General features: G+C 37.7%; 3 protein-coding genes across 6 annotated transcripts in view; 2 read left to right on the forward strand and 1 right to left on the reverse strand.

Annotated features, from left to right (window-relative positions):
* Positions 1 to 7,176: 7,176 nt before the first annotated feature.
* On the reverse strand, positions 7,177 to 39,442 carry arf6 (ADP ribosylation factor 6). Its single transcript, XM_015376090.1, has 3 exons — positions 39,327 to 39,442; positions 9,887 to 10,068; positions 7,177 to 9,655 (listed from the first exon to the last, which is right to left on the reverse strand). Exon 3 carries the CDS (start codon positions 9,069 to 9,071, stop codon positions 8,544 to 8,546), a length of 528 nt encoding a protein of 175 aa, XP_015231576.1. The 5' UTR covers positions 9,072 to 9,655; positions 9,887 to 10,068; positions 39,327 to 39,442; the 3' UTR covers positions 7,177 to 8,543.
* aspg (asparaginase) lies at positions 16,973 to 42,737 on the forward strand. Of its 3 annotated transcripts, XM_015376086.1 has the most exons (18): positions 16,973 to 17,740; positions 24,171 to 24,297; positions 24,846 to 24,881; positions 27,240 to 27,351; positions 29,490 to 29,615; positions 29,701 to 29,784; positions 31,343 to 31,469; positions 31,547 to 31,659; positions 33,642 to 33,827; positions 34,254 to 34,367; positions 34,452 to 34,571; positions 36,310 to 36,405; positions 37,072 to 37,235; positions 39,344 to 39,430; positions 39,821 to 39,920; positions 39,999 to 40,064; positions 40,158 to 40,214; positions 41,796 to 42,737. In XM_015376086.1, exons 1-18 carry the CDS (start codon positions 17,494 to 17,496, stop codon positions 41,838 to 41,840), a joined length of 2,007 nt encoding a protein of 668 aa, XP_015231572.1. In that variant the 5' UTR covers positions 16,973 to 17,493; the 3' UTR covers positions 41,841 to 42,737. The 3 variants fall into 3 exon arrangements, with proteins under 3 accessions (XP_015231572.1, XP_015231573.1, XP_015231575.1); XM_015376087.1 differs by lacking the exon at positions 24,846 to 24,881 and having other exon boundaries at positions 17,222 to 17,740; XM_015376089.1 differs by lacking the exon at positions 40,158 to 40,214 and having other exon boundaries at positions 17,232 to 17,740.
* Positions 42,738 to 48,107: 5,370 nt separating this feature from the next.
* The window catches only part of kif26a (kinesin family member 26A), a 96,249-nt gene continuing 72,267 nt past the window's right edge, over positions 48,108 to 72,089 (forward strand). Inside the window, exons 1-2 of one of the 2 annotated variants that reach the window (XM_015376091.1) lie at positions 48,108 to 48,557; positions 50,000 to 50,218. In XM_015376091.1, the coding sequence (XP_015231577.1) occupies positions 48,423 to 48,557; positions 50,000 to 50,218 (354 nt within the window). In that variant the 5' untranslated portion in view covers positions 48,108 to 48,422. Of the gene's footprint in view, positions 48,558 to 49,599; positions 49,819 to 49,999; positions 50,219 to 72,089 lie in introns of those variants that run through there. The other variant, XM_015376092.1, reaches the window with a different exon arrangement.

Genomic DNA, 72,089 nt, shown 5'->3' on the forward strand with positions numbered 1-72,089 from the left:
CTGTAAAGTAACTGTTTTTTTTTTTGTTAGAGGGAAATTTCTGCTTCCCTCCTCTCTTTTTCTCTCTGTTAGTGTTGTTGGGACAGCTGTGCTGCAGTTAGGAGGGGGGAAAATCCTGCACTGTAAGGATATTGTTCAACCATTTCCAGACAATTAATACTACAGGATCATGTTTGGTTTCATCATATTTGTTTATGGTGTTTTAGGAATTTAAACCGGTGTAAATACAAAACATTTAAATGAGTCATTTCTGATGTTGTCTGATTGTTAAGCATAAGTGAGCAACAGGATCCAACTTGCCATAGATCAAGTAAAATTTGTAGCTTAACCCAGATGCATCGTCACAACACTGACTCTGCATGCAGGAGAACTGATCGAAGGAAGTGGTTGAGGTTGCATCACATGGATCATCAGTCAGTATGCGAGAGCTGCTGTGTGTAGCTGAGGCTTTTTGAATGACTTGTGCCTTTGCTGCTGAGTGTGATGATAACATCGCCCTCCCTTGTTTCTTGAAAACATACTTCATGACAGAGATCGGTAATCTGTGTTGTCTGAACAGGCACTGGCCAGTTTTATTTCCAGATTCTCACAAAGAAGTCAAAACAGATTTTTTTTTTGTCTTCTGAAACAGATGCCGTTGTGAAGAGTCAGGGGAAACTGCAGGCTGCAGCGCTATTAATCATGCCTACTCATCCTCTGCTCAAAATAAAGCCTTGCTCTCACCTGAAAGTCAGCGACAGGCCCTTTGGAATTCCTGGTGTGATTGCAGGGACAAACTGGTTTAAACCTTTAAATCTGTGCTTAACATGAGAAAATCCTCAGATATTCTCACGAGGATATCTAAGAAATTTAATGGCACTTAAGCCAATGATTATAGCCAAGGTAAATATAATTTGTAGCGTGTAGAGTGCACTTTAAGCTTCTGTGAGCACTTTATATATCAGGTTACACACAGATCGAAAATGTCAGCCGGGCTTCCAATAGTTCATAATTTTACCACAGTAAGTAACCTTCAGCGGCAGATATGAATGGAATGTGTTTTTGGACAACTGCCCGGTGTACCTTGGACTTCACAGTCCTCACATTTTCAGCCTTATTAGGCATGCCTATGCTACAGCAAGGCTCATATTCTGTCAGTTTTGGAGAAAAACAAAAAATACTATTTTATGAAAAGCTCTTTTTTTGAATCTTAGACTACAATAACAATATAAAGTTAAAGCAGATCATCAGCGGAGCTTTGCAAAAGTATTCACACCATTTTTACATATGCTTTGGTCAACTCAAAGTGGTGCAAAGGAAGCAAATATATAGTGCGTCTAGTTAAAGACAAAATAATGAATGCGTTTTAATTCTAATTAAATCTCTATTATTGGCATTTTGTTGGCAGCTTTGCAAATCTTAAGTTTTGGTCCACTTTTATATGCAAAGGTGTTCAATTAAATTGTGTTCCTCAAGACATCAAGCTGTAAACCTCCTCACTTGAAGGAGGTGATATGAAGTGGGACTAGAGTCAGCACCCCCCTCCTTGGACATCTTCATTACCTATTGTCACTCATGTGCATTATTCTTCCTTTCACTGTGCAATAACACATGCTTAGACTTGGACAAATTTTATGTCATTTTGTTTTGTGCAGCTTTCAAGACATTTCCATTTCTTAAAGTGCAGCAGTGACCAAATGTAAACAGTTTGGGAGAAAAACAGTGAAAAACAGATTTATATGAATGAAAAACTACTGTGTAACCTGTATAATTTTTAATTATTTTTTTGGTCAGTACATCTGTGCAGTACGAGTGCAATAATCCAAGTCCACTACAGTGCAGATATTTTTATATCTAACATATTCCAGGACATTACCGTACAACTTTTCCTATGCTCTTACTATATACACTCTTTTTATACTGTCTGTTGTATTTTTATCTCTAATGGCATCTTGCTTTAACTCTTCCCTTTCTACTCTATATAAGCTACTGGAACCAGAATTTCCCTGAAGGAGTAATCCCAAGGGATACATAGAGTTGAATCCAAGTCGTGTTTGTTGGAAAGCATGCAGAAAGTCACAAGTCTTTTTTCGTCTCTAGGTTCCTTTCATTGTATTTAGCTCCATGCATCTTTCCCTGTCTGTAGAGAAGCATCGTCACAGCAGGATGCTGCCGTCACATGATATTACAATAAGAACTGAGAAGTGAGGATGTGCTGCACCACACATAGCATTTCGGTGTAGAGCCAAAGGTTCACTTTGAGTCATCTCCAAACATTTGCTGTGTCTTTCAACAATGTTTTTCTTCCTACTGCATTAACATTGAGGTCAGATGTGAGGAAAAAAACTGCAGATGTCCTACCAGCAGATTTTCAAGTTGGAGGTCTAGATCTCTGATAGATTTGCAGTTATTAAATACTCTTTTATCAGATGCTGGATTAAACAGTCTATGAGATGATTTTATTCCGCACATCTTCTGAAATATATCCGACCCGCCTGCTGTGTTCCTCGGTTCTAATTGATCTTTTGTTTATTAATGTTCTCTAATAAACCTCTAAGGGCTTCAGGAACCAGCTGTATTTGCACAGAGATTAATTTATACCCAGTCAAGCTCTACTGACAAATGTATACTCATCCTGAATGTTAATCCTGTTGCATACCACAGATTTTTATTTGCAAAAGAAACCCAAAACCCTTTTATTTTACAATCACGCACTCTTCTTTGCCTACACTGGAAAAATCTAAATCTAGATAAGTCTTTTTTTCTTAAAATAAGTGCATTTGTACTTGGATTGAGGAGGTAAAATAGACATTTTGCCAATGTAACAAGACAATTTACACTTAAAATGAGGAAAAAAACAATTGCATTGTCTAATAAGTGCATATTATCTTATATGAGTAAAACTACTCATTCCATTGGCAAACTATCTCATTTACCTACTCGGACTAAGGGTAAATACACTTAATTTAAGAAATATTTACTTATTTCTAGATCATTTTTCTAGTGTATCACAGACAATCCAAATAAAATACAACAAATGTGGCTTTAATGGCATAAAGTTAAAGCAGCTTTTGAGAGGCTGCCTGTGTAACGGCAACATTTATCAGGGGAAGTGTGCCCTCAGCAGGAAACCAAACAACTTTTAGCTACTTCCGCACCTGTTTTATTCTGAGCTCCTTGTGAGTTCATCATCACATTCAAAGAGCCTACAGATTATGCACAGGTATTCCGAATAAGCATGTGCTTCACAAAAACGGACAACCGCACTGCCGTTAAGGTTTAAAGGCAGTGAATCCAGCTGTTATAACAGAGTTTTTGGTGTCGGAGTTTCCTCCTTTCATTTAGTAAATAAACAAGCGGCTGTAATAATGGTGCTCGGCCTTTATGGGCACGGATCTCTGCGTGTAACTGCATCACAAATCCTGCAGCGATTACTCAAAAGGGTGTGTCCCCTAAATTGTAGGCTAACATTAAGCCAACAATGACTATGTTGGGAGTATTATAGTGAAACTACCTGCAGAAACACTGCTCTGCAGATTGAGTTCAGAGGAAATGAAGACAAGTGAGTTAGAGAAACCACGCCTGTAAAACCACAGACAGTTCAGGTTTAGCCTGTAATCGTGGGAGGAGTGCAGCTATTTAGCTACTCTGGAGCTGTTTTACTTTTTTTTCCTGAGGTTGACTAATAACTTGGAAGCAGTCATTGTGAAACGGCGGAAAACATGTGCTCTTGGCTTAGCATTTAGAGGTCATTCTCTTTTAATTTTTGTGCAGAAGACGAGACCCGATTGGAGACTTGTAGCATCAAAATCCAATTCATTTTAGTTTCAAAAGATACTTTATAAACCCCAAAAAAGGAAATGAAATGGGAATCAGTTATGGTTAATACTAAAGACACCCAGGTGGAGCTGTAGAAATCCCACTGACCTATTGTCATAGGAACAACCCCAACAAACATGCAGATTTGCTGCAGGGACAAATTAGTCACAAATTCTCACACAAACAAGTTAAGTAAGAGTTTAAGCCCTCAGTTTGTGAATTATGAAATCACTAAATCATGTCCCTATTTCATTGTCAAGATACTTACAGAAGTTTTTCTTTCTTGTTTTTGTTGCAGCAGCAAAAGTTTTCAGGATTGACCACCGCTTTCAATAATAAGAAAAATAAAGGTCATTACAAGAAGCTCCTCATTACTGAGCTTCCAACTATGACCTAAAAGCCTCTCCTCACTTTTTCTCTCAGGAAATGTATGGAATTCCAGCTGAGCATAGAGGGAGCCGGCAGAAGGGCAGGAGGTCTTATCTTTACAGAGGGGAGGTCATTAAAACCTGCTCAGTGTTTTTTTTTTTTGCTGAGGTTTTAAACACAGTTACCCAGTAGGATACCATGGTCATATGGTTGTAATGAATTGATGGAAACCCAGGTGGTTAATTTAAAAGATTTTTTTAATACAAGCTCAACTTGAACTCAATTATTTTCCTTTTTTTTTTGTTTTTTTTTTTGCATTTTTCCAAAGGAAGTCTTAAATCTCTGCTTCTTTAGAAGTCACCTCTGTCACCTGACCTGCCTGACAGAAATCTCTGTGGTACTAAAGCAAACATCCTGAAGCCTTAACAGCGAATTGCCTAAGCAGCAGATTACACAGACAACAAATCCAATCACTCTGAAAACTCCTCTCTGAATAGGATGCATGAAATGAACGTTTATGCATGCATTACATTTCTATTATTTTGCATGCAATCCAAAAAAGAAGTTAGAATAACTGTTTTAAATAAAGTCAGACAGAACTGGTTAAGCTCTGTCTGTAACAATCTTATTATTCCCATGAATATTACAGAATTGTTGCCTTACAAGTTGATATGAACTAATTTACCCAGCTCTCTGCTCAGACAGAACAGAGGACAGTTGGCTGCTTTGCATTAGGCTACTCACTTTTAAAGCGAATGAAAAGTTACACCAATTTTACTCTGATTCACTGACTTGGGTTTTAATGACTAGAAATATTTCCTAAACACACTGATTTGTCATTATTGCAAGCAGGGAAGTACCAGCAACAGGAAGGGGAGGGGCAGTGCTGCATTATCTTGTTTCATACAACTGGAGTAAACTCCAGCCGCCCGGTTTCTTACTCTGGTATCTCACTTACAGGAGTTTAAATCCTAGCAATGGTGTTAGAAAAACTGAAGTTGTTTTGATTCAGTTCAATTTACTTATATAGTGTCAATTCACAACACATCACATCTCAAGGCGCTTTACAGAGACAATTTAACCAGGTTATACAGTCAAACTGATTCAGTTTTCTATCTAAGGAAAAATGGCTGATTGCATCAGCTTATTGACTCAAAGACAATCCCTCATGCCAAGCATGCTTGTAGCGATGGTGGAGAGGAAAACTCTATTTTAACGGGAGGAAAATTGCAGCAGAACCAGAACCAACCATCTGCTGATGATGTAATCATCCTTTAAAAAACTGGCATGCTTTAAATAATAGCAACTTTCTAAGAGCAGGAAAATGAAAATATTAAAAACATATTGTATTTAGTCAAAGTTTATATTTTTTGTCATGCAAAATATTCAAATTCATTAAATAGAGCATATTTGAGCAGAACAAATAACCTTTAGCCTAACTAAAATGACTCTTGACCACTTTTAGGCATGTCCTAGTTACCAAGATCAGTTTTAAAAGCACTCAATTTTAATTTTATGTAGCTCCTAAGGTTCAGTCTCCTTACCAGAGTGACTCAGATTTCATTCCATCTATCGGAGAAATGCAGAGCTCTGAAAAACTGCTAGCTGTGCACTCCACAAATCTGGCTTCCGTGAGAGTAACCAGATCAAAGTAAAACAAACTGTTTGCACTGAAGTATAAGCCTAATCGTAATCACAGCAGCATCATGCTGTGGGGATGCTAAATAAGTACAGAGATTTTAGAAAAAGCAGTTTTTTATTGTTTTAATAAAGCATAGGGTGACTGTGGCTCAGTTTAAAAAAAAGAAACATTGTGTGGTACAACTCATATTTTTTGGTGCTCCTGGGCAAAACCCCAAGTTGCCCAACAATCTGCATATTTATAGCATAAAAATACACATTGCTTTCCTCAACTTCACTCCATTTATCATCTAGATCAATACAGTAAAGACCCTCCCCCACGTGTTGCTGTGCATTGTTTGCAAGCTGGTCCAAAGATGGTTGCTGCTATAGTTACAAGACAGATTTTACAATTAAAAAAGTAATATGAGACAAAGGAGATCCACCCATCAGTCTATTTAGTTAACCGTCTTTGAAATGATTTGCATGCAGACAGATCTATTAAATATCTAAAAGCTGTGTATCTACTTCTAAAGGATGCATGATTTAGTGTTCTGTTTTCATGTTAAGTCCATACAATATAAAGAAACTAAATTAAACTTATACATTAGCATTATCGATGACATTTTAGCAGCAGTAAAAAAAAAAGTTGTTTTCTTTTATACTTTAAGACAGTGGTGCTGTGGTACGTTTACCAAAAATGCTCATATTGTGAAACCAGTTCACTCCAAATATAAGGTTTGCATGACAAACTAAAGTGCTACAGATTTGCTTTGTTAAGTCACGTTTCAAGTAGAAGGAAACTCAGGAAGTCGCAGCTGACAGATTAGCACCAGCATAAAACATTCGAGAAGAATTCAACCTTCAGCACAGCTTGTCCAACTTTTCATGCAAACAAATACATGAGCTTCTCTGGTGTTCTGGAAAAACAACAAAAAACAGCAACTGGACTTCCTGTTTTTCACATTCTCACTGCTGAATGGGCTTAAAGCTGAGGCCAGCTTTGTATCTCTGCATGGATGTTTATTCACAGACTTCATCAAACAGGACTCAAAAACTATTTCTCATTTTCTGTAAGATTACATGTAAATCCCACATATTTAGACATAACATGAGCTTAGAAAGGGCTGACCACAATTCACTCCTTTTCTAAGCTAGTTGATGACATTTTCTGGCATTTTCAGTTCAAAAGCTATGACCAATAAACTGTTTTTTTTTGCTTGTTTTTTACGCAACATATAGAAGATAAAATGGACAAAGGTTTTAAGTTAAATCACAAAAATTATTGTGAAAGAAAATGGGACACGTGTAGAATTTTTTGAGGGCTAAAATTAAGATAAAAAAACAAAACAAAAAAGCTACTTTTTCCTTTGTTTGGAGTTTTAAGACAATTTAATAAGATCGTGGTCAAAGTGCGAGAGATTTCTCTGACTGAAGGCAGCATTTACTAACTGCTGCCCATACAACCATGTGTGGCTGAGCACTGCAGGTCAGCTGCCTGAAATTAAGCTGCTATGCTTTTCCCCTCAGCTACCAAGACTATCAAATCTGAATATTTGGAAATCTATATGCAGGTAAAAAACACAATCCAACTGCATCATCTCGAGAAGACATTCATAAACTTTGGAACACAGTAGGCTTAAGATGAATGACTCTAGGACAGTTTTCAGCTGACTATTAGAAGCCAATCGTGGTCAAACAGGAAGTCTTCAGAGAGCAGTGGATAGCGTACAAACTACGCTTCCAACCAGTTTACCTAAACATGCAGACAACCTTCACATGGAACTAATTTAAAAAGGAAAAGCTGCAGACTCTATATGGTAATGAACCAAGCCTTGAAGGAACAAAACAGAGACATAAAAGATTTAAAATCACTTTTTTAATAAGACATTACAATGACATTGTTCTGTACATAGTTCCCCCAGTCGATAAGGAATAGGAGCTGCACCTCAGGCTGCCGTTCCAACATCTCACTCCTTAACAGCTCTCTGCCCTGACTGAACCAACAGATGGAGTCGGATGTAGGGTTAATGTACTTATGTAGTCATGCTACAGATAAAAGCTATCATATAATGTCCCAATACTGAGACTAATCAGCTGTGGTGTCAGATTTGAGAGGTCAGAGCTGATGTTACTGATGGCCTGCTTGTTTAATACTCAGCACATTATAGTGAGACATGAAATGGGTCAATCAGTTCCCTAGAAAAGCCCATGTAAGAGTAAGAAAATGTGTTGTTCTAACCTGACAGACCAGGTAAAACATGGGCTTTGTTTTGTCGTTTCTTGCATTTACCCCAGTTTTTTAATACCAGAGAAGGAAAACTATGAATCACAGTACTGTGTCCTTCAAGTAGGCTACATGACAAATAAAGAATCGAATGTCAAAGTTCAACCCAAAAGAGTCAAAAGGACTTTGAAACAGGTTAAGTCCAAGAATGTCCTTAGGAAAGATATAAAATAGAAAACAAAAGAACAGGCAAAGGTGGTGATCTCTGTGGCTTTGACCTTAGAAACCAGCTAACTCCACTTTTTTGTCTTCTGAAACAAGCCCAAGCAATAAAGAATGTGATATATGCCTCCCGAAGAACACAAGCAAACTTTAAGCCGGCAAACCCAGTTAAAGATAAATTAGTCAAAAGATAAACGTAATAAAAATAAATTGAGATAATCAACTTTTCTTAAGCATTCTCATTTTGAAGAATAATTTGTTACTTGCAACATTGCAGTTTTGACCTAAAACAGTCAGCAATCAATCATTAAGACTTGTAATTTGAAGTTAGCCACGTCAGACCCTCGTATAGTCCATCACCTGTGGTTGCGCAGGAGGGCTGAACATACCAATTCCTATCTCTGATACGGGTCAATCCCAGCTTCTCTTGGATTTCATGCGGCTTCATGGCATCCGGAAGGTCTTGCTTATTGGCGAATATCAAAATCATGGCATCTCTCATCTCTCGGTCGTTGATGATGCGGTGAAGCTCCTGTCTCGCTTCGTCGATGCGATCCCTGTCCGCGCAATCCACCACAAAAATCAAGCCCTGGGTCCCCGTGTAGTAGTGCCGCCACAGGGGACGGATCTTATCCTGACCTCCTACGTCCCAGACGTTGAACTTGACGTTTTTGTAAGTGACCGTCTCCACGTTGAAGCCCACTGTTGGGATCGTTGTCACCGACTGTCCAAGTTTAAGTTTGTAAAGGATTGTTGTCTTTCCAGCAGCATCAAGTCCAAGCATTAATATTCTCATCTCCTTGTTGCCAAAGATTTTTGAGAGCATTTTCCCCATTTTGAACTCTTGAGCATAAATACTTCCTAAGGATAAAATATGATGTATGGATGGTTACTTTGAACGCAGCTTACAGTTTAGCACAGGTGGAACCATAAAGTGAAAGGAATTTTTTTTAAGCAGAAAAAGTCAAAAATAAAGACACATCCTTAAATCTTCACCTAAAAGTCTGTCTGGAAATGATTAACGGCATTTATGCTCAGATAATGATATCTTCTTGGCCTACACACAGCATGACACCATAGGACTAACAAGTTGGCAGCAGCTGTTGAGGGAGGTTCATTGTTCAGTATAAAAAAATGAACATAAACATATGGGCTGAATAAAGGCCGCGGTGACTGGGAACTGCATAGAAGATTCACTTTGTAGTTAAATGGGACCGCCGACAAAAGCCGCGATACTTGAAGAGAATTTCCTCCGGTGTTGGGATGTGGCGCTCCTCCTCACCGGCTGCGCCCTTGTTCTTTCCACCGCTGACAGCGGCTCTACGTCGGCTCACACCGGGGGAAACCTCACCACGATGCATACAATTAGCCCTGCTAGTCCATATGCAGAAATATTCCGCTCACCAAACTCTGGTCACACTGAAAAGAGATTTAGGGGGAGGGTCAATATGTGGAAAAAAAATTAGCCAGCTACTGCTAGATTGGCTGTTAAGATAGCTAGTTAGCTCGCGTGCTAAACTAAGCTAAGTAGCTAATGTGGCTATCTGCAGTGGGCTTACGGAATTAGCTAACAAATGTATACTACGATGACTATATGGCAAGCCGCACGTTTTAGGAGAGAATGAGAATGGCTATATTTAATTTCCTTACCCCCAGAGTCGATATATTGTGTGAGGTGTTGTCTTCCTCCTTTAGCTGGAGCTACCCGCACTGCTGCTGCTGCTGCTACAACGGAAAGGTGTGGAACTGCATCGGGGGCCACTTCCTACTGTCTGCTCCATTCAGATGATGCCCGCCGAGTCCGCCTCCGAGTCTGACGCTGACAGACTGCCCTATCACACAATAAATATATGTGGAGAAAATCATATTCTAGTAATAATATCATTTATATCATACAAGGAATATTTCTATTGGTTCACAACCAAAATTTACTATCTATCCAGTAATTACTTGGATTTAGTGTATTATTTTACTATTGCCTTCCATAGTTTATTATAATCAATGCAATATTTTTTATTTGTTTTATTTTAATTTGGCATGGACTGTCTAAGAAAACAAGAAAAGTGTAAAGAAAAAAATTTGATTGTATAGTCGCATCTTAAATACAGATATGTTTTGATTTCAAAATTGGAAAAAAATGCATTAATATTGTCAGCGCTAATTATATGAAGAGTAACGACTCCACCTAGTGGCCAATGTGTTTATTGTCCCTTGTCAAAAAGTGGGGCAATATACCCCTGAATGTAATATACCCCTGAATGTTGATAAAGTTCCTTCCTTAATGTTTTTGTAACTTGGAAAAAAAAAACATTAATGGACCTAAAGGTTTACTAAAATAGCAAGAAAGCAATTGTGAATATTTCCAATATCAGTTTCTTTCTTCATTCTCTGTCCTCTCCAGTATCACGATATTGCCTCTGCTATTTATGGATTTTAGCACAAACATTTATGTCAGCTTTTTTAATAAGGAATCCTCCAGTTGTTCAAATATATTATCAGCCTGTAGACCAGACCTGCATTTCTTACACATAGACACATGGGACCACATGACACATGTCAGGTGTAAATGCTGTGTGTGGAAATATACACATTCTAAATGGGAATAACAAAAATAAATAAATACATAAAAATAAAGATCTTGAAAATGATAATGACTCAAGCTTTTACAATATTTCTAAGTGAGATAATTTAATAGCTGTTTTCTAATTATCACGCAAGGATCAAGTTCTATTTAAGTTACCAGTTGCAGCATGTGAGTAATATTACTGATAGCTGCTGTCTTCTACTTCAATTTCACAGTAATTGTTTATACCTTCATCCTCAAATTTTTGAATGGTTTATAATAGCTGCTTATAATCAAAAAAGAAAAAGAAAAAAAACAGTTTCGGGGTATTTAATGGTTTTAATTTAATTCCAAAATTCTGGCAAATGATCTATAAAATTTTTTGCTTGCCTATATAAAATTGTATTAGCAAATAACAATTATAAATGCCAGCAAGAATAACTAAACTATTTTATCAACTCATCTGTATTTAAATCATCCATGTCTTTAAATTTGCACAGCTAATAAATTCCAAATTAGGTTTGATCTACGACAGCAAACAAATGGCTCAGCACCTCTCTCAATGAAAATAGAACAGTAAGTTGTAGAACTTGGAGAAACTTTTATTGGGTCCCACCTGGTATAAAAAAATAAAGAGCTTGGACAATAGTTTAGCGTATTACGGCAGCAACAAAGACAAGGTTGCAGACTCCTCATCTAACAGAAGTAACAGTCATTAATTCTATCTTAACATGGCTGAATCTTTCATTAAAAGTACATTTTAAAGGCAAAATATTAAATTAGTCCAAGGGAAGTTTTGGTCTCTTCTGTCAGCGCATGTCATAAAAAAAAAAAATATATATATATTTTGAATTACACTGTAAAAGCTGATATAAAAGAATTAAATATTTAAAAAATGTGTCTATTTAGCTATAATCTGAGCATGTAAATATGAAGATCTGCCCATCAAATGATTATTTTGGCTCTCGAAACGAAATAATTAGATTTCATACACATGAAATAATAAATTGGAGTTTTTTTATTTTATTTTAAACATAAATCATCTTATTACTTCACATTTCTTACACTCATCTGATAAATGGCTTCCTTGTTTATGCCCAAGAGAGAAAACTTCTTGCAGACATCTTTTCTATTAACTCTGAAGGTGTTTTTGTACAGATTCTAAAAAGCTGTAAATTCTCTAAATTAATTATTTTCAGATGTCACAGTGCCTTGAAAAGCATTTGCCCTCTCACAGATTTCTTTTTTTCAAATGTTTTTCTCCGTTTACACACATAAATGTTAAAGGTTATCAAACCAAGTTGTATATATATAAAGAAGGAACACAGCTCCTAGAGAGAGGACAGACTTTCCTCTCTTCTTGAGTTCCCTCCTAAGGGAGTATAGGAAGAGGACTGCCTGTTATCTTGGCCTATAGCTTCACAGCAGAGTGCGAAGTCGTGCGAATGAAGATCTAAGATCTCTTTTGTTACATTTATATCAAACCAAATGTGTTCTTTAATTGGACGGACTCTCTTAGTCGTTGCATACCCTCCCCCCTCTCTTCTTTTGTTTAGCCATCCCCTGCATTGGACCATCAGTGTTGTCAATAATTAACACCTCCCTTAAACAAGGTCAATTTCTGTCATATTTTAAAATGTTAGAGGTCATTTCTCTCCTAGAGAAACCTAATCTTCATCGTGACTCAATTTACAACTTCCACCCTGTGCTTCTCAGCTGGCTTTTATTAGTAAATAAATATTGTTGAAATCCTGGTTCGTTAAGTTACAGCTTTCTGCTTTACTAATAAAATAAGGATCTGCAGAGGAATTGGAAATGTTCAGTGTTGGTCTTTCTAAATCTCTGTTTTTGACACTGTTGACCACTCAGTCCTGTTAAACAGGCTCAAAGCTCTGGCTGGCATCTCTGGACTCATTCTCCTCTCATTTGACTGACAGGACATGGTGCATCAGGACACACAGGTTCTCCCAGGCTGCTTCTCTGACTTCTGGGGATCCAAAAAGGTCACTTCAACACTCTTTAACATTCTCATTTTATATTATTTCCTTAGCTTGCATTATTTAGCCTTCTTCCTGATATTTCCTACCACATCAATGCTGATTACATCCATCTATATACATCTTTAATACCCCAACAGCTTATAGGGTGTCCATCCTGCTACAATGTCAATCTTGTGTCAGATGCTTTCTCCCCAAAGAGTTCTAATTTTAATACAGACAAGTCCTTGATAACTGCTCCCAACCGTCTGCATGCAAAACTCCACCACATTTGCTTCTCTCTGCCTAGCAGCCAAATCCACATCACTTCATTAAGTTTTGACTTGCATATGTCCCCCATTTCCATTTCCTTTTGTTAAAGAAGCATCTCTAAAAATGTGCTATGGTCTTTAGTGCAGATCTAGAAAACATTAAACAAGTATTTGTTTCCTCCTGCAAAGATTGCCCTTCCTGTAGGTCTAGACAGATCTTCTCATTTTATTCTGGCCTTACACTCCAGCTGCTCCTTATAAATTTAAGAATTGTATTTGAAATTTTTGTTCCTATGTTCAGGGCTCTGAATGCCAAGGCTCCTAAATATTTGCATCAGCTTTTATCTAAACACAATGTTCCACTGCAAGCCTTAAACTTTGTTGATCTTCCACGTACCAGGCTTCATTGATGAGTGGCAAGAAAAAGCTGATTGAAGCCAAAAGCATTTAACCAATACTTCCAGGATGTTTTTTTTTGTAGAATTACAGGTTTATTTTTGTTCCTGGTGGGAAATTTATATTTTAAAAAAATGACGTAAGCTAGTTTAGGAGAAAGTGAATATTTATCTATAGCGTTTAATAACATCCATCCATTTTCCATCACGCTTTATCCCTGCTGGGGTCGTGAGGGGTGCTGGTGCCTATAACCAGCTTTCTACGGGCGAGAGGCGGGGTACACCCAGAGACAAACAACTAACCACACACAGACGCTCATTCCTAAGGAGAATTTAGAAAAGTCAATTAACTTTACAGTCATGTTTTTGGACTGTGGGAGGAAGCTGGAGTACCCAGAAAAAACGCATGCATTCTCAAGGAGAACATGCAGAAAGACCCTGGGCCAGGAATCGATGCTCTGAGGTGTTACATTTCCTATAGTTGTTGATTTGCATAAAATAATGTTAATGACGTATTTAAATTTATTGCCTGTCCAAATACTTACTCTTAACTTGCTGCCTCAAACAAAATCCACCTTATCAGCTCTTTTATGACTAGGCCAATAAATGGTAACTGATTGTGCACCATAAAACATTTAGGAATGCTATATGTAAACTGATGAAGCTCTAAATATATAGAAAAAAGTTTTCCACATTTGCCTTTATACGATAAAGTCACAAAGTTTAAATTCTTTGGTCCATTCAAAAGAAACACATATGCACAAAGAACAGGGTTTGGGTAATTCTAAGACAAAAAAGTATGGGAACTTTTAATGATTATATATGATCATATTAAGAAATTAAACAGAATTCAATAGAATGAAAAGAAAAATATGGATATTCTGTACAGTAATTAACCTTTTTTTGATCACTGCTGCACTTTATGAAATGGAAAGGTTAATTTCACTGCTAAGCTACTGCTCATTCACCGTCTGAAAGGTGTGAAACAAAAAAGAAACACGAAAATTTAGTTTTGTATACACTCTGTGTAAAAAAAAATGACAATAAAAGTTGTCCAAGTCTTTGATTTGCAGGATGATTTGTATTGAAAAATCCTCATTTGAGTCAAAAACCTCTGCAGGCAAGACCTCTCTAGGTGCCAGTGGCCCCCAAGGGCAGTTTTGGAGACATTATGCAAGCTTTTAATCCGTACCAGCTGGTTTCCTAGATTTATCTCTTACGGTATTTAATATTTTCATATAGTAATAAACGTGTAAAAATAAACTTTTTTTCTACTACAATAATTTGGATGATAACAGCTCTGTAAGAGACGCGCCCAGAGGCGTAGCCAGAAAATTCTGGGGTGGCCAAAATTGGATAGGTGCCAGAACTTCAGGGTCCATCTACCCTGTTCCAACAGGAACGAGGACAATATCCATATTTTCAAAATAAAGACAAACTATACTTTCCTACAGCCTTTTGATTACAAATAGATGCATATATTTAAACATCCATGCTGCCTAAATAAAAGGTATAGTGGATAAAATGTCTGGGGAAAACATATTTTCCATGGTCATTACTTACCCATTGTTATCAAAAATTGTTCTGCATAACATTAATATGACATGTACTAATATCTACATTAGATAGATTTTTAAGTTATTATTAAAGTAGTTATTTATCTATGATTTCACTGAATTTTTTTCTTTACCCCATATAACACACAATTAGGGTCTTAAAAGAGCATGAATTCTGTATATATTAATGTATATATATAATGTTAGGATTTTGATGTGCATATTTAACCACAGCTTTTTAGTTGTCAAGTAACTATTAATATATGAAAAATTAAGATGTTTAATAAGTTTAAACATTCCTCTTGATCAAGGGTGTAACTCTGTGATGAAAGTTGGTGAGGACGCTCTAAGGGTGGTGGCTGATGCACCTACAACTACTCAACCCGAGCGCTTTCAATAGGCTTTATATTTTCCAAAAATTAGCTCAAACATATATTTATTGAAGGTTTTACTATTGTTGAGAACACAAGAGTACAATACACTAATATTTATAGTTATACAAAGATGAAAAAATGACAAATAACAGCTGATACCGATACCAACAGCAATATATCATGCATCCCTAGAATGGACACAACTTCAATTCCATCCATCCATCCATGCCTGGCTTCCCTTTAAGCTGCATCAGTGATTATCCTCCTTCACAAGCAGCAAAATCAAATATAGAAATTTGTCCCATATGTCGTTGACAGCCAAAGTCTATGTATTGAACCTTATATTTAAAAAATCATTTATACACCGTGCTTTGTGCTTCAATTCTTGCAGGTTTCTTATATTTTAATTTTAAGTCTGTGTCCTGTGAGTCCGGCTCTATCTGGGTTGGCAGGCACAGCTATTTCTGAGTCTTGCTGAACTACAAAAGACAAAAATATATGTTTTTAAATTTTATTAAAGCATTGCATATTTTTTCTTGTAAACATGGGGATATATATTTTATTGCATGTTGCATATCCCAGTAAATCTGTTTCACCTTTAAATCAGCAGCTGTCCCTAATTGTGTCTCTGCTCTGCTTAAAAACAGATTCATGAACCAGTCTACCAATATAATGATGCCTGTGAAAATCATTTTCAGGATTTGTAGGAGCTCTGTTCGATAAGAAATCAACAGATATGTGTTAATTTTAATCTGTAAATCTGAGTAATGGTCCTCCCAGCTTTTTAAACTTATATAAATGTACAATCTGTTGCCATTTTTAGCTGAAAAAGCTCAATTTGTGTAACGGTGGCATAACCAACCTGTCTCCTAACTTTTACTGAAACATATATAGAGATAGCTGCCAGTTAAAATTCACTGAGTGCTTCTGTGTCTGTCCTCCTCCTTGTAGCGACTCTGTACGCAGTAAATGTCGACCCCAAATAATATTATGTCTGACGATATAACACCAAGAGGTGGGACTAAAGAGCAGCGGAAGAGCAAGGAAAAAACACGGACTGAAAATGCTCTGAACACAGACGGCTGCATCCAACCAGTTACTGTTGGCTGAAGGAAATCAGTGGAAAGGGGGGAAAAGCAGAAATGTTTGGTGGGGACATGTCCACACCGGATTTTGCGGATTTTAGCAAAAATAAAATCCTATTTTTGTTTTAAGGACTTTGAAGGACTTATCCATGCTTTCATTACACCCTGGTTGGATTACTGCAATTCATTATATAGGGGCCTGGATAAATCACAGATGCAGCGACTTCAATTGATCCAGAAGGCAGCGGCTCGGCTTCTTACTTGAACCAGGAAGCGTGACCATATAAGGACTATACTGGCCTCTTTACATTGGCTGCCTGTCTTTTACCGAATAGATTTTAAGATTCTCTTATTAACTTATAAAGTCTTAAATGGATTAGCTCCTTCTTATCTTAGAGACCTTTTATAACTCGACTTAAGAGGAAAGGAGATCGGGCCTTCTCTGTTGTTGCTCCTATTCTGTGGAACCAATTACCTCTTCAAATTAAAATTAGCCCACAGCCTGGATCATTTTAAATCGCTTCTTAAAACTTCTTTTTATTCTTTGGCTTTTAATTGAAGCAGTGTTTCACATTCTGTTTTGTTAATTTGATGCTGTTGTCTTTCCTGTAAAGAACTTTGGTGCAGTTTTATACCTGTTTTTAAAGTGCTATATAAATAAATTTGACATTGACACACCAGTCCTTCAGAAAGTTACACCAGTGTTCTTGATAGTATTAATGCTGCCATCGTCTGTATTAGATGCCGAAAAGAAAATGGTAAGGGTGGCCATGGCCACCTCTGGCCCCCCCATCTAGCTCCGCCCCTGGACGCGCCCACATCTGTTTCATCAGAGCGGGTCACTTTAATTACGTTGCAAATTATGGTATAAGTGGAAGAAAAAATAATGCAAATGTAAACATCATTAAAATAATCGTTCCGCCCCCCGTGTTACTGCATCACATGACCGCGATGGAGTCAGCGGCTGTGGGGCAGCAGGCGCTACTTGGAGACCCGCACATCACCTTCGACAGGCGCATTTAAAGGAACAGCGTTAATGCAAAGAATCATGGCGGAACTCGGCAGACCGAACACGCTCGGCCGGGCTCTGTCTCATCCAACCCTGATAGAAACCAATGATGTTTCTTCCACAAACGTTCAGCTTCACCCCTGCAGGAGGAGGAAGCTGTCCAGCTGCAGCTCGGTGGAGAACCTCGAGCGGATGACTTCACCATGCGGCAACGAGTCGCGCGTCCTGGTGATAAACACCGGGGGAACTATCGGGATGACGCTGCATGATAACGGTAGGTGATGGACCGGGTTTCACCTTCAATTTAACGGACTTTATCGCGAGAGAGTTTCCAGCTGTAGGAAATAGATTAAAACGCTGCTGAGGACATGATGCAAGGATTACAGCCTCCTTCACAACAACCGGCACGTGGATCCTTAAATAGGCACAGTTATACAGTAGCTCACGCGGCTGAACTTACATACAATTATTAAAAATAGATTCTGGAATAGTTGGACAGCTGCCATTCCCCCACCTTTATTAAAGTTTTGATTATTTATTAAATGTTAGATGATGGCATCCAGGTCTTATTCATTCCAAAAAAAGTAAATAAAAAAAAATAAAAAAATAAGGACTTCGTTTCCATATTTAAAGACCTCTTCAAAATTGGAAACAAAATCAAGTGGATTTTTTCTTTCTTCATTTTTTTCATGTTTCAACTGGAAAAAACATGATTCATTCACAAATCAGTAACCATATGTTGACTTATGGTGTTGTGCAACGTTTTAAACATGTAGGGTGACATTCAAAAAGTCCCCTGCTGGTTTCAGACATCTTCTTTTCAGTTATTTTTTATTTAAAAGACTAAGTATGTCGGGCAAAGGGAATATATTTGGTTTCTTGTGAGGCATATTTTAAATGTAAACTACAGACGGTTGGATTACCTGCATGGGCTTGCCTCTCAAATATGCTGCAATATTTTATAGGGGAGTGGAAAATGTCTGACAGAGATGGGCTTTAAAATGAATTGACATCCAATGCAAGTTGCATTTAAAGATTTTTTTTTTTTACCACCATCTTTATTTAACCATAAAGAATATTTAAAAAAGCAATAGAGTAGAGCGCAGCCAATGTAATCTTCTATCCAAATATTTTCCATACCTGCTCCTCTCTAACAGGGTCACAGGGTGGGGGCGTTGGTGCTTTCCCAGCTTTTTTTTTTTTTTTTTTCCTGGGTTAGATGTTGAATTAACCCAAGACAGATCACAACACAGAGACACGCGGTCATGGGACAAACAACCATGTACACACACACACACACTCATACATTTAAGGACACACAGAGAGTCCAATAACCTCACAGTCATATTTTTGGACCTGGACTGTGAAGAGCCTGCAATGCCAATGCAGAACTTGATTCTTTATTCATTAGGGAGCGTTCTCTGAATAATGATAAAAGAAAATAAAACATCTTTAAATGTTAAAAGAATTTGTTCCTATTAAGTGTAATAAAAGAATTGGTTATACGCACACAATATATATTGGATTACTATGAGATCAGATGAAGTAAAAGCAGAGATTCCTTCTCTTTTTATCCACAAGCCTGCATGCATCAGTCTTATTGATGTGCAACTTAAAACTGAACCTCAAAATCCTGCAATAATTGGTTTCCTCAAAAGTCTAAAACTGTAGCTGTCAGCACACACACCAACCACAAAGTTTCTAAAAAAGATAATAACAGCAGCTTTGCTGGTCATTCAAGACCGCACCAGTGAGATCAAGACATTACAGAGACAAGACCAAGGCATTTAGGCCATAATGAATATAAACTCTCTTTAAACTGCCATCTGCATGTTGCTGGTTTATAGGATGACAGACAACGGTATAGGATTCAGAAAATACTTTACGTTTTGACTCGGTTTTATAAATTGGACTTGGTTTTATTTAGAATGCTGCAGCAATCTGTAAACCAAAAAATGCAGATCAATGCCTTGTGCATCTGTTAGGTCAATCTTTGGTGCAAATGCCCCCATAAGTACAAAAATTGGATGCAAGAAAAGAAAAGCTAAGCTGACCTTCTTAATGTGTCTGCCCGATCCCCAGAGAAGCAAAGCAGAGAAGTGACTGCTGACATGCCTTGAAGTAACTTATGAACATGCAGCTTTGCTTCGTAGTAAGTAGAGCAGATTACGCACAGTTGAATATTTATCTGGATATTAGATTTGTCTATCGACCTAAACAGACTGATTTCTAGCAGCAAAGCAGCACATTCTCTACCACTGTGAAGTTAGCCTCAAGTTGAACTTTGGGTATTTAAGCAGCTGCAGCTGATGGTTGATCCGATACAGGATCTCTAATTTCGGCCATCTATCCCTGCTGCTCCCTGTTCTTTGTGATTCACTTCAAAATCAGAGTCTCTCAGGTGGATTAACTGTGAGCTAGATGCCGCTAACTCAACAGAGCTTGAATATCAGACTTTAACCTAACTTCACCCCAGGAGAAGAGGCGCCGCTGCCAAATGGTATATGCTGCACATGAATTTAATTTATGCAGACATGGATCAATGCTGCAGAACTTCTCTCTTCTCTCTGGTTTCAATGTAATGCAGTTATTTTCTTTGTACAGATCAGTTAACAGCTGATCACTCTTTTAGTGGCACAGCTCTTTAAATTTCCTTCTGGTTCCAGATCTGCCAACTCTGATAATACTTATATTTAATTGCAAATATTGTTTTCTAAAGCTATCTCAGGTACCACAGTCAAAAGTGAGATCTTTGAGCTTAAATTTAGCTCCTCAGGTAGGTTCTCTGGAAAAAGTGATGAGCTTCTTCTTGCCACAGTAGGGCCACTGTCCCCTTTTACAATAGTTTTTATATAGCAGGATAGACCTTCCCAAAAACCTTCCTGTTGTTCTTTAAACCTTCCCAGCTGAAACGATATATCCTTTTTTTAGGTGTTTCAAAGTTTGTTTTTTGTTATTTGTTTAAAAGGTACTTCCAAGGGGTTTTGCACATCTGTGTATTGCTAGTTGAGAAATGTAAATATTTACTTGTGATCCATAGTGTCCCACAATACAATTAAAAAGCAGTAGGGTAAATAAGATAAGAGATAAGATAGGACTTTATTGGTCTCAGAACAGAGAAATTCACTTGTGACATCACCTCTAATAAACATGGTAAGTGTACAAAGTTAGGCTAAAAAAAAAATAAATATATATATATATATATATATATATATATATATATATATATAAAAACTCATCCTTACCAACCGAGATTAATAACCTTGTGGACAATTCATTTTTAATATTATGCCTACTTTTTATCCGAGAACTTGATGGCATATTTAGATTAAGCCTTAAATTGCACAGTTATGTGCAATAGTGGTACTCAACTATGTGTTAGGCCCTCTAAATCCTGACGACAATGCTTACTTTATTTTTTTGGAGTTCCAGGACTGAATTGTAGATTTATAAAAGCTAGAAGGGCAATCCTCCTCCTCCTCCTCTGTTCTGTGATATACTTTCCTTTACAACAAAGATGGCTTCCTTCACTCCTCTATCAAACCATCTGTCCTCTGTGTCCAAACTCTGAGCATTTTGATCATTGAAGGTGTGTCCTTATTTTTTATTTATTTATTTTTTCCTAATGGAAGAGCAAATGCACAGCTGAATCTTTCCCAGAGTTACTGGATCTCCTCCATGCATTTGTGTAGATGTTGTTTGGTCATTACAGCACATAGACCATGCCGCTCAGATTTGTTTTTGTTGTTCTGTCTTTGAGATGAACCAGTTTTAGTCTCAGCATGTTTTTGGGTTTGAAATGGACTGGTATTGTATTTTTAATAAAAAAAATCCCACTTTGTTTTATATATTGCAGAAACCAAACATCTACACACACACTTGGTGCAGCACAGGAGAGCCAGTAGCACTGGGAAAAACTCAGCTTTACTATTATCACACACGTCTGATGACCTAAATGTTCAGATTTTGGACAGACAGGACAGATGGTGTAAAAGACGAGGGAAGGAAGCCACCTTTGTTTAAAGGGAAATGCCATCATTAAACAGGGGGAGGGGAGTTGCTTTTTCAGCTTCCAAGCCTGAATAACTCTGTCCTGGAACTCCTTCAAAAGAAATTATGTAAGCCCTCTCATCATAATTCAAAAGGCCCAACTAACAGCACATACACAACAAAAGACTCCAACAACTTGGGCGGACGAGGGGTTGATCATTGAATTTTATCTGAGTTGGAATGTCCTCAGGAAGATGGACATCCAGGTGCTTAGAAACATCAGCTCTCCTTCTACAGGTTGCTATAGTGTGAGCCATCAGAGTTTATAAAGACTGGGTGTCGAAATGATTTCAGTAAAGCTGAGTAGAAGTCTGTTTGCCTCAGATTTAGGCCTGTTTTGTGGTTACCATGACCCGGATTACTGAGAATTTGCACAGGCACCTTTAAGTATCTGTAATACCAGTATTGTTGTGTGTCTAAGTGCTGGCTGTGAACTCGGCCGCCTGCAGTCCAACAAAACAAGCTGTTTAGTAAACGCAGTCGGGCTAATGGTAGCGACCGTCCTATCGAAAACTGAGTCTTTAGGTTTAGCAGATTTAGATCACTGAGGCCCAATTTAGCAGGTTGATAAGAACTATGTAGAAATGTTTTAGAAAGTTCAAGCATCTTTTATCGCGTCTTATTTTGGATCCAAGGTTTTTTTTTAGATGCTTTAACTTTACTTTCCAAGAAGATCAAGAATATCATAGGGGTGTTTTAAACAAAGAGGCAGTTCTTGCAGGTTAACAGGTTCACGGGTTTCCTAGTCTCTGTTTTTTGTGTTTTTCCTCTTATAGATAATTGTTTTATTTTCTGATTCTTTGACACTGATTATTAGTTTAAATCTAACATCCTTTTAAGTAGTATTTTATAGTGGAGTACACCCCGTATTGGTACTCTACATGTATCCATGTAATGTTTTTTGAACTCGTCTTTGCTGTTGCACCATAATTGCATGTAGTGAGATCAGTGGCAGGGCCCTCATTGTGCAGCCAACAGTTGTGCCAGATTCAGAGAACTATTCCGAATAATTAATTGTGTCTTTCATCCAAAATAATTCCTAAAGGCCCTCACTTAGCCATGAGCTACCATGGGTCCTATGATGTAGAGTCCTACGTGCTATATTTTCAGTCTTGGAATCCAGGCTCATATTCTTGCTGCAGCCTTAAAATGCTGTTAATTCCATGTGCAAGTTGTAGGGAGTTGCTGTCTCCATCCATTAGGTGGAATACCAAAGGGACCCGCAGCCCCCTTAGGGCTCTTTAGTGAGTGATTTGCTGTTTTCTCCATGTTGGCTCAGGTTATTCCTGTTTTTTTTTTTTTTGTACTTCTCAGATGATTTACGGCTTGCATAGGGCCCTGCTATTCCTGCAGTGGAAAGTTAATAGTCTAAAAACCTGTCTTGGAAGGAAGATCCCCAATATCTGTTTCACCAGATTCAAAACATAATATTAATAATAATTCTTATGATGTTCATGTTTCTTCTAGGGTTGATTATTAGGAATAATCAATTATTGAAAGAACCATCACCTAATTTTATAATCCAATCATTACCTATACTAATGGTACAGCCATTTATTGAAAGATAATCTTCTTACAGCAGCAATTAAGACAAAACTCTACAGAAAATGCAGAAATTTCCATTTAAGATTAAAAAGGTTTGGGTTTTTAAAACTTAAATTAAAACTACTGTAGAAAATGCAGACATTTCCATTTAAGATTAAAAGGGTTTGGGTTTTTAATCTTAAATTAAAACTACTGTAGAAAATCTTGTAATAATATATATATTTTTATACAGTACAAATGTATCAGGACACGTCTATGTACATACAATGTGTTCGTAATTTTTTTTTATTTACAGTGCATATAAAGGTGCAATAAAAGATACAATTTTCTAAATTTCAAACATTTATTTATTTAGAAATGTTTAATCTGAACTACTAAAAGTGATTCTTTTTAGATTAATCAATTAATTTGAAAAAAAAAAAGAATTGATAGATAAATCGATTTCTGAAAAAATTGATAGCCCTGCTTTCTTCTATTCTTTATTATATTGCCTTTCTGATTATAAAACAATCTTTATCATTAAATACCAAAACAGTATGAGGATGATATAAGGGTAAATAGTTTAGCTATCATTTAAAAAAAAATAATTGATTAACTTGTTGATTCATTTTCCTTTATTTTTTTATAAACCGATGTTAGGAATTTTAAAATATATGATTTAAGTTTCTATATTTCCATCTTACATTGTATTACTGTATTGTATTATCTTTTTTAATTTATTTAAAATACTGTAATTATTTTTTATGTTGGCTGCACAATGGCACAGTTTTAGAACTGATCCTCGGTATATAAACTGTTCTAAGATCTTTCAACACATTTGGACCCTTTTTTTTAAATTATGTTTGTCTGGATTGATTTGGATTCAGCTGTTATTTCTAATAAAGAAAATTTAAGTTTATAAGAATTACTAAAGCTTCCAGCAGCTTAGAACCTCTGTAATTTGCTCACTGTGGTTTAATCTTGTGTCCCATGTCATTCCTTATGTTTACCTCCAGAGTGCAGTATAAGACCTACGTTGGTTTGTTCTTGACACAATGGTAACCCCACCACCAATAACAATAACTTCTTAATTTATTACGTATTTTTTTTCCTAATATCATAACCCACAGGCTATGCCCCTAAAGCCAATGCCCTTGTGGAAAGCCTGCGTAAGCTACCCATCCTGCATGATGAGCTTTATGCCCATCAGACCTGCCTGTATGAGTACTACCAACTACAGAACACACTGGTCCTGCCGTAAGTACCATACCATCTCAGTTATAACTCATGCTTAGCCTATGTGCTAAAAGTATAGCTGAGTTTGAAATAAAAAAAAAGCCCAAGATGGGGTTTTAGACTTCATTTTCAGCTATATATATATTAAAAATATTTTAAAACTGTTGGTTAATATGTAAATTTTCTAAATTACCTTCATCTAATGCCAGGAAAAGTCTCAGTGAGCATCATGTGAGGTTGGTTTGTATTGTTTTTCACTAAAAGCATTTGAATCTGGTTTAAAATTTTATTTCTTTACCACGATTTCTTTTAGTAATGAACTTGATTTGAAGATTAAATGTTAACAGAAAAGCAAATAATCATCTAATTTTTTTGGATTCTTAAGTAATTAAGGCTTTCCTTTCTCCCTAAATGAAGCATTTTACATGATTTGTTTGCAGCTATTGGTTTTATCTCAAATCCACTTTGACATAGATATAAAAATAAAAGCCTCCTTTGAAATGGTTTTAGTCCTTCCTAATGCTCAGATTTATTTTACTGATTTTAACCCACACTTGTCACCTCAACAGAAAGCCCGCGGCCCATGTTGATCTCCAGTTTCCTCGGTGCCGTAAAACTGAAAGCATGACGTGTGCTTTCAGTGTGCTTGAAAGTATCTTTATTTCTTTGGCTTCCTTGGGACCAAATGTTACGTTATGCTCGCCAGAAATAGCATGGATTTAACTAAATGTTGGCTGGAGTGTTTTTAATGCCCTGCACTTTCTATGTGCTGATGTGTGCTCAGCTTCCAGTAAACCAGGTGCTTTAATGTGGGAAAGATAATTAGCTGGATTGACATAATCTCTGTAAAAACCACAACAAAAAATAACATGAAAATTACAATGTTGGATATAGTTTGTATTATTAATGATAGGAATGGTAGTAGACTGAGCTCCAAGCTGATTAACATGCACAGGTACATCACAATTAGTTAAACTTAGTTATACCGGCTTCATTAGAAGTACTTATTGTCAGTTGTTATAAAAAAATAAAAATATACATATATAAATAAAAAAAATAAAAATAGAAAATATATAAATAGTCAAATTAATTAATAAATACATTTAAAAAAGAAGAAAAAAAATAATCGCTCATTGCCGGAAATTTTAGTGGAAGGGAAAAACGTATGTTAGAAAAAGATCCATAAGCCAAAGGCAAAATTCAACTAGTTTAAGAGTCGGGATATTGAGAAAGATTGACTTTGCCAGAGTAACACATGAGGCCATGACAAGATGTCACAGACATTAAAACCATTTTGGTTCTTGTTTCCTATAAGACATTATAACAACAATAAAATAGATAGATGCTTAGAATGTATATTTTTGTATGAAAACACTTCATATATTGAAGTGGCACCAAAGCCTATTATCCACGGGGGATTTGTGGTTACAAAAAAAAGTTATTATTTTTTTCAATAGTAGCTCTGCTAAAGTTCTGACTTTAATTGACGTATAAAACTTGTGAACTAAAGATCAGGGTGCTGGCCAGCTCCAGATGCACAGAGAGCTGTGATTTCCGTCTGATAATAAATCTGTTAAGGGAGTTTAAGACTAAGGTGACAGTGTAGATATCTTCCAACTTTAAGAACTGGGAGCTCATCCAAAATAATCAAAATACCTACAAAGATCTAATCAAAAGGTTTTGCAAGGCTGTAATTGCTGTAAGGTTAATGAAAACAGTTAAACAAATATTTAATAACTAAATAACAATATAAATGTTTTTAGTTAAAAAAATGTAATCTAATCGTGCCAGAGGTGTGAATAATTCTGAACTAAACTGTTCAAAGTAGTACTTTTTAAATCAAATATCTGAAGACAGTACCTTTTTGCTCCAAGTCTGTTTATATTTTCAAATCTTGCTCATTTTAAACATAATCAATAAATCAAGTTAAAAACTGCTGTCTTCTCCTGACCTCATTCATATTTTGGCCCCATATTTATAGTTGTTAAACTATCAGGCCTCCTACCAGGGGTATGCTAATGTATGGCTTTGAATATATATATTTTTTTGTTCTGTTGCTTTAGCCCTGAGATTATCAACAACATATGTCGCTGGGTCGGGTGTGGATGAGAGGCTAATTAGAAGAGTGGCAGTGAAGACCCCCGGTTAGATGGGCTGGGGCCCGCCTGCTCTTCCCCCTGCTGTTCCTTTCAGCTCCTATCTCCTAGGGACGAGGCTGCCTATGATAATGTGGGGGTGGGAGTCAGAGTCACACCCTGGTTCTTTTAAAAAAGGGGGGATTAGGGGGTGATATTTCAGTGATAAGGCTGTCATGCTGCTTTACATGTGAGTGTTGCAGGTGGGGCTCTTTAGGTCGCCTGAATTCACGTTATGATGAAGTGAGACTTTTCAGCCTCGCAAATGAGGAACAAAATACACCTTTCTTCTTTAATCATTTACAAATGGCGAGTGGAGCATAAAATCAATCGGTCCCATTTTTGCTTTTTTATTTACGTTTGAAATTGTTGTACTAAAGTTGACAAGCAGGCTCTGCATTTGTAAACCATGAACTAAGAGTCCAGCCTCGATTGTCAGGCATTGTTCTGCATGCCCGCATGACAACACACCTCGATTTTTCCACCTGCAGAAATCCTTGTCTGTGTTAAACAGGTTTCGGCAGCTTTCTTAAGCAGTGGAAAGGCCCAGCTAAAAAAAAAAAAAACAACAACCCACGATTCATTGTTTTTATGAGTAACCGTTTCTTCCTCTTCAAACTAACTTCTTCTCTTAACCAGAACTTGAATGTTCAGAATTAACCAAAATGTCCTGAATGAATGCAAATGAAAATCAATCTAGTCATATTTAACTCTTTGTCCTAACAGTGAATTTATCTGCACTCCACTAACATATAAGTATATACTTTTAGTCCCATCTGAAATCTGTGCTTGCTAAATATTACATTTGAAAACTGCTTTCCTCCTAAGGCCAAGTAAGTTAAATAAGAGGATAATCTACACCATCCTGGAGTACAGTCCGCTGCTCGACTCCTCCAACATGACCACGGATGATTGGGGCCGAATTGGAAAAGACATCGAGGTACACGTCATTTAGTTCTATTGTAATCAAAAGGTTAATCTAGCAACTCAATCAAAAATGGAAACTCTTATCGTAAAACTCAAGCACACATGGAGTGATGATATATTTCATGTGTATGTTTTTTGTTGATTTAATGAACAATTGACAGCAAATAAAAAGGCCAAATTCACTTTCAGGAAAAATGAATATTGCATGAGATTAAGAGAGGTTGTCTCTACTAAAATATGCTGTCCGTTTTCTCTGCAGTACATGTACCAGTACTGGTATGGATTCTGTTCCTCTCCTTTCTCTAGATTCTGGTCCTTGTTTTCCAAATGTTATACAAGATTCGCTTTAATCGGGGAAAAAAGGACTGAGAAAGGCTCAACAAAGTGCTGTCCTGTGCCGCCGTGGCCTATAGGTTACTGTATTTTCTGGATAAGCTGCTACTTTTTTCCCCACGCTTTGAACCATGCGGATTATAGACTTGGACAACTTTTATTTTCATTTTGTATACACAGAGTGTATTCAAAATGAAATTTTGTTTTATACAGCTTTCAGACGGTAAATGAGCAGCAGCTTGGCAGTGAAATTAACATTTACCTTTCCATAAAGTGCAGCAGTGACCAAATCTAAACAATGTAGAAAAAAAAAATGCCTTGATATGGATGTTTAGAGCATTTCAAGAGAAATATATATGGTTCAAATGTGCAGTATTTTGGTATGGTATTGCAAAAAGAACTCCATTTCACCCACACCCCAGCCATGCTTCTGTGTTTTCGTCTGAGAGGACCTTACGATTCCTGATCGGGAGTTGGTCATGAGTTGCTGATCACCCCTCGTTACCCGCTGTACACTACATGACGCATGACCAGGCTGAAAGTCGTCCCGATTGTACTATTTTGGCCGTGGGAGATTTTTCAGTGTTTGTCTGTCTTTAAACTTTTTTTTTTTTGACAACTCAGCTGTCTGATGGCAGTGGGGAAGAAGCTGTTGCAGAATCTGCTGGGCCTGCAAAGCCTCTTCCCAGAGGGCAGCAGGGAGAACAGTGGGGATGTGAGGGATCAATTCAATTCAGTTTATTTATATAGAGCCAATTAACAACACTCATCATCTCAAGGTACTTTACAGTTCACCAGATCATACAGTCAAATTGATTTAAAGTTGTCTATCTAAGGAAAACCAGTTGATTGGATCGACTCATTGACTTGAATGCAATCTCTCACACTATTGCAGATTCATGTGCAAAAATGTTACAGATGACCCTGGAGATAAACCGATATGTCATCCTGACGATATTTTTGGCTTATTTTAACTTTTTTTTTTTTCTGGTATAGGTATCGGTCGATTTGTGCATGCAAAGGCCAATTCACCAGGATCCAGTGAAGCGCTTGCATTGCCGCTCACTTTATCGGCGATTAATTGTCAATGTTTCTTTCATTTGTTAATAAATATTTATTTTTTTCTGTAAATCAACACTTGTGTTTTATTGGACATGATTGCATATTTATTTATTTATTTATTTATTTTTTCATTTAATTGCAGGAAGGAAAAGGAATATCAGTTCTAAGAATCGGCATGAAAATATCTGCATCACATATCAGGTTTTGGTTAAGCTAATGCCAAAATAATCATTATCAGCATCAATCTTTTAAAACCCGTATCAGTCGATCTCTAGTTGAAGCTCATTTTTCGATCAATTTGTGTTTGATGACCCATTTGCTCTCTGACTCCATTCAGTTCATCTCAAAACTCTGGACTTTGGTTCAAAAACCACTGTAGGATTTGTTTATCCTCATTGCTTGTGCAAATATTTTCAGCCACACTGTTTTTCTTTACCCCAGCGTTTAATTCATAAGCTTAGATTACTGTACTTTGTGAGCAGCCAGCTTCAATGGCAATGACCACTTGTAGCAAAACCTCCTTTAAAAGAGCATCTGGACAGCTGTTCACTGATTATATAAAATGGTTTCTTCACTAAATATAGTTTTTATTTTTTTTTTATTTTGAAATGCTTTGAGAAACAAAGGATCTTTGTTTTCTTTAACTGTGATTCAAAATTAGGCTTTTTTTTTGTATCTAGATTAATAAGATCAAGAGAATATTGCATTTTAACATTTGTCCTCTTTATGTTTTTCATTTTACTTTACTGATCCTAGAAAAACTATGAAAACTTTGATGGGTTTGTGATCCTTCACGGCACAGACACTATGGCTTACACAGCCTCAGCTTTGTCCTTTATGTGTGAGAATTTGGGGAAACCGATTGTTCTCACCGGCTCTCAAGTAAGAATTATTCTCTACTACAGTTCAGTCGGCCACATCAAGGAAATTAACCTGCAAAGTCTAAGTTTTTACTTTCTGTATTTAGGTGCCGATTTACGAGTTGAGGAATGATGGGAGAGACAACCTGCTGGGAGCGCTGCTGATCGCGGGGCAGTTTGTTATTCCTGAGGTACATTCCTGTAGAGTGAAATTATCTGACATGACTTTGTTTAATAACCTAAAACATGTCATCTGGGGAATTGCTGGGAATCAACAGTTTAAGTTACTGGATGAGCATCTAAATGCAGTGAATCTGGTTTGTATGATGATGATATTCCTAAAGAAACATCTTGCACCTCAGCGGGTGTGAAATCGTTAAAGGAATGCTTTCTAATGACAGGCAGGTGTTTTGCAATAGTTTGAAAACACTTTAACAGCAGTTGACAGAACAGGAAATGCTCCCGACTCTATTCATCGATGTTGCTCAGAAGTTGTACAGGAATGATGTCCGTCAGGGTGGAACATTTCAACCTTAGAGGTTTGAACTTTGTTTAATCTGAGAATTTATGGTTTGCAAATTTAAAAAAAAAGACAAAGGCTTCCAGCAAGTAATGTAAAGATACTACCTGAATCTACATAGAGAATCATGAAACATACATCATGTGCACCTAAGCCTGCATCATCCTGATTGAATATATATTTTTATTTTTCTCAGTCTGTCTTTATTTGGCAGAAGTAAGCATCAATGTGCAAAATGCAAATGCATCTGTCCCCATTTTACAAATCAGATTCTGAAAAATGTTGCATGCATTTGTCTCCAAAAGAAAAATAAATATTAAATCAAAGGTGCCAAGTGCAAAACACAGCTCATTCCTTTTTGTACTAAACATGAACTCAAAGGCAGACGATCAAGAAGTTATCACAGCTCCACTGTACTTTTTGATTACAATAATAGTCAGAGCTCAAACGATAAAAGGATCCTGCCGTCTAAATGATGTTGAGAATAGGTGCAGGATCTCGTAAAACGGCTGCAGAGAGATGTTATTTTGTTCCTATAGAACAAGGAAAGTGGCTTTGTTCTTTGGGAATATGTGGATGCCTATTAGGGGTTTTCAATAACAATTTTACACATCTGGAGCCTGATTTATTTATTTTATTTTTTGCAAAAAATAGCTCAAACTGAACAGATTTGGGACTGGTGACCTGTCCAGGGTGTACCCCGCTTCTCGCCCATAGACAGCTGGAGAATATCAGTTTTCTAGTCTTGCCACAGTTTCTCCATTTTAACACATGACATTTCTTGAACTAAACCATTCCTTGCAGCCTAGACTGTTTGTTCTGCGCCCCTTTTGCTTTGGTTATCTTCCAAAGTTCATCTTGTGTTTAGATCCATCCATCTACCCCAGGACTCTGACCAGCTCTATTTTTTTAAGATTTCCTCCAGCACCTTGCTGCTTCCACCATGTTTCACACATAGGCCAAAAAGTTTTATTTTAGTCTCATCATACCTGCGCAAAGTTCCATGTCAGGAAGACTGCAGACAGAAATCTATGTGGAATTTTTCAACTTTTTTCCCCACTCTTCTATAGAGGCAGCATTTGTGGAGTTTATGACTCATTTTAATAGATCAGCAGCTAAATTTGGCATTCATCTATTACACATATCAAAGACATTTAAACAAGTAAATGAAAAATAAAAATAAAAAGCAGGATATAGAATTTACAAACTGATAATCTCCTCTTTTTCAGGTCTGCTTGTATTTCTACAACAAACTCTACAGAGGAAATCGTGTGACGAAGGTGGATGCAGGGAGTTTCAATGCTTTCAATTCCCCCAACTTGGCTCCTCTAGCTACAGCTGAAGTGGATTTTAAAAGTAGGTCTTAGATCAAGTATTGTTAAAAACTGAAGAAGCATAACTTAAGTTATTTTTGTGTTTTTGTTTTGTTTTAGTTAACTGGGACACTGTGTGGAGGGCAAACGCCACAGCTAAGTTTCAAGTCAAAACTGAGCTGAACAGGAATGTGGGTCTGCTCAGGTTGTTCCCAGGAATCACTGCCTCCACCGTAAGAAAATGCTATATGTCACTATTTGAATTAATTAATTAAAAGCAGCACTTCTCTATCTAAAAATAAGGGTTAGTGCTGCTCAGTCAAAAGTCCTCGGTAAAGATTTAATGTTAACTTTAATAGAATCTTCTTGCACAAGTTAAATTTATTTGTGAATTTCTAAAAGTCCTTAAAAAAACTAATATGGGCTTTAATATATTCAATTCAGTTTATTTATATAGCAACAAAATAACAACATGTCTTCTCAAGGCACTTTACATTTCACCAGATCATACATCAAATTGATTATAAGTTTTCTATCTAAGGCAAACCTGTTGATTGCATGGACTCATTGACTTGAAACCTCCAGCAGAACCAGGCTCAGTGTGAGCGGCCATCTGCTGAGGCCGACTGGGGTTCAAGGAGTTACAGTAGAAGCGGACAGACAGAGAGAGAAACAGAGATACAAAACTGGCCAAAAACACACAACCAGGTAGATGAGCTCTGAGCCAGCTCCCATGTCAGAGGATGCAGAGAGCACACCCAGCCAGTCATAGTCAGAGAAACAGGACCACATTGAAAAAAAGGCAGATCTCGAACATCTATAAACAAAGGTGTTGATGGCAGCAGTACAGCTGCTAATACATGAATATTAAAGCTGAGTTAATTTACATTGTTTAGCTTTCTGGCACTAAATCAGCTTTAAATCCTTCCCACTAAAAAAACCCAGAACAATCAAGGTTCAACCCCGTCGTAAACTAGAAGATACTGCCAAACTGGTTTCTCTGTCTGCAGTGAAGTGACTGATCAACAGAAATTGACAGGGGGTTGGCAATGAAAAGCAATGCCTTCTCGTAGTCCCCAGCTTAGGTTTGATTAAAATTCTAACTGCCTTACATGTAAAAAAAGCAAATCCCTCCTGAAGAAATTACGTTCTAGTCAAAGGAGACAGTGATTGAACTTTTTAAGTGTCTTCGGAGGAATCAATAGCCTCTTTCACAAATAGCTTCCAGGTGGGATTCATTTTCCTTCTGTTGGTTAAAAGCACTGATATGGGATGAGAAGTTAGCCTTCCGCTGTAGCTCCCCTGGCTCAGACAGCGAGGTTGTAACTTTAGGAGTTGGTTCTTCTGGTCGACAGTTGGTATAAACTACCCTTCATTAACATGGTATTATATGAGTCACTACTGCAGGTAAAACCCTTTTGATTTAAATTCCCTTTAGGATGAATAAAGTATTTTGTCAAACTGCTATAAAATAGTTAGTTTTATTTAATTACATTTCCTCTGTTACTTTATATACAGTTGTAAATTTTAGTGGAGGTTCTGGCCAGAGAAAAATGAAAGAAAGTTATAGCCCATGTCCAATCATGCTGTACGCTGCTGCCGCGGCTACTTCAGTATTTAGCTGAGCTTCCCCCTGCAGAACCTGCAGAGGCTCCTTTACGGTCTCATCTGCTCCCACTCCACAGCTCTGCCATCATTGCTTCCTCTCAGCCTTTAAAGGCCTTTATGAGGCAGTTTTCATTAGGCTCCACACCCTGGACCAACCATCCCCACTGTACCGAAGTGTTGGAGAGGATTCTGTCAGACATTTCTTGTCAAAAGTACTAATTATAGCCAAAAATATCGACTGAACGGCAAACTTTAAATGTCACCTTCTCCTCACACTGCTGTTTGCCAAGTGACTTTATGCTCACTAATGGCGTCAGATTAATTGCTCTCCTTTCTGCTGTTGAAGTCCTCTGCTGTTCTAGTCGTATGCCGCGGTTAATGATGTGCTATAGGGCCTCCCAGTGCCTGCCAGCCAACCGGTGATTGAGATACTGGTTTTAGAGATGGGACCAGATGGGCTTTTAGTAGAGTGAATGGTCCCTTGCATGAGAGTAAGATGCACTGCAGGAAAAATAACACGGAATACTAATTTCTCAATTTGATGCTACGCCGATTGGCCGTAAATATGCGCCGTTTTCAGCATCAGCCTGCTCACATCTGTTTCTAGGTCAGGGCTTTCCTGCAGCCGCCCATGCAGGGTGTCGTGCTGGAGACCTACGGAAGTGGGAACGCTCCCGATAACCGTCCTGACCTTCTGGAGGAGTTGAGTAAAGCCACCAACTCTGGTGTCATCATAGTGAACTGCACACAGTGTCTGAGGGGCACTGTGTCAGCCTCCTATGCCACTGGACGGGTAGGGGAATATGTTTAGTTCTCAGGACTGCATAAAGTCCCCAAAACAAACTCCTCTGTCCCATGTCTTACCTTCCTCCTCTTTCCTTACTTTCCTCCTAACAAGTGTCCTATCCACACTACCATATGCCCTTCTTTCCTTCCTTCTTTCTTTGTTCCCTTCCTTCCATCCTACCCGGTGTCTCTTAAATACGCATTTTAATCACAGTTAAATTTAAGATCTATGGAAACATTTGGAGACATTCACATTTATTTAATGTGTAGATAGAGTTTATTCAAAATATCTTAATACATGAAAAAATAGATATTTTTTAATCAAGTTGACCCAATTTTGTATCTAAGCTGTTTTGGGGATTTTAACAGTATTGTTATTAGATGTGGAACATTTGATATGATGTGCAATTTACTTGTTCTTCTGACTCTTTAGGTGCTGATGGAAGCAGGCCTGATAGCTGGTGGTGACATGACTCCTGAGGCCGCCTTGTCAAAACTGTCATATGTTCTGGCTAAGAAAGATCTCACAGTGGATGCTCAGAAAAAGGTCTTATTGTTTAAGAGATTTATTGTTTTTCTTCTTAAAGAAAGAAAACCTTAAAGTTAAAGAATTGTTTGTCCCTTTGTCCAGATGATGTCTCAAAACCTGCGGGGAGAAATGAGCGCAGACCTGGAAGGAGCCAAACTGTGCCTGAGCGACAGCAGGTTCATCCAGGTCATTGCCAAGTCTCTGAGCGTTAGCTGCAAGGAGGTAGGCAGTCAGACGCCCACACGCATGCTTCAACCCAGTAAGAGCCAAACAGGATTTTCAGCAAACCAGTTGATAACAAGACAGTCGAGTCCCTACTTTTGTGACGTGTTGCAGTTTTATCTAACCGTAGAACGATCTGTTCAGGTTTCTGATAGTTTACGCTGATGATAAACTGTTTAGTTTGCAGGAATTAAACTGGTTAGAACTCTGGTGTCGGATCACTCATCTGTTCCAATCCACTTTCTACAATTGTTAAGGTGAAAGGATCTGCACTTTCTGAACTTTGGTCACAGTTTGCTCTTTTTCAGCCTCGTCATATTTGACTGTGATTACTACTTTAATTTGATGATCTTAAAAATCCAGTGCCTTCAGTAATTCCCTGGTGACTATAAAGAAATCCATTGATGTGATTAAACTTTCTGGCCATCATTAAAATGTCACGACACATCATACTAAATCAGTAAAACATGGTGGTGACAGCATCATGCTGTGGGGATGTTTTATATTCAACACAGAGACAAGAATAAAGTCAGAATTCATGGTAAGATGGTTGGAGGTAAAATGGGGGGATCTTTGGAAGAAGATGTGTCATAACTGTAAAAATGGTTAACACGTGAACAGAGGTTCGCCCTTCACACAAATAACAACTCGAAATGTAAAGAACACAAACCGTGTGCCATCATCTTCCCAATTTGTAATTAAACATTTTTTTTGTTGGTTTATTTCAAAAAAACCAAATAGTATATGTTTAGGTCAGTTGTAGGGATGAGGGATATAAAATAGAAGGGTTTTCATAAAATGTTGTGGGATTTGTTCCAAAAGGATTAAAGTGACAAACAAAAATCCACTTCAGTCCTGCCTAGCAGTTGATTTAATGTCCCATGAACCAAAACTGCTCCAAAAAGAAAGATATAACATGAACAAAGAAAACGATTTAAATGATTTACTTTAGGTCACTAGAGACGAGCACGATAGTCGCTTTCAGACATGTTTTAAAAGATTTTAAGTAGGTTTGCAGCTATGGAGTATTTTAGTTATTGATTCTTCATTTTTATTCAGTTAATCTTAAACATGGTATTTTTACTAAATCAACATAAAAAAAGAGCTTGGAATAAAAAAACCCAACAACAACTACCATGGCCCGGGTTTGATTCCCGGTCAGGGATACATTTTCTACAACATTTTGTTGCTTTGTACTTGTGAAAGTTTAATGACAATAACGTCGAATTCTATTCTATTCTATTCTATTCTATTCTATTCTATTCTATGCTAAAATGTAAATGGGGAAAAAACTAAGTTAAAACTTTTATACATATGTTTTCAATTGGGAAATGTTACTATTTTTTGTCTTTATAACTACTGTAAACAGTTCATTCTTTCAGAAAATGGCATATTAGAGTCCCTGAACCATTACTGAAGTTAACGTTTCATCTCAGTAACCAGCTAATTTGATAATTATTTCCATTATAATCTCAATAATTACTTTAGCCTTGATATTATTTCTTCCTGCTGTCATGGAAGCAAGAGTGGAAAGATTGGAAAGTTACCAAGCATTACTTCTAATTTTGGGAGATTACTGTTGTCATTAAAGTTCAGTATTCTTTAGACAATAAAATACTTTCTTTGGTAGAAACATATTAAAATGATTTAAAAAAATTAAGAAGTTATGAGGATTATATAAGGTCATCTAAATGGCCTATTTTTTTTAAAATGTTTTGAATGTTCTGATATCCAAAAGGAGCTGGAAGCCATCCGAGACGCCCTGACTCCTTCGCTGGCATGTGCTGCTGCAAAGATCGGGGACACAGAAGCCCTGGAAGCCCTTAAAGAAATGGTAACCAAACCTCATTACGTGACCTGCTGCCTACTGTATCAGTAAAAACAAAAATTCTTCAGCACCCTCTGGCCTTCATCATTTGCCCTAAACCAATATTTATTTAATGTTTTTTGTTGTTGTCATAAGCTTCAAACCCAGTTCAGTAATAAACTCTTGCGTCATCAGAGAATCATTTGACCTTTCTTATCTTCTAGTGTTTAGTTAGCAAGGGTCAGTGTCAAGTTAAACTCACTGACTATTGATTAGCCAAAAAGTCGAGGTTATTCTCTGTGAAATAGTGACCCGGGTTAACGGAAAAACCTCATGACACCTGAGGAGGTAAGCTAGGCTTTTATGGATAAACTGGTTTGAAATGTTTGATCAAAGCCATGATTCTGATCAAAATTTCTACTCAGTTTTTATTATGAGTATACATGTATTAGTGGTCAGATAATACACCTTTAAATTCAGTATTTAAAGTTTCTACTGATGTTTTTTCTGAAAATACAGCTTAGAACTGTCCAACTGATTTGTTATATTAACAAAAAATGGATGTAAATGGAATATTTTTTCATCTTTTATACATTTTCATTAGTTTTAGACGTAAATGTCAGACAAACAAACCCCTTTCTACAGTTTTTGACAAGCCAACCTGCTTGCAGTGCTGATTTTCCTGTGTTTCAGGGCAGCGACTTGCGTCTGGGTGACTTTGATGGACGCACTCCTCTGCATGTCGCTGCTTGCGAGGGTCACCTCAGACTTGTGCAATACTTGCTCAATCAGGGCGCCTCCGTCCACGCTAAAGATCGCTACGGAGACACACCCCTATGCAACGCTGTGCGCTTCAGGTAAAAAGGAAAAAAAAAAAAAGCATAGAGTGCTGATGTGTTTGTTTTTAATCTTGCTCATTAAAGTTATGAAGTTGCAGATATTTAAAATCCCCATCTCAGCCATCAGCAACAATTGCCATTCCTCACAGACATCAAAGTGTTTTCCTGAAAACATGTTGTTAATAGCTGCTATAGAGGAGATCTCATTAAACGAGCTGCTGCCAGGCAGGGAATTTGGTTCTGCCTAAATGAGGAGAAGGGAAAAGCGGCTGTATTAGTGGGGGGGGGAATCAGAGGAGAGACTCATAATGGAGTTTAGAGGCCAACAATAATTACAAACTAATTAGGCTAATTGTCATCTGACAGCTTAGAGGGTATTTATTTTTACAAACACCTTCTTTTTCCTGCTAAAAATTGTTGTGAATGTTTGCCGGCGAATCGCCATGCTTCATGTTTCCATGTTGGAACGATAATGAAGCCTGGGGGGGGCGGCAGGTATGTGTCACAGCTGTGCTGCATTGCTCTTGTCTTATTTTAACGGTTGGCACAGCAAGTGTGGACTTGTTTCCTTTGTGATGGTGGAGTGATGCATCGGGCCACAGGCACCTGTCGTTACTAAACACGTCCTGCTGCTTGTTGCACAGCTTCGGTCAGCAGAAATTCTGTAGTTTAGTGGATCGAAACCTAAGCAGCCCAAACAACTGAGGTCTTTATGTATGGATGAGGTGTTTATTTTCTCAGCAACTTGTCACAAGAAGTGACTTCCATATAAGGGAAAGCCGTGAGTCGCACAGAGAGAGAAACCTTAAAGAACAAATGTGGGGAGTGCCTTTTAAACCAGTCCTACCAGCTTGTTCCCAGTTTCACCAAAGAGACATTTCAGTCTTCTTCTTTTAGAAGACTTCTTTGTCCTTCTAGGAGTTTATGTAGATCTTTATTTACACAATCTAAAGAATAAACCAGTGTCTACTTACTATTTAACCCTGTCGTGTTTAATTGCTTCCTATTTGGAGCATGGCTCTCAGATGGAAACAGTTAGAGACATTGGCTTAACTTGCTGTGTCTTGTCACAGTGACGGTCCCTGCAGGTGACTCCTGCGTGGGCGGCTCAATGTGGGGCATAAGGAACCTGTCTTTACTTGTCTAGAGCTAGTACTGCTGCATTGACTCTTTTAAAGGTGCAATAAAATCATTGTCAACTGAACAATATTTGCATGGAGGAAATCCAAGTGAAATATAATTTAACTGATAAATGACATCACACCAGCACAACGTTTTTAAAGTTCTCGTTCTTAAAAGCCTAAAATTAATGCAGCTATTTGGAGCCGACCACAAAAAAAAAATTGCCTTTAAGTTAAAACTTTCTCTGTCTTTAAACCTATATTCCCTCTTTTTGGCTGAATTTACTTCATTGATTCAAAAGGGAAGTTAAAGGCTACAACTTAAAGTATTCAGGTTTCTTCAAAGAGCTGCTATAGATGGTGCTCACTGTTGGCACGAAGCATCTTCTTTAGCACTCAGTCGTTGTGAAAAAGCCTCTGATTGCTGGATGATTGTCTGAAACTGAAAAGCTACTAAAATCAATCTAATGCTTAGGGAAAAATAGAGAAGAGGAAGCTTTAGAGTCGGATTATGTGCTTATATGCAACATTTCAGACACTGTAAAGGACATGACTATGAGATATTACAAACTGCTCTCAGGATTGAACATTAATTGAACATTTGACTTGATTCAGGTCAAAGAGGAAAATTTTTGTCAGAAAAAAAATATATATACATAAATATATATATTGCCTTGCACACAGTCAGAACAAAAAGCGTTTTAAATGAGTTGATTACACTACATTTAAAGCTTATTATTCAAATATGTCATGTCTGTTAAATAGATGAAGTTATCAAATATATGAAGTTTGATCATTTTTAACTTATAAGAGCAAACAATTCTATTTAGAAGCATTATCTTAAGTACAGGAAGTAGCTAATTAAAAATTAAATGGTTTCACAGGAACTAACTTTTAAAAGATGAAATAGATGTAAAAAAAAAAAAAAAAAAAAAACTTTATTATGACAGTTATTAACAGTAAAGGTTTAAATTAGCTGATACTCTACATTTTCATCTTGTTTAGGCACAAGGAAGTGGTGAGGCTGCTGAGGAAGACCGGAGCCCACTTCACGAGGGAGCAGATGGAGGAAGCAGCATCCGAGCTGTGCAGGTCAGACGAGCAGGAAACATGTTTCCAGCCTGCATGCACGCAGGACTGCACACTTGGTCGCTAAGCTATCCGTGCTGACCCATCCTGCATAGCTGACACAGGTCCAACCAGTCACCCGAGTGTTGCACAAACTGTAAGAATGCGACCTGGCTGCATAGTTCTGGACCCAATCTGCATCTCCAAAGAGCATAGCAGCGACAGGGCTCTGTTATTTATCTAAACTCCACGGGTAAAGTCAAGACGTGTCCAGAGTTGTACAAATGAATAATCGTGTTTTATCAGTTAAGACAAAGCAAAAGCATCTCCAAATCGGTTGATTTGTTCCACTGATGTGCTAGTTCAGTTTCAGCTAACGATTTAATTAAAATGCCATGCTGTGTGTTTTGTCAGCCTGGCAGCCAGTGGTGATAAAGAGGGCCTGGATATGTGGAGAATCGCCGGGGCAGATCTGACCAAGCCAGGCTATGACGGAAAGACGGCCTTGGAAGTGGTGGGTCTGAGGGAAAATGTGTCTGCTGTGACTGCACACTCCAGTCAGCACAAACTAATGACTCCCTCTTTGTCTCAGGCTCAAGCTGCAGGTGGCAAGGAAATGGTGGAGTTTTTAACTTCATACGTTACCAGCAAATCCATGGTAAACAGTTCTTTCCGTTTTCCTGTGCAGTTTAAACAGAAACCTGAAGCAACTCTTACTTTGTACATTAATTGCTTGTCTTGCTCATTTCAGACCATGTTTGATGAAATAATTGAATATGATGAATATAACATTGATGATGATGAAGAGGTAAATAAGATGTAGTGAGCTTTAGTTTGTTGCTCCCTCCCCACAGCGAGCATGGCTGCCTGAGCTCCACTTTACTCTGGATGCTTTATGTCATTTATCCTGTCATTAAAAAGCTCATTATAGTGACGCCGGGTCAAATGATCCCAGTTTGGCTGCAAACACGTAGACGCCTTGATTCTCTCAGTGCTGTGAAGAAACTGACAGATGATCTGAAACAGCTGAATCAAAAGTTTAAAAGAAGGAGGGAGAGTGGGGAAGAAACAGATAGGGAAAAAGTACAAATAAACACGAGAAAATAAGAAGAGCTTCAGTGCTTTTCTAAAGTATTCACACCCACCCAACTTTTTAAGATAACAACCAATTTGAAGGACAATGCAAGTTCACGCAGCACATGAATTCAAAGTGCTGAACATGAGAAGAAAAATAAAAGTTCACTGGAGAGACATAATGCAACAGACATTTATATAAAAGATCACATGATTGATTAAAATATGAAATGAAAATTACACTTAAAGTGTGTAAATGAAATTTATTAGATGATTCTATGATTCCCCTACAGATAGTGACTCTTGATTTTGAGGTGAAATAAGGCATCAATTTGTATCAAATCAAATTTTTTATCAAACCACCTTCTTAGTCTCCTTGGGTCTCTTTCTACCAACTTTGCTCATTAAGAGACAGATTTTTTTCCTTCTTAGCTCCCACTCAGATCCTGCAGCTCCTCCAGACTTACTCTAAGCCTCCTTCTAGTTTAGGCCAATGGTGAGCTCTTCACTACAATTACAGCAACTATGAATTCCAACCTCCTTGCTTATTACATTAAGCTCAATCAACACATTTCAGAGTGTTAAGATAAATAACAAATTAATGCATTTGCAAAAGCATTATGATTTAAAAGTGCAACCGGAAAAAAACAGCAATGTCCACCAGGTTTTGGTGTTTAAAAGACAATGATTGCCTTTAAGGATGAGTCAGTTATCAAAGAAATCAATTCAGACCTTTACAATCCGAGGAGTCAGCTAATATCATTTAGCTGCAATTATGACAAGGCCTGTTGAAAACAGATGACTTATATTTTTTTTCTCAAATATCTAACCTGTAACATTAAAAAATATGTCTTTTATTTCTACTTCAAAATTAAATAAAAAACAAAACTTTTACAAAAAGAGAACCAATATTTTTTTTAATGGGATTATTTATATTTGTACAAAAAACAAACACATTTTCCTCCCAAATGATGACAAAAATTGATCCAATAATATTGCTAACATAATTACCATTAACCAATAACAAAACTATTCTTACCACTCAGGATTCAGTGTCTTAATAGTAAACATTTCAGCCTCTTCTGTTATTCGCTCATATTTCAGTTAGCCAAAATAAAGATTTGTATCTTCAGAACAGAACATTGCATTAAAGCTGAGCTTAATATTACAAATCTAATCATGTTTGAGCGCTTGCTGACCAACCCTCCTAGAATCCTGCGCACCCCAGTCTTTAAATGTGCTCTGTGAAAATCCTTAAACATTGCCACCTCTTTCAGTACTTGGTATTTATTTCTAATCTTTGGTTTTTTGGCAGAACGGTGGAGGGATGGAGTTTACTGCCGTACCAACAGCACTGTGAGCCGACTCTACCTCCGTTCCCCACAGCCGTCCTCCACCTCCCGTCAATCATCTGTTTAACCTCTGTTTAATACCATGCACATAACAGTTACTACATGCAGACATGTTCACGTTGCAGTATGATCTTTGAACTGATGCTGCTTTGAAAGAGAAAAAACTACTTTTAAGTGTATTTTTGCAGTATTTCATATTTGTGGAAACTGGTTACAATGCTGAATGTTCCATTCTGATGTGTTTCTGCAATGGATGAAAAATGCAGAAAAATATCATTTGCTGTAACATTAAAAGTAAAGTACGGTAATGTGAATTGTTTCTGAAGAAAAGTATTTATAATGTTTCCGATGACACTGATTTTATTTTTGTAGGTATTTTAATAGGATGGTCAAAATGTGAGTCTTTGAATGTAATGTTTTATTATATGAATGTCGTCAGCCACAGAATCCCTCAGCTCCTCAAGGTGAAGTTTTTTTTTTCTCCTACTTCCTGCTGCTCCTCTGCTATAAAGAACAAGCTACAGTTGCTCCTCAGACTCATCCAGCCTGTTTCTGTGCTAATTGTCGAACTGGAAGCGTCACATATCTCACACTGAACCGGAAAGGGGAAGTCCAGATTGTCGTGTGTGGCAAACCAGGAGGAAAACCAGTTTTTTTTAAACTTTTTTTTTTTTTTAACTGTTGTCTTATATCTTTGGCATTAAAAAATGACTGATTACTGAATCTTTGACTTCTTTGCTGTACAACAAACCATGTAGACCTCTAGTCTTTTTTTGTTTTTTTCTAACCACACCCAGTGTTCCCAGATATTTTAATGGCCTGATTTGTGTTCTTTCAGCTTGCTGTTTTCTAAACACACGTTTTAATTTTTTAAGGAATTCACTGAATTATGTATTTTGTGGAAAGAGTAGAAATAAAGTTTTGTTTTAAAGAAATGCCTTCTGTGCCTCCTGATGGTTTTTTCCCACACTTATAAAACTAAACATCTTGTTGCTATTATATATTCCCTTTCCTTAAAGTTGCTTAACTTTGTTTCTTTGTTTTTATCTGTGCTGAATATTGCAGGCAGTAAGTTTTACTCCCTATTCCGTCTGATACTGGAAATGCAGTTTATCCTACTGCAAAAAGTTTATATGATATAACAGGATCAAAGCGTCTTTGTAATAATAGATCTCAGTGCTGCGTTTCACACTCATTCATCACATACCAATAAATACAGACTAAAGAAATTGAGGATTATGTAGAGATTTGCTAAAGCAGCTTGGATGTATTTTTTTTAAAGACTAGGGTTGCTTTTTGGCATTTGGAAATATTAAATCTGAGTGGATAAAACTAAATGGTGTTCCTCAAGAGTATGTTCTTGGGTCACTGTTATTTAATATGTATTCTATAAACTCTCCCAACTTCAAATTTTAGATTATACCATTGCCTCTCACCAATTAAATTCATAAATGTATATATTTACTAGTGTGGCATTAGAAGTTAAATGAAACAAGTCACCAAGTCTTTTAGTTATTTTACATCATTGATTATTTATGCTTTTAATTTTTTGCAGCAGCTTTGTTCTTTTTGGTTTTAGAGCTGTTTTTTAAAACTCCTCGGTTTCATTCTGCTGTAATGTTGGGTTACTCATGATGCCATTCTCAGATCAATTTTATTCAATATGCTGTTAAACTATTTGCAGAAAAGATTCCAGCTTCTTGATCCAGAAAAAGGAAACTGTAAAATTTTAGATCAGCATTTGGACTCACACTCCCTTTTGTGTTATCGTGGACTCTAAACGATCATGTTAAGTTTTTACTCGTTTTCTGTGAAGATGCAGCTCATCCAGGATTGCTGCTGCATGAATCCTGGCTGAAATCAAGAGAAAATATTGCACTGCAGCAAACATTGAATTACTGCACTGGCTTACTGTTAGTAAAAAGAAAAAAAATCAATCTTATACCTGGTTTATATACTGTAACTAAGCGACTTTGGGCCAAATATATCTCAGATGCTTCTCAGGTATGACCCATCAAGACCCCACAGGATTCCACCTTCAGGTAGCATTTAGTTTCATCCCTCCATTATATTTTTTCCATCCAATTTAGTGCGGCAAGCATGTTTTCAGTTCCCTGTATATACTGAATAACAGAGCATCTAATATACTTAAATACTGAAGATTCTGTTTTGAAAACCTGAAGTTTGTAGAAACGAATGGATTCTTTTAGGTTGGGAAGGGAAACCTCAGTTTACTGCTGGCTTCTCATAAAAGTTACAGATTACTTCATCAGTTCATTTTCATCTGGTCTTATCAGTGGAACTGAGATTTGCATTTTAATATTTATTTTATGTGATATTAAAACTTTACAGTCATTTGTTTATTGGTTGTTTTAAATGTCATGTTCCTTTATATTTATCTCAGGGAGATAAAAAAGATTGACAGGATTTATTTTCCTGTAAATCCCTTTAAATTGTCTTACATATGAATGGTGCTTTAGATATAACTTGCCTTGCCTTTCCTACTTCCAGTTCTATCAATTTAAACCAATAATTTTATATCTTTTCAACCATCAAAATTAAGAAACATCTTTCAGCTTGGTTTCTCTGTCTCTTGCCAAATTTATCAATGATAATCATGACTGCAGCAGGTCTTGAAGAGACTTGCTGCATCTACCTCTAACATAAAGCGCAGTGAACAGCAGGCTATTACTGACTATTAATGTAATTCTTTTACATCAGAAATCACACAAACTCGCAAGGCAGCTACGACATAAAATGTGCATCTGTTCATGTGACTCCTCGGTATCTTTTTTGTCTTTTCAGGGTGGCTGCCCGGTCCTGCTCCTTACCGGTGGAACCTGGCTCATCTGGTCGGACCAGCATGGGCTTCATTCTTTCTTGAATGAGACTCTTGTAGAAGCCAAGCCCAAAAAACACTATATAAGCACGTCTTACAACTCCAGTCACTCAGTCTAGGCAGGGATAAAACCAAGGAGCACTACTGCTGTCAAGGGAAAGGGACAGCTTCTACAGGTAAATACTCTTTGATCCAGAAGTGCTTGTCTTAGGCCTCTGTTCTACTTTTTTTTAACTGATTTACTCTGCAGCAGGTTTAAACTTTAGAAATCTGCAGCAAAACTGATATTATTCTTCTTTTAACAAAGCTGTTTCCTTTTTTTCTTACGCTAGTGGGATCCAAAGATGGAAGAACAGGAATGAAGAAAAAAAGGAAAGTCATTCTGATCAAGTGGTTCTCAACAGTTCAACAGTTCTTGAGAAAATTGTGAAATGTTTAGGACCACTTGAGCAGTCGGACAAATGCTGCCAACGATTCTCTCTAACACAACAGGAGGCCTGACTCTGGACCATTTTGGAAACGGCTGCATTGTTGTTACCAAGCTAAGGTTTCTCTGTCATTTTTTACCCGACTGTCACAGCAGCACCTGCAGTTCTGGAGCTGAGGGGGACAGTAAAAATGATCATGGCTCGGTGATTTTATTCTGCTGGCACATAAGCAACATTTTAACGGCTCTGTTGCTGCATAGAGCTCATTTTTTTTCACTGCTTTTCTGTTCCCACTTTCCAGAGGTACTGATTAAAACAAGTCAATAAAGAACCATTTGTCTCTGATGAGTCTGTGGGGGGTGATAGACCCTGGGTCTGCTGGGAGAGTCACTGTCCAGAGCTCTGGAAATTGTTTTTGTGCTAAAATGGCAAATTCACTCACTTGATGGAAAGATGTCTTCTTTTTTTGTGATGTGATGCTATTTGATATTTAAGAAAAGTGCTTTTAATGTATCAGCAAAGTTTTGATTGAACTACCTAGTAAATTATTAAAGGTTACATTTGAAACAGAAATATTTGCTTTCAGGTGCATTTAAAAAAAAAAAGTGACACAAAAAATCCAATCTCATATTTTCTGAGCAGTCACCCCCCCTTAAAGTGCATCAATCATTTATGAAAACGCTGTGCACCACTTATCCACCCCTTCACTTTTTTAGACCCCCCTCTTCTCTCTCAGCCTTTTTTTCTTTTGATCTCCTCCATATGCACCAAGAAGTATCAATATTTGCTAAACGTTTCCCTCAAAGCCTGACCGCGCACCGGGGGAGCCGCGCAGGAGAGGGGAAGACACGCAGAGAGGCATTAATGAGAAGCCCTGAGCGCTTTAAGCGTCCATGCGCAGGGACATGGGCAGCAGATGTAGAGGCGCAGGCAGTCCCAGGGGGGCATCCCAAGGGGGGAGTCACTGAATTTCATCAGCAGAAAGTGGGATCTGGACCTCCTGGAGAGAAGGGGTAGAAGAGGGGTCCAACAAATGATTTTAATGGTTTACAATCATTATCCCAGTGACAGCTGAAATCATCCAAACTTTACCTCTCTACATTGCTTACCTCTCAGGACTCTCTTGTTGCATAAACACTGACCAGTTTCTAGGTTAGGAAAGATCAGAAAATGTCCAAACTCTTTGTCCTCCTGTGAAGTTTTTACATTTCTTGAATTGATAATCATCCATTGCAAAGAAAAGGAGCGTCGTAGTCATCCCCTCACGTTGATGCGTCCAGTTCAGCGCTCAGATCAAGCAACTCACGCTGTAAACATGGATGAGCTGCGCCCGTACAAGATGTATTACGGTACAAGAGGGTACTACCAAATGGAAAAACAAACATGGTAGCCATCGAATGAATAAAAAAAAACAATTTAATGGAATTACAAAATCTGTCTACATATATATTGTACTAAATTAGACTTAGACAACTGTCATTTTGTGTCATTTTGACAAGGTCTTGTATATATATATATATATATATATATATATATATATATATATATATATATATATATATATATATATATATATACTGTGTGGCAGCCCACTGCTCCCCAAGGGGATAGGTTGAATTTAATTAATGGCAGTATTTTATGAGTGCCCCCTGGTGACTAAATATTTAACAGCAGTTCAGAGTTGGAGCTAGAGATTGGGTTTGGGCAAAGACCTTCAAACATAAACAACTTGGAGCACATTGCCAAAAATGAGTGACAATGCCATTGGAGACATACCGTAATCCTTTCAGTTATATATAAATGGTTCAGTTGCTCTATTGCCAATAATCATTTTTTTTTCCATTGATCACAAAAGGCACAATTGGTATTTTATGCACCAGTGGTGTTCTAGAAGGATGTCTTTCCATTAGTGCTGTGATTTAAATGTCACCCCATAACCTAAAAACATTAAGGCTGCTTTACATAGAAGAAATCAGATGTATTAGACAATCAATTCAGAAAGCATCTCCTTGGTCAGTGACAAATATACTTAATAAGTGTTATTTTTGGCCCCTGACAAGTTGCTGCTGAGTGTTGTTTACTCTGGTTCCTATGAATAAAATTGTTATAAAATATTGATCTGCTTCTTAATCCATAAAGGAGTGTTCCATTACAAACTAAAATATGTTTATTTTTGTTTAATTTAATGTTAAATGATCATATATTATAGGATGGTAAATAAAGTAGGTTATGTGAAATGAAAGCAAAAATGTACATTGCAGTTTGAAAATGAAAATTAGTAAATTGGACCAAAATCAACTAATGACATGCCATCGATTATGGTTTTACCCTCTGCACATTATTGTTGCACTCTGTGCAGCCTATTCTTGTAATCACCTTTTATGCTTTGCCCTCATTATGCAGGGTACTGAGATGGCCTGTTGGTCAACTGTTAGACAAGTAGTCCTTCAGCCATAAGATGTATTTTTTTTCCCTTTATTAAAAATATTTTTTAAATTGTTCTGCTTTAACATTCTGACAAGAAAGAAGTTGGATTTTTTTTCATTGCAAGATATTTAATTAAATTGAACAAAAAGCTTCATATGAATATGCCATGAATCTAACCTTAAACAGAACTTTTTTCTGTCATTGGTTTGAATTACAGAAAGAGAAACCATAGTAATAATCTATTAAAAGCAATCTACAAAGTTGAAAACTAAAAACCATATAAAATAAAAATCTCATACAAGAGTCTTATTTTGAAGGCTTGTTGACCTGAAAGAGAAAAAAGAGACATCACTGTGTTCCTTGTGCACCTAGGAGAAAACCAGCAGCCTTCAGGATTCTGTGTGTGGTTACAGGCAGGATTGCCACTGTGTTTTACATCTTCGTGAGGGGGATGATAGAGCAGGTCATCACAGCCTGACGGGGGGGAGCTTATAGCAGAGAGAGAGGGGGGAGGCTCAGTGAGAGAGGGAGAGTTGGGTGATGAGATGGAGAGAGGCAGGAGATCAGTGCGCAGCAGAAGCACAAGGTGATCCTTGTTCGCTCTTGGACCTGCTGCAGCATCAGTCACACATCAGGCATGACCAGCCTGAGGATCGCTTAAAAAAGTAGATAAACACAGTGGATACAAATCCGGTGGATTGTACTTCCCTCTCTCTCGGACCCACCACTGGAAACCCGGGGGTTCTTTTTTACGCACACGTGCTCAACACAATTCCCTGGATGTTGGGATTAAAACACCTATCGGATCTTTTCTGGCGAAATAAGACTAGTGAATCCCATGGATCTAAACACCAAATAGGATTAAAATCTGTTTTAGGGCAGCGCATCCATCTGGCATGGCTTTACCAAACTCACCGGGCTCTCCAGAAGCAGGGAAGCCCAACCCCAACGTCATAGACCTCGGAACTATCTTTGTTGACTCGGACATTATATTTGGATTTACAAGTCACCTGCTGAGGAGAAAAACAAAGGTAAGGCTAACGGGGATGGATAACTGTATAGTAGGAAAACAGTTAGGATGCGGACAAATGATGCGCGTATGGAGCGCTCCTCTCTGGGACTATGATCCCTTTTCTCAACCTCAGATCAGTTTAAAATCAGCTCTTTTTTTTTTGGAGGGAAGTTAAATTAATTTTAACACCTTTATCTATTTTTACTCTGAGAAATATATGGTAACAATTACTCAAATCACAGCAAAGATACAATACCAGGATAAATAAAGGAAACGGGTTATTTTAAAATACTCTAAACATGTTTATGAAATCCTGTAATAGAATAATATAATTTAAAATTCTATATTCTGTGTATATTTTAAAGCTTAAACCAAAGATGCTTAAATTATCCCTTTTAACTCCACAACAAATAGACAACATCTATTTTATATTTTCTGTGTTTACTTCTGGGTTTATCTGACCATATAATCTGTAATATAAAATGACAAGTACAAGACTAAAGGTAAAGCCATTTAAGGGTTGGTCACTGTGGCTTACATCACCCGCATGAAAAATTCAAAGTTTACTAATTAAATATTAAACCCACAGTGCGCCCTCTCGATCAGTCAGAGACACGCTGTTTCGTTATTAATCCACACGATGGCGCCAGAGTCCCATTAAAGACGCTCACAGACGCGCTGGTTCACGCTATTAAACTTCTTTTTTGTTGGAGAAACGCAAAAGCATTTCAAATATATATTTTTTCATAATAGAAGATTAAAATAAATAAATCAGTCAATTTTACTTTACTTCCATTAGGTCCTTATTTTGGCATAATTTGATAAATGTACACTTTTTTTCTTGTGTTTTCTCATGTAGTCTAAAGCTTTTGTAACCTTCTAACAAGTGGTCGTAATATGCATTTAAATAATCAAACTATCGTGAGAAGTTTCAATCTTACTTCGTTCAAATACAGAGATTTTACCGCTGGAGAGAAAGTTTATTCAGCCCTCCCATTTTAGCAGGATATACCGCCTCCCCATTGATGTGCCAAAACTCCTGCGCAGCCTGCAAACTTCAGGACACGCTCACTTGTTACCTTAGCTCAGCAGCTCCTGTCTATAAGCATCCAATGTGACAGTCTATCCTCCAGAGTAGCCCATGGCTTTACCTCGACTTTTGCATTTTGATTTTGACCAAAGATTCTCCTGAAGTTGAAAACCTGGAATGTAGGAGAATGGAAACGTTAGAGGGCATCCTGGCTTCTAATGCAGAGGAATCCCAAAGCCGCATGTTTGCTGTAAGTTTTTCACAATCGGGGTGAAAAGTTTATATTTTATTAACATTTATCCCTCGTTTCTCCGTTGCGCGCAGCAAGCAGGCGCTCTTTCTGTCCACTTTGCTAGGGTCACCCGTGCGCACCTGACTTATAAAATAAATATTTTATAAATTAGAAAAAAACTTTTTATCTTTTGCTACAGGTGGAGGGTTGTCCCAGTGGAGAGTCCGCGGTGAGCCCCAGGAAAAGGCTTCATTCAGCAGAAGAAGCGCGATGCAGCAGCCGACCTCCACCCGAGGGCGCCGGGTCAGTTTCCATCCCGGAGTCAGAGGAGAAAGGAGGCTTTTGCCAGCAGTGCCAAAAGAAGGTGTCCGAACTGAAGAAGCAGGCGCAAGCTCTGGTTGACCAAAACTCCTTCAAGGTTAGTTTATACCCCCCAGTATGATCTCAACCCCTATTGTTTTAATTTTGCCATCACATCAGAATTACATTGAGATGAGAATCCAATGACAGCCCAATAGTGCATCCAGATGGGTTGACTAAATATGATAAAGTCATTTTGGTATGTTAAATATTGCACCACAATTAAAATTATGTGCACAACTGGGATACTGGGCAATATGGGCCGTATTGGTAGGAAATGGGCTTAAAATTGTTCCATCATGGGATGGTTCACAGGTTATACAATGGTCTCAGATAAAGTGTTTGTAACATTTAAATAGAGGGCTGCTCTGGACATATTTTCTCAGCAAAAGCTTAAAATGCACTGTGAATGTTGGCAATGTGGATTTTGCCCTTTGCATACACAACTTTCCTAATGGGATCCATTTGAATATATAAAAGTTATAGAAGCAAAACCAAATAAACATTCTACAATGATGGTGGCTGGGGAATTGAGAAATAAAGTTTTAAATTCACAGCACCCCTAGGGTCTCATTTTTTCATCCAGAGGCAACCTGGATGATGAGTTGGATAAAGTATGCAAGGGTCCATTTTGAAACTTGTGGACAATACTATGGGGCCTATAGGTAGAGAAGATGTAAGTAAAACCTACATAGGGTCAAGGGCTTTACATGTATCAGTTGTATATGGCAGCCTAAGGGCGGTGCCAAAAAGAAGCCCACTGTGAGCCTCGACCCACATTAGCAAATTTCCCATTAGGCAAACATGCAATTGTGCAGCTACAGGCTTTTAACTTGTAGTTCCCTCTCTGAGCTGCTTGAACACCTATTTTGAGATGATTGTTGTTCATTTGTTCTTCCACTTGTTATTCACTTTGGGTTGAAGGACAAATAACTCCACTTGATATTTGCTCACTGGACAAAGGAGACTCTCATCATTCTCCTGTGAAATTATTTATTGCTCTACTTGACTTCAAATGCTGGTCTTGGATGTGAAACTGGATGCTTTTGAGACATTTAAAGTGGTCCCTTTGTTAGGCCAAACAATGCTTATCTTTTTTTTTTTTATGTTGCTGTGGGGTGTGGAGGGGGTGGGGGTCCACGGGACTGAAACGAGTGAGCCGCTCACGTTGGAGGCAGCGGAGGAAGTCCAGTCCCCGTCAGCCTTCGATGTCTATTGAACGTGTTCCTGTGCTGCTGCTGCCACGATTCCCAGCGCTGTTAAATATAGGCCTTGCCCCCACTGCTGTGGTGACCTGCCTGGCTTGGCCTCTGCTCCATGATCTTTTGTTGTAATTTTTTTTTTTTTTGTTAAACGGGGGAATCTCAGCATGAGATAGACTTACAGCACTTTAGGGTTCACCTGTAATCCCAGCGCACCTGCGGTTCGCCCAGGAGCAGGTGTTCAAAGGGACAAGAGGATATTTCTCAAGCACCTGGGCTCTGTATGTGTGGTCCGTCTATTATGAGAAGTTCAGAGCATATCATTTCTATATTCAGCTATCAGGTGTACCTACCCACTTCGTATATCCAAGGCTTCACTTGAGTCCTGTCATCTGTCATTGGAACTGACCTCTAGTGTTTAATGACAGACCCTCTGGCAGTACTTTGTGGCTCTCCCCAGGTGCTCTGTGAGGCAGAAAGAGATGAAGACCTCCCCTTTACCCACTATTTGCTCTTGTTGATGGCTAAATTGGTCTTTAATTCCAGGCTGGCAAACAGTAATGGCTGGGTACTTTTATTGTACCGTTGCTGTTTTAGGGGCTCCTTTAGGCTAAAGGATAAAAACCCCATTGTCTTTATAAGGTATGAGCTACTCACCTGTTAGGCCTCATAGGATGGATGATTAGTTCCAAATTACTTCCTCTACAGAGGGTAGAAGGTCATTGGGGTTATTCAGGTAGCCTCCTGGTGTTTTGGGGATTCTGCAGCTTGCTTTGGACAGTGTTTGGGTCTGTCCTGGGAAAAAACAAAAGCAGAGACTGTTTACCCGAGGTCACGCTTCCCCGCCCTCCCAATCTGCCTTTTTTTTTAATAAGAGGAAGTCGCTCAGTCCCCAGACATCCCCTCTGCCCCCCTCCCTGCTTACTGTATTGTTTGATTACAGTAGTAGTAGCAAGTGGACAAAAATTCAAGGAAGAGTGAATGTGCTTTTGAACATCGAGCCTGCTGGAGGGAAAGTTGATTTTTCACACACTCTAAAGGCTCCCAGACTGTTTTTTTTTTATATTTTCCTGTTTGGGTCTGAAGGAAAGTGCTTACAGTATATCCCAGAAAAAAGCTGTTGAAAAGAGAGCCTCTCCCTTTATGTCTGTGGTTCAGCACAGCTTTGTAGTAAGGCCACCAGTTGTGTGACGGAACAATGAGCAACAAAGAAAGAACAAAACTTTTAATAACGAGTCTTCATACTTTTTATAGAGACAGATTAACAGGAAGTAGGGTATAATTGTAAAGTTGATAGAAAGAGAGATTAAACTATGTCACAACATTTTCTAAAAATATAAATGCTACACATTTATACCCCGCTGTTTTCTCTGATGCCATTGAATGAAATTCAGTGCAGCTAGTTGCATTCTGAATTCATGTAATTAATGAATGTAATAGTGAACAACCAGGATCACAAAGTCAAATGATAATGTAGAGAGCTTAGGGATGTAATTGTAGAATTTATGCAGGGGTATAAGACAAAGTAGCAAGCTTTTTTTTGGATGCATTTGAAGACTGTCAGTAAAAAAGTCAAAAGTCAGAACCCATATAGGAGGCCATAAGCCTGTAGAAGAAGGGGCTGAAATTTTGGGGCCAAATCCAAAAAATACCCAGAACTGTATAGCTTGGACACAATGATGGCTGCATAATGCTGTGGGAACGGCCACATTTGCATCTGTAGATGGATGAAGGCTGAAAAATGTCAGTTTCCTGCAAAACAACAATAGAATAGTTTAATAGTTCAAAATTTCTGACATGCTTTACTTGGATGTGACTGCACACCTGCAGCAAACCAACACTTTTTAGCTTTAAAGACCAAACGTGGTTCAGTTCAGAGGGGGATTTGCCAAGACATAACTCTGGGCTCTGATTGGTTGTTATTGTCCAGAAACAGTGTGTTATTAGGACCATTGGGAAGAGTCAGAGGAGCTGGATTTCTTTTTTTTCTTTATGAGTAAGATGATCTTACTCATGTTTTTTCTGCCAGATCAGAGTGGTCATTTTAACAAATGTGTAGAAAATATTTTTATTGAAAAGAGCAACCCTAACCTAACCCTAACCCTTAAAACAATTTGAGTCCTACACCCGCCCACAAAGCTCATGTGGACACTTATGTAGATAGATATATGCTGAGTTTTATATGTGCTAAAACTTCAGTTCCTTGAAAAAATAAAATTTAGTTAATCCTTTGTTTATTTAGGGTCTTACAATTTTTCCTTTAGAAGCTAAGATCCGACTTTTACTTTATATGAGCTTTCTCTCTCTTTAATTTTAGCTACATTGACACATTTCATGTTGTTCAGACAGCATGTGAGGAGGAATATGCCCTCTGGTCAAAAAAGGTATTAGCAGGGAACACAACCCTATACTTTATTTAATCAAGGGAATTCACCAGGTTGATTTGCATAACTTGAAACTGTGATGATGAGTGACTTCAGTCATTAGTGGTTAACTGTCTGGGTTCATTGATCTTAATAAATGAAAAAGTGTTTTTTTGTGGCTGATCATGGCGGCTAAAGGAAGATTTAGAGAATGATTAGTGCTTAAAACTTCACTTTAAAGAGACCACAAAACTGCTTGGTGTATCAGTCGATAATCATTGCAAACACACAAGAGTTGGACCGATCATAAAGTTAAACTATTGAGAAAAAATCTCTGATTTGAAATAATCTCTAATATGTAGTTATGTGACTCACTGGTATCATGGTTAGATGCAGAAAAAATAGGCCAAAAAGTGTTCCCACTGCAAACACATCATCCTGTCAGTTAGCTGTTTGTACACGAGCAGAGGAAGGTCTAAATTAGTTAGTTTGCAGACTTCTATCAATGTTACAAATCACCTGCTGCCAGGAACGATTATTATTCCTCGCCTCAGGCCAGGTTGGAGCATATCAGACCGCACGCTAACAGATAACACACAAAAATGTCTATCTTTTCTCTTTGAAAGGGGTCGCTTTAATTGCTTTCGTTGAGCTGTCTGCAAGATAACATTCAGAGAGGATTTTTTTTTTTTATAATTCTTTCATAAGATATTTTTGACCGAAGGGAAAGGGAATCTTCTCAGACATTTGGGATCTTAAATATTTTCTTTATAACATGAGCTTGTTTGTTTAATCTGCCTTAAACTTGGTGGAAAACACAGACATAAATTTTTCTGACAACAGCTTGCTTCTGTTTTTTGGCTTTTTGCTTTGACCTTCAGTTTTATAGTTAGTGTGCCTTGCTGAGGTTACACATTATAGCCCCTAATCTGAACTTTCTGTGTTTGACTGTTGCTCTGGTTGTTTGTTAGGGGATCAAGATGGAAGGCGAACCTCTGGCCCATTCTCAGGTCTTTTGTGGCCTCTAATAGGTTTTGACCCAGAATTTCCTAATAGTTAGTAGAGATGCACGGATCTGATTCTTCAGATTTACTTTTGGCTCAGATATTGACTTATTAGCTGGATCAGATATCTGATGGGTGACGCAGATCCAGCATCCTGATCCAGTCTGTTCTATTTTTATTGATACATACACAGCAATACAGTTACAGCGACTAAATCAGCCTCTCTTCCATATTCGCTATGTTCTTGAAGTGGATTGTTGCAATATATTCTTCAACTTTCCCCACTCTTTCATAAAGGCTAAATAGGACTTTGCCTTAATGAAAGAGTGAGAAATATAAAAAAATATAAGGTTCTTATCTAATAGAGTTGATTGTCCCACCTGACTGGCTGGTCTATCATTTACAACATTAAAATCTGTGTTTCCTCTGAGAAAAAAGTAAAAATTAAATGTTACGTAGGACTTCTGTTTGGTTCTTTGACATGACATTTCATGTCCAAGAAGTAAGTCTGTGTGTTTTCTGAACTTATTCTCCTTGTAGCTCCTTATCTGTCTTATATGCTGTTTATACTAATTCTAAAAATGTTAAAACACAAAGATGAATTTCTAATTTCTGGGCTATTTCCGGATCAAAGTTTCCTTCAATGCAAAGACTGCAGATTTCCTAAACGGACACTATAACAGTTCTTGCAGTCCTCATTAAACAATGAGAAATATGAATATGGAAATGACACTGGACCTTGTGAGCTTTATTAGCATGCACACCGATCAAAAGATAATATTCTGCAGGGATGGGAGGGGTTCAGGTAGCAGGAGGTTAGGGTCAGCTGCTGCTAGACCTCACCTTTTGCCGGACCTTTGCACTGTGCAAACCTTGACCATTAAGCAGGCCACTGCACACATCTAATGCATCTACAACCAACTGGGATCCTGTACATGGAGAGAAAGCCTACTCTTGCTAATCATGTCTAGTGTGCATGCATAAAGCGTCTGCAGCTCTTACGGATGGTGTATATTAGAGTGACTATGAATGTGGCTGCACAAATTAATTTATACCATCAGACGTTTTGTAGTTTTTCCTTGTTGAATTAATGAATTATGGGAGGAATAATTCTCAATAATGACTCATTGGGATTCACGGTGGATTAGTTTAATTTTTGTTCCTCATTTGATCCTCAGCCCATTTAAATGTAAGTCATGCTGGTGTGTCTGGGTTCTGTTGATATGATCAGAGATTGCTTCCAAAAATTGGAGAGAAATGTGGGTTTTCTGCACTGAGACTGAGTGAAAGCTGCAAGCTTTTCCTTTTTGTCTATTATAAAGCACTCAGTTGTGATTAAATATTTCTTTAAACATAATAGAAATGCCCATTGATGAATGTGGTTGTACAAATGCAACAAACCAAATCAGTTTGATCCACATCTATACATTTCTCACACAGTGCAGGGAACTGTTTTTTATTCCTTGTTTACCGGCTGCTGTCCTTCCTATTAATAATTTTGAAAATGTCAGGTCGATTAGCTTCTGTGTTGGTGTGTGCACTGGAACAGGTGTGCTTGCAAATTTCACAGCAGGAGGTCAAGCGACTAGATGGAGTGAGCGGCAAACACAAGGAAAGACTTTAAAGTCCTTTTTGTTGTGAAACTTGAGATAACTCAGAGTTAAAACAGTCCATGGGCAGATTGTTCTCTGTACCTTTGAGCATCTGAGCTCTGGAGGTTCTCTGTCATGTCTGTGTGTGTGTGTCCTTATTTGTGTGTGTGTTGAGTCTGTTTTACTGCAGGGAACCTGAGAAACGATAGCGAAGGAGAGGGGAGATGAGCTGTGCTCCTGCTACATCCCTGCATGCGGTGTGACTTGTGCTTTATGGCATGTGGCTATATTAAACTGTAGAGCAATAATCTGGTGTCAAGTGGTGCAGAGACCACAGACATCAGTCATGGTGCTACAGTGCAGCACTCGATGTTTGAGCAGCAGCAGCAGCATGCAGTTGTTTAATGCCAATTTACAGCTCTCTGCAGATGTTTATACGTCCTCTTGCAATCGAATGGATAGATTTTTGTGTTAAGGCAACATTTTTCTCTGTAAACCTTTGTCAGGTTGTCTATCCTTAGTTTCTGAATCCAAAATGTCATTTCAGTTGTGATCAAGGGTCCTGAAAACTACTTGTTACAAACAATTTTTAACCCTTTCATTTGTTTGATCCCATACAGGTGAAATAAATGTCTGCATTTTCCTTTAAGTTTTCATTTTTAACCCTGAGGTGCTCAGGTTTTTAATGAGGTGAAAAATATTAAACACTCAAATTTCAACTCAAACTCAAACTTAATCTAGTTTATTAATGTGCCTTTTTTTCCCCCAAAAGAAATAACCTGCATTCATTTAAAAACTTTAATAAATTAAAAGTAAAGTGCATCAATGTTTGTGGGAAACAGAACAACTAATGAAAAAGTTAAAGACACCCATTGGTAGGTTGAATACCGGGTTAAAACTTTGAAACTTTTCCCTTTTTGACTTTGAGACTTAAATGTTTTAGTAGAAGGAAATGTTCACTAATCTTAAAAATGCATCTGATGTGATGGTTGATGCAAAGTTTTCTGCAACTTCATTGAAAATTACTTGTTTATTGAAACTTCCTTCCTATTGTAAATACAAATTTCTATTTTTACTGTCAAATATTGGCTAGACTGCCTATCAAGTGATTGAAAATGTAGTTCTTCTTTCACTCAATCTCCAAACAGCTGGGTTTTACCATACCTTTTAAATTTGAATAGTGAAACAACCATGTCGGGTGTTGTTGGGGTGCATCGACTTCTCATTCACTTCTTCCTTTCAGATTTTCTCCGCTTGCTCTGCTTTCCAAGCACTTTTTTTTCTGGCCACAAGCCTCATTTTCTAACCTCCAGGCTACTATGGAGTGCTGGCCAACTCTTCGCTGTGTCTGCTGTGGCCTCATTCTACATCTTTCATTTGCTGAACTGAGAAAGTGAATCAGGCCCCAATTGTTGATGGCTAGTCCACCACTTATTGCAATTGCATGGGGTAAATTGCCAAGTTAGTGTTGGTAATGGGTTCAGGCTGTGTAGTTGCAGGAGGCTGATGGGTTTTGGTTTAAAGGAGAGTAAGGCTGATGCTCATCCCCATTCATCAGGAATCGGTCAGAGGAGGTGGAGGAATGCAACACCTGGAATCACTATCATTCTTTCCGCCTACGCTGCACTTCAGGCTGCTTAGATGAGTGGATGCACTGCAGACAGGATGAAACAGGGATGGACAGAAAACCACAGAAAAAAGAAGACTACAGTTTCAGGCATGCACAGGTTTACCAGGATGCATCGTTTTAGGGCCATCTGGTTGTTGCTGCTGTGACTTTGCTGCTGTAATGTCTACAGAGAGTCATCCAGATGTTCCCACAGTTACCCGTCATAGCGAGAAAAGCTGTTAAGAGCTTTTAAAGCTTTTAAAGCGAGACTGCCACCTTCAGTTTGTAAAAAGGTTGGTGTGTGTTTTTTATTCAAGAAAGAGTGAAACCAGAATACTTCCACACTGGTTTTTAAAATGTCTTTAAAGGGTTAAAAACGGTTACAAATTTATTTTATAGATCTTTATATTTTATATAGCATGAAATTACATGAATTTGAATTTGAATATTTTAGTATTTATTGTTGTCTGATTTATAAAAAGCAGTATGAGGTCATCTCAGTTTGTTTATTAGCTCTGTTTTTAGTTAAGCAACATGAAACTGATTATTGACATTAAGAAATTAATCATTTAAAATAAATGTCCTGGTTATACAATTACTAATTAACCTGGTTAACCTGTTCTTTGTTTATTTTATTCTAAATTATATATTATTATGTAGATAAAAAAAACACAAACAATATTCCTAGAAAAGGCCCACAGCATCATAGATTGTCTTGCCGTAGTTAATAATAGGAGAAATTTTAACACCATACCCACATTGAGTGTTTTCTATTTAAAAGTTTGATCTTAGTCTCACCAGACCAAAGCACATAATTAAAGCAGAAATTAACATCTATAATGTGAGGACAGAAAAAAAGCTTTTATCTGGCATCCCTCCCAGACAGCCAGTTGGCATGTAGATGGTGTCTAATAGTTGTTATGGATACTTGGTGAACATCCGATGCTATTCGCTGCACTGAGCTTTAAGATTTTTCTTTTACCTTTCTCACCATACTTTATCACATTTATACCCCAGAAAATAAAAAAAAATAAAATAACATAGCTCCCTAATAGTTCTTTTTTTTTTTTTTTTTAGAAAGATTGAAAGTGTAAATGAGTGTGCTTCTTTACATTTATTTTAGCAGGCTCTAGTTGTGGCACCAGTGATAATTTTAAAGAAAATCACATACAGTAGAATTTATCTACGATAAATGGTTGGACAATGAAGGGTAAGTGGAAAGGGATAATAAATTACTTAAAAAAATATTAATAAAACAATGTAAATTATTTAAAATGTATCTCTTATAATGGAATTATTATAAAAGTGGTTTTCTGACTAAATATAATGTGACACTTATGCTTGAGGATTATGCAGCATCCAGAGTTTCCTGAGACAAATTCCCCTCTGGACAATAAAGTTTAGCTTAAGATTTATCTTGTTTAAATGATGTTTCTTTAAGCTGTGATGATCATCTGAGCCTTTAAAAATCCTTTAGGTGCCTTAGCCACCTTAAAGACATGTGGTACTTAGTAGAGGAGCTGATAGGTCCACTTTTATCAGCTATTCATAAAGCAAACATTTCCTATACAGTATGTTAGCAACCACAATGTCTGGGTGCTTTGACATATTGTGTGGCCTTTATTTCATATTTAATCATGCAGTATCATGTGATAGTATGGCATGGGATAAATAAACTTTGGATGAACAGTATTTGCAGATATTCAATATGTCAATTCTGGCCACTTTTGCTCAATGCTGTATCAAAACAAAACATCTTTGGTTAGTGGGTTAAACAGACCAACTCTAAATCTAGGGTTTAGTCCTACGTATCCACAGCTTGGATTGGCCAGATGTCTCCTGTAGTTAGGATTCAGGACATGGTGATATTTACTTTATGACAAGCTAAAGTTCATTGCAAAGTATTCATACCCCTTTAATTTATAGCTGTTTGTCAGAGCAGGGGCAATTCATATTGCATGTGCGTATTTTAAATCTGTGGCAGAAGTGTGGCTTGCATTTTATTTGTCCCCACGCTGAGGTGTGCAGTAACCAATCACATTTACTGAGTTGGGTTTCGATTTAAATTTAAATTAACTTCAGTGGAAAAGGTACTTTTTAGAAGGATTTCTGTGCACAGCACCTATAACTGCTGCTTGATTAATATTACACGAAAAAAGCCATGCACAGATGTGAAAACCTATTTTGATATCTGAAAATAATATTGACCAATAAAATTAGATTAATATCAGTCAATAACCAATACTTTATCAACATTTTATGTTTACTCTTAGAATACTGTCAAAAAATTACAACAATGTTGACATTGCTTCAGTTAAACACCCCTCTTCTAACTCAAAATTAGCAACTAAATGAATTTCGGGAGTGGCAGTCAGCATTGGCCCAGTTTTACTTACTGGACTGATACCAACAAGTTTAAAAAGGACCATACACAGGACCATATATATATATATATATATATATATATATATATATATATATATATATATATATATATATATATATATATATATATATTATATAACTGTCTGACTGAAAATGTGTCTTGTTCTGCTGAGATCTAGTAGCACCTCTGTTTTTTTTTTTTACTGTTTTCCACTCTCAGTGTATTTGAAGAACGATTACTGTTCATAACAACTCTCGCCTGGATGAGTTTGCTGCTGTTTGGTAAAGGATTACAAAGCACAAAGAGCCAGACTGTAATGAACTATGAAGCCGAATTGTAGGCTGACAGGACGATGTGTTAGAGCGCTGCATAGGTCTACACAGCATGAGAACAGAACAGCAGAGGCAGAAATGTCAGCGAACAAAGAACACAGATGAAATAGGATGTGTAGCCATTGGAAATGCAGCAATCTGACTTTGTGAATCTCAATATGCAACAGTAAATATATGCATGAGTGTTTCTGCTCCTTGGTCTCTTGGATCTCTCAGCACTCTGCACCATATGTCAAGCCAAAGTGAGACGTGTATAATCCGGGCAGTTTGCAGTCCATTATTGAGTCTGATTTAGAGTATTGGAGAGACATTGTTGTTGAGATAAATTTTCAACATGCTGCACAGACACCGATGGGCTCTGATCTGGAGGTAATCTTCTGCTGGCTCCATAAAATGTGCTCAATTGACAGCAGGCCTTGTGGTAGCAGACAAATCGCCTGGCTTATAGCGATGTGCTGAAAGAGAATGCCAACGCTGTGTATCTTTGCCAAGATGGATATGCAGACAGCAAACTCTGAGACGTCTGGGCGTGGCTCTCGTGTTCAGGGCAAACAGTGGTTTAGCTGAGTCTGATTTCTGAGTTGGAACTGATTTAGCCTTGTTTGTTTTACGCCTTTGACAGAATCTAATAAAGGGATTACATGTCATCTGTCAGATTAGAAGGTTTCCAGCATTTGGCAACGTGTACTTTGAAACATAACCTCTACGTTAGAGAGGGAAGCCTTTGAAATGATGAGAAATTTTTCTTTTTTGTCAATTAATCAATAATAAAAGGGAATAAATTTGCACAACTCAAACAAGAAAAGGAAGAAGTAGATGGGTGCATGGATTATTAACATACAGAAAAATCATGACAATCAGAACTCCAAGGTTTTTCATTGTATTTTTCATAAAATCACACTATGTATTTTCTAAGTTGATGTATTACATGGTAAACAACAGTCAGAAGATTAAAGGTCATAGAGGACCTCCTTTTCTGTGTCTCTTTCCATAAGTGGAAACTATTTATGCCATTAAATACTCAGCTTTATTACATTTATTATGAAGTAAACCCAACAAAAATCATTGTTATACAAGCCACAATTTAAGAATGTTTCACCAGAGTACCCTGAGTAAGTCTCAGATCATGCTGAAAGGACGATATAACCCATTTGGCCAACAAATACCTCTGGATCTTCCAGATTGACTTACAGAGTGCTGCTGGGGAGAGGGATGTCTGAGCGCGTTACCTCTGCACTCTAATATTGGATAAGCTAAACACCAGGGATGCATGTATGGATGCACTTTATTTTTTATTCCCTAGAGAACCTTTTAGAGACCAACAACATTAAAAGTGTGGTTGTGGTCTGCAGCCGGTTGCGGTCTGCAGCCGCTGTGTAAGTGCACCATTTTGCTTTCATGTCATATTTCTCCATTTGTGTCTGGATGGAAGCACCCAAGCATCTCCCAGTGACTCTACTGGCGTAATAGCAGATGTATTCTGTGTTATGATTGGGAAACAGGTTGCGTTAAGTCACCTCCCTGGACTTTCTGCCTAAGCTTTGGGCTATTTTTTATCATCAGCAGCCTCATTCTGATACGTATATATAGTGGCCCATAAATCCTGGCGAGGTGTGAAAATGCCAGTCAAAGTTCACACTCCTCATGTTCATTTCATGCTTGAGCGTTCGAACCACGAGCAAGGATGAGTGTGTGTATTGATGATGTGCAGGTGTGCGTGTAAGCACCAAAGAGAAAAGAAGGTCTGCACAGAGTCCCTCCATCCTTTCCACTTTGCAGCACCAGTCATCCATCTCTCTGATCATAACTGCTATCAATTTATGATTGCATTATTACAGTCAGGCTTTTGTCCTCATTGTGACAAGACATATCTGGCGGTGGTCTGGTTGAAGGAGAAGGTAGCTGGACAGTGCTTTTATGTTTGCAATGCTTAGACAGGGGAGTTGTGCCCTAGTGGTTAGGGCATAGAGCTTGGAATCCTGAGGTTCTGAGTCCAAACCCAACACCCACAGACTGCCACTCTGGGTCCCTGAGCAAGACCCTTAACCTCTGATTGCTCCTCGGGCGCCCCACGATAGCAGCCCAATGGTCCCAAGGGGATGAGTTAAATGCAGAGGTAAATTTCTCAAATGTGAGATCAATACAGTTCAATTAATCAATTAGATGGTTTTGCTAGATATTACTTTTCTAACTTTTAAGGGCATGAAAATTAAACTTTCATCATTCTATTAAATTATCGGGTTTTTGCATTTCAAATATGCTAGAAGAAATTAAATTCATTGCTTTAGAAAAGAAAGCTGTTTCCTTTTTTAGTCTTAAAAGGCTTGGTATAATAATTTGTCTGCTGACATTTGAAATAAAATGGCATCGCTCTGCATTCTACAAACTGGCAGGCAAGTTGTTTTTATTTTCATAAAATAATATGTTGGATTTTTCAACAGGCGGCGTGTTGAAAAGGTCATCTGCAGCTGTATAGATTTTCTTAATGAATTTTTTTTGGAAGAAAAGCTCGATATAGATACAGTAGGTGTGTGCTTTTCTGAGATTGGCAACCGTGGTATTTTGAAGCAGATCAGCAAACTTCACTACTTTTAAGCAAACAGGGAACCTAAAAGATATAGTTTTTGTTATTTAGTTTTATTTTACCCTGTAATATGTTTCTTTTAATAAAGCAGGACTAGGATGGAGAGAGAGTGATATCATTTAATGTTAAAAAATGTCAGTGAAGGGAAATCTAATTATAATTTAGTGTTTAGGCTTTCTTAGACACTCCTGGCTGCATCCAAAACCAATGTTCCTTAGAACAAGCACACATGGGTAATTAGATTTATGTCCAGATAGCAGAACTTTACTGTTCTGAAAAATGTTGACATCTTGAGCTGGTATGACTCCCAGCTGATGGCTTTTTGGAGTAAACCTTCAATCTCCTTTCTTTTATGATCCAATTCCCATTAATAGATATGTCCTTTATGCTTCCCCTCTTGTTGTCGCCGTTCGGTTTTATGATGTCACTTTCTTCAGTGGAGACCTCTGGGCTGGTTTATCTCCTTCATGTGTGCTGAGCACTTAAACTTAAACCTTTCTGTTTACGAGTCCCAAACTGCCTCTTCCCGTCTCTCTGCATTTCCTGCTCACCTCAGCATCGCCTGTAAAAGATGAGGCATCCTGCTTGTTCAGGGAACTTTGCGGTGCAGACCCCCAGCGAAGCGAACAGCTCTCCCGCTGAGAATGACATCAAGCTTGCAGAACACCCTGTGAAGAATGAAAGCTGCTATGTGGGGAGATTTATACAAAGAAAATGCTTTTTGGAGTTTTTGGTCAGAAGTCAAGATTACGTTTTTTTTGTTTGCTTTTTTTGCATTTATTTGAAAATGTTTAAGATGCATCTGTTTGCAGCAGGTAATAACCTAACACTGTGATAAAACAGACAACACATAAGCGGAAGGTTTAGTTTTCTCTTACTTAAAGTTTCTACTGTAGAGACTTGATATCTTTACTGTTGAGCAAAGACTTTGTATCCTCATGCTTTTGTTGTCCGTGGTTCTGTTTATAAATCTTTATTATTTTGTTCCAAATTTGGCAAAAGAAGAGTTAATTTTCAGATCAAAGGCTTTTAGTTTCCCCCTACATTACCTTCAGAACTTGAGGAGACCAATCTTACCAAGCTGTTGCACCCAGTAGAATGTATTGCTTCACTTTCTACAGAGTTTGTACTCATTGCTCGACTGCATTTATATGCTGTTCCAACGTGAGGTTTTACTCTAGCTAACTCAAAAGTAAAATAAAAAATCTTCTCACATTAGTCGATATTTTCATGCAAAAACAGATTTGCGGGCACGGCAGTGATGCAGGGGTTACATGAGCGGCCAATGTTCAGAGACTTTGGTCCTTGATGCCGCCATCACAGGTTTAAGTTCTGGCCTGTTGACCTTTGTGTCTTTTTGTCTTCCCCCTCTCTCCAATCCCATTTCCTGTCAGCCCACTTTCAAAAATAATAAAATAAAGGCCAGAAGAGTTTAAGAAAAATAATAAAGAAAATATTTTCTGAGCTATAAATGAAAAACTCCAATGCTGTGTGTTCTGTCACAGGTTAATAATTCACCTTCTCAGTGTGATTCGTGGTCGTCCTTAAGGTAAAAAACCCTCAAAAAGGTTATTATGTTTCATAAACTAATGCTTAATCACAATGTTGTGTTAGATAAACCTCCTGCTGTAAGCTACACTATAGCATCACCTTCCTGTATATCTTATGCCATATAAAACATTTTGATTATAATTTTAGCACAACAGGCAGTTTTTATTGATCAAATGCAATGCTATCATGCCATTAATGTAGGTGATACTTTAAATTTGCAGTACTGACCCTCTAATAATATACGCTCATGCTTTGCCACGCAGATTCTATGTCTACACTAATAAAGATTGACGCCTAGAATGCATTCATTAACCTAATCCCGAAACTGGGATGTCTGTTAATGCTTAAATATAAAAACGAGACAATGAAGTCATAGCGAAACAAACTTTGCTCCCTTCATGCCAGTGTACATGCACTATAAAAATTCATTACCACCATAGAGCAAACGCATACCTATGGCATGATGTATAATAAAATGTAATATATATTTTTTGACGTACAAACAAAGATTTTTAGATATTATATCCACATCCATTATTGGTCATGTTTAGCTGCATGTCAAAATGAGAAATATTGTTAAAGATGCTGCTCTTTCTTCTGCTCTTTACCGTATATACACAGTTTGGTTTCACTTAGGGCCAGATGATATGACCAAAAGCTATATAATGATATAGTTCTTAATATCAGTTGATCTGTTTTAATTTCAATATTGATAAAAACAAATAAAAGCCTGAAAAACACGAAGACTGCCCACAATAGATGCTTGTACAAATTTATAAAAAAATATTTTGCAGTTTTTTATAAAACTCCTCCAATATAGCATTTTAGAAAGATTTTCATTAAAAATCAAAATTCATAAAACTGCATAAAACCCAAATCGTTGGTCAGCGACAAATACAGTACTAATAGATTGCAATTACCGTAATCCAATTTTAGGTGTACTCAGGGACTTTAATTCAAGATTCATTCCTGTGTGTTAATCATTTAAGGTTTTGCGCTTTATATCCAAAGTTATTCTTTTCTATATGCTGTAGGGCTCCAAAACATTTGTTGTCTTGGTGTTATTTAAAAATGACAGTACATAACTATTATTTACCACTATAAGTGTTTGCATCCAACGAAAACATCACTGGAATGTCTTTGAACATGTCTGTACAACGCGGAAACGTTGCCACTTAAAAGATTCCCGGTACAAAAGGGGTGGAAGTTCCTGGGGAGAACACCTGTGCTTGAGAATTTGATGAATTCCTGCAAAGTTTTAATGGTGAGAACAAGAGTGGAAGCTGAGCTCAATCATTTTAAACTACTTCTTTCTGTTTGAGTAGTCCAAAGGAGATTTCGACTTTGTACAGTCATTATCTGTAGAAACTGCTATTTTTCACTAAATTTTGGGTTGCAGCTGATATCATTTCTTTGAAAGGAAAATTCGTAATATCTCCCTGGCTGCAAACCAAAGTCAAAGCATGTAATGCTTTGAGATTTTTATTTCATGAAAAGGTATGATTGAACCAGATATATAATAGCAAGAGTATAGCATGTCTGCATTAAAGATCAGTCTTTAATTAATCTTTGGTAATCTTAAAAAGCAACATTTAAATTACTTGAAAAATTTTTGCGATTAACATTTTTTTTTTGAATATTCATTTAACTGCTAATATTTCTATGATACTATAATTCTAAGTGATACACCTGTATTAACACTTCAACCTCAGTGAACCAGAATAGGTAAACACATTTGAATCAAACTTTTCCGCTGGCCCTGTGAACCACGGTCACACGGTCATTATCATGTCCATGCTGCCCCCCTTTCTTCCCCTTTGGTCCATCGCTGACCCCTTGGTCCTCCCTCGTCCCACGCTGGGCGTTTATGTCTTCATCTCTTTGTGAGAGTGGAGCTGTTTTGGCTGCACAGTCCAGCAGAGGGGTGAATGCCGGGCACACTTGAACTCCCACAGATGCAGACACCACAGACCAAGTTTAAACTCAATTTGACCCTTCTCTTGATACCTGATGTGTTTGCCTCTGCCTCCGTTCCTTTTGTGCATTTAGTATGCAAACATTTGCACAACTTAGAAACTAATTGCACATTTTTGACAGAAATTGGTTCCCACACTAGATTGCAGTACAGAAAGTAATTTCCATTCGAATTGTTAAGCCAGAGGGCGTCATAAAAGCACTAAAGTAGGTTTTAGAAGTCATGCTATGGTGCTATTTGGATGAAGAGCTCAAGGCCTTTGGAAGCCATGGAACAATGCTTAATTAGCTCATAAACAAAGGCTAGTGGGGGATCAAAAAAGGGCAATCAAAGTTTCTCGTTCCTTTGTGTTTCTCACACCATCTACAAAGCCGTCTCTAATGGCCCCGTCGCTCTGCTTGTTGTGTCTCGCTGTGGTGTGCTTCCTGGCAACATAAAAGGCAGACATTTCAAAAAGAGCTTCGGACAGGAGACACAAGCCCTGAAACACTTCCCCCTCCAGTCTTCCTCTGTCTGCGAGAAGTTTCTCCTCTGCTTACCTTTGCAGTTTGATGCTCGGCTCCATTCAGCAAACTCGACTGCTTAAATCTTTCCTGTCACAGTTCAGCAGGAAGCACAATATTTTCTTCTAGTCGCAGATTAGTGTCCTGTTTTAGAATGTAGATAGCACCAGACTTTGGAAAGTTTGTCTGGATGACAGATGAGTATCAGGTGTGTTTGCATGCACCTCTGTCATGTTTTCCGAACACTCACTGTGGTATATTTAATATGCTTGGACACGTGCCTCTATAAAGAAAATAGACATCTTCTGCCACACGAGGACAGCATGGCAGCAGGTTGAAGGCAATCTCTGCTTGTTTATGTGGCTATGTTATCATCTCCTGTTTCCTGTCAAAACAGGAAAGGACAGGGGCGAAAATGGAGGAGTAGGAAAGTGCTGCCTTGGTGTATGTTGGCTGGAGGTCCAGTTCTGCCTGACAGTGAGTCTCCCAGCCAGAAAAAACAGACCTGTTCTGGGTGTAACCCACAGTGGGATACTCCGCGGCGTTATTTTTATCACTTTTACAAAGCACAGCAGGGGGATGCATTTCCCAGCTGTTGACACAGGTCTGGGTAATTTTTGTCTCAAAAATAGTGCAGGAGATCTGAGAGACATCCCATCTGGTGGTGTCTCATTGGCTGGCAGCCTCACATGCCTCTGTTTAGGAAGGGAAATCCCTTTTGGTGTGATGTTAATCATGAAAGTGAGACACTCCTTTTCTCTGGATGATCTCTAGACCTCAATCACAATACCTTTTCCGTCAGACTGGACGTGTCGAATGATTTTATCCATCCATCACACCTCTTTGTTAGGTCTCTGCAACAGGATGGTGCAGGCACAGAGCAAAGCTGATAAAACCTTTGTTTTAGTGTGTAGCTTTGAGGACATTATGCTCAACAGCGAGCCATGCCCAGGATTTAAATAACAGATTTTAGCTGATTAAATATCAGGTAAGGAAAACAGTATTTAAAAAAGGACAAGACCTGGGTGTTCCAAAAAAGGCATTATGCTTATTCACTACCCTTTTCAAACTGTTTACCGAGATGAAAAAAAGTGTCAGAATGACTAGAAATTGTAAGGTATTGTAGAGGATTTTTGCAAATTTTTTTAAAGACCCGCCCTCTCCACTTTCCAAAAATTTGCATGCAAGAGCATGCATGAGCCCCAGTTGTTTTTCTCATCACATACAAGCTTACTGTGTCCGAATGTCCTCCCTAAGCCCTGAATCCACTATATAGAGCGCAGACTATATAGTGGACTTTATAGCAAACTCAGTTAACTGACCGTTCGGATGGATGTCACTCCTTTTTGCTCCCTTGGTCACGTAACTCCTCCTTCACTGCACGGTGCCTGCACCATCTTTGTTATCAGTCGCAAAAAATGGTCTCTGCGCAAAGCATTCTGGGCCATATCTGCCTCTTTTAAGGCCTTTATTTTCTTCTCATACACTTCGTAGACACTTTTTCTCTTACAACCATTTTCCAAGAACCGCTGTAAAAAAGGTGAGCTTTAATGTCTGAAACCGTAGCTCACCACAGATATATGCCTGAAAGTGTGCATGTGCAGAAACAGATAGCTAACAAGCATGTATGAGGGCCTTATGTAAACATATCACCAGGATGATTGACAATTAGGAGGACCACTTATTTAGGTGATCCACCCGGACATAAAAGATCGCCATTATACTTTTAACCAGCTGTATGAAAACAAGAACCGCCTTTCCTGCACCGCTCACTGCTTGTCAGCTGGCTGAAACACAGATACACACTACCTTTTTCGCCAAATTGTGCTGCCACAACTGTGGAGCAGAAACTGAAGAAGTGACATTAATCACTACAATAATTGTAGTATTAAGTTCAGTTTGCAAGATATGATTTATGATTTTTTTTTAGGCCATCACACTCCAGAAGAAGTTGCAAATTGCAATTCTTTTCTCACAGTCTTTGGAATTCTCGGTGCTTTTTTTTTTAACACATAATCTGTGCAGAACATTTTGCTCACAGGCTTTTTTAAAGTGCTGTTGTGTGATTGGGCAGAATTTGGATGGCCATGTTAACTAAGAAAAGAGGAGATGATTTCTGCGATTTTTGGATGAGGAAATCTGTGCCGTGAAATAAGGTTACCATGACATAATGAATAGTTCTGAGGATTGGCTGACCGAGGAGGTGAGACAATCAGAATACTATTACAACATGTCTTTTGAGTCATAGAAAGTATTTTTTCTCTCCTCCTTTTTTTTTACTCCTTTATCAACTCAAAAGCTATTCTGTTGTTGTTTTGTTGTCTTTCAGGGCTGTGAGACAAAGCTGCACTTAGAAAACAAAACTAATGGCTTGGTTTTTGAGGTACCCAAATCAAGCTTTTAGGGATGTCCCATTCATTCCCAATAGAATATCAATATAGCTGGGTATTGACCCTGAACAATGTCTGCACCAGTTATACATTTTTCTTTTGTAGTTTTCAATATTAGAAAATGGTCAGTCAAGTGATATAACTTAAACAGAGATCAACAGTTAACAGCAAGGGGAAGGAGAAAAACTGACCCATTTATTATTTGCCAACGTGTTACAAAACCTTAGATTTTAGCATAAAGATATTCATTTATTAAAGGAAAATTCCGGTTTTTACTACTTTTAGCCCATTTTCTGTAGTGTCCAGGATGAAATCGAATGATCGACACCAAAATTTTGACAGTTGGTCCTGTCTCTGCTATTTGGCTCATGCAGAATCCCCCCCCGGCTGCTTCAGAATGGCTTCCATAGTGCATGTCCGATAATGTCCTTAAAACAACCTTAAACGTTCTTTTTTTAAAATATGCTACTCACCGGGTCGTCAGCGCTGTTCAATGACGTTCCAAAAAAAGTTTCGTAAAGAAAAAACGTTCCTGTAGTGTTTTATTTAGGATTTTGTAAATCCCATTGAGTTCTGTTGGAATAGTCAATGTCCCTCCGCCACCGGAAACGGAAATGGGGCCTGTTTACGCTTAGTTGTAGTCTTTTCGCAAGGCCCAAGTGTTTCTGCTTCACTCTGTGTACTCCGACGTCGAGGTGCTAACGTCTCTGTTAAACACTTTAAAAAACTCTGAAAATGGAATACGAAAGGTGGATTCTTGAGGAGGACATATTGGACTTTGAGTTTGACGGTAGAGGATACCGTTTTGAACCGGAATATACTGAGGAGGAGTATATAGAGACATTGTCGCCAACTAGTGGTCTGGAGTGTGCAACGCTTCAGATTCGAACGGGAAGCGGAAGTTTATAAGCGGTTGTGATGTATCTGAAAAAAAAGTTCTGGGATTTACAAAATGCTAAATAAAACAAGACAGGAACGGTTTTTCTTCACGAAACTTTTTTTGGAACGTCATTGAACAGCGCTGACGACCCGGTGAGTAGCATATTTAAAAAAAAGAACGTTTAATGTTGTTTTAAGGACATTATCGGACATGCACTATGGAAGCCATTCTGAAGCAGCCAGGGGGGGATTCTGCATGAGCCAAATAGCAGAGACAGGACCAATCGTCAAAATTTTGGTGTCGATCATTCGATTTCATCCTGGACACTACAGAAAATGGGCTAAAAGTGTTAAAAACCGGGATTTTCCTTTAAATAAAGAAAATATGAATGACAAGTTTTGAACTCAACTGCAGCTATTTTTTCCCGACTTTAACCAAAAATACAGCTACACTCATGCCAATATATGCCAATATAGCTCCTACTCTTTGTCATAGGGTCTGCTACACTGCTAGCAGTTGGGATCGTATTTGCTTTTTGAGTAAAACAGGTTCTTCTGAACAGAAATGCTGGGGCAGACTAAAAGATGGAGCGCAACGCTTCCATATGTCGGTTTTTATCTGAGATTTTAGATGAATGCAGATATAATCCTATATTTGTTTTTTGGCTGATGTCTGAGCAATTTCTGAAATTTGGATTTGGAAATCCCTACTATTGTTGCAAATTTGCCTCACATTACCACAGAGTGATGTATTTATCCCTTTAAAGCCTTATGATGAATAAACAACACACACATCAGGCATGACATTTTAATTGTTAAAAAATGTGCTGTCGCTTAGTCATGAGTATTTATTTAAATAGTCAATAATTGAGCTCCACGTTTAAATTTAAACGACCAATTTGTAGATATCTTTTTCATTTGTTAAAAAGTACTTTTCTATCTCTATAGAAACAAAATTAGGTATTAAAGGATAAAGTGATGAATTGCAGTTTGGATTTAAAGCAGAAACACCTATTAATCAACCAGCTATAAAGGGCAGAAAGTGAAAAAAGGAAAAACATATATAGCAACTTCTGTTTTTTTTTTGCAAAAGTAAAAAAACAATTAATAGTGCAGGTAGCCCTACATACCATAAGTCGGCCCCTAATAGATCCCAACTGAAATTCAAGGAAATCATAATAAATCCACTAACTTAGATTTCCCGTCCACCAATGTTTTGATTGGGGCTGGTGCTCAATGGAGGGGATTTGTTTTTAAGCCCAAAGACCTTAGGTCTTTAGCTTTTCTTCAAAATAGTCCTGGTTTAAAAACAATTAATGGACCTTCAGTTTTGAAAAAAACAAATCGACCAACTGTGGATATGCACTAGTTGATTTTATTCATCACCTGTAAAGAAATGGGCAAAGATAACAGGGAGTTGCCATGCAGCAGGTCAAAGGTCAGCAATTAGATGAAGACAAGGTATAAAAATGAACACTTTTACCTTGTTTAATGAGGTTTTTTTTAATTTTGAGCTTCATATGCATTTACTATAATCCAGTCCAGTTGAATGATACTTC

This window comes from Cyprinodon variegatus, unplaced genomic scaffold (assembly GCF_000732505.1).
Source record: "Cyprinodon variegatus isolate N-32 unplaced genomic scaffold, C_variegatus-1.0 Scaffold129, whole genome shotgun sequence".
NCBI lineage: Eukaryota > Metazoa > Chordata > Actinopteri > Cyprinodontiformes > Cyprinodontidae > Cyprinodon > Cyprinodon variegatus.

Bases quoted from the DNA above. Each gene is read 5' to 3' on its own strand.
- arf6 (XM_015376090.1), bottom strand. From the start codon at position 9,071: ATGGGGAAAATGCTCTCAAAAATCTTTGGCAACAAGGAGATGAGAATA.
- aspg (XM_015376086.1), top strand. From the start codon at position 17,494: ATGCAAAGAATCATGGCGGAACTCGGCAGACCGAACACGCTCGGCCGG. The intron at 24,298-24,845 runs GTAAGTACCATA...TCACCTCAACAG, and splicing joins CAGAACACACTGGTCCTGCC to AAAGCCCGCGGCCCATGTTG. The intron at 39,921-39,998 runs GTGGGTCTGAGG...TCTTTGTCTCAG, and splicing joins GAAAGACGGCCTTGGAAGTG to GCTCAAGCTGCAGGTGGCAA.